General features: G+C 39.3%; 1 protein-coding gene, 2 long non-coding RNA genes and 1 pseudogene across 4 annotated transcripts; all 4 read right to left on the minus strand.

Moving 5' to 3' along the window:
* Positions 1-22,606: 22,606 nt before the first annotated feature.
* Positions 22,607-24,488, minus strand: LOC145101317 (uncharacterized). Its single transcript, XR_013705600.1, has 2 exons — positions 23,795-24,488; positions 22,607-23,356 (listed from the first exon to the last, which is right to left on the minus strand). It is a non-coding gene; the product is annotated as an uncharacterized LOC145101317 (long non-coding RNA).
* Positions 24,489-41,000: 16,512 nt separating this feature from the next.
* LOC145101318 (2-oxoglutarate (2OG) and Fe(II)-dependent oxygenase superfamily protein) lies at positions 41,001-42,816 on the minus strand. The gene is made up of 7 exons (XM_079038516.1): positions 42,663-42,816; positions 42,426-42,552; positions 42,192-42,340; positions 42,020-42,115; positions 41,869-41,919; positions 41,413-41,784; positions 41,001-41,325 (listed from the first exon to the last, which is right to left on the minus strand). Exons 1-7 carry the CDS (start codon positions 42,774-42,776, stop codon positions 41,020-41,022), a joined length of 1,215 nt encoding a protein of 404 aa, XP_078894642.1. The 5' UTR covers positions 42,777-42,816; the 3' UTR covers positions 41,001-41,019.
* Positions 42,817-45,665: 2,849 nt separating this feature from the next.
* On the minus strand, positions 45,666-47,665 carry LOC145100048 (uncharacterized). The gene is made up of 3 exons (XR_013704789.1): positions 47,489-47,665; positions 47,068-47,136; positions 45,666-46,456 (listed from the first exon to the last, which is right to left on the minus strand). It is a non-coding gene; the product is annotated as an uncharacterized LOC145100048 (long non-coding RNA).
* A 7,626-nt stretch (positions 47,666-55,291) lies between these two features.
* LOC145101321 (GDSL esterase/lipase At1g28590-like) lies at positions 55,292-57,166 on the minus strand (annotated as a pseudogene). The gene is made up of 5 exons (XR_013705601.1): positions 56,689-57,166; positions 56,352-56,572; positions 56,068-56,217; positions 55,705-55,978; positions 55,292-55,603 (listed from the first exon to the last, which is right to left on the minus strand). The product of XR_013705601.1 is annotated as a GDSL esterase/lipase At1g28590-like (transcript).
* Positions 57,167-58,067: the final 901 nt, after the last annotated feature.

Below are 58,067 nucleotides of genomic sequence, written 5' to 3' on the forward strand. Positions count from 1 at the left end.
TCCACTACATACCAACTTATTTTCATAATCAAATACCAAAACATATCCAAATTAAGTTAAATTAACATTTTATTGCACTCAAAATAACACTTCAAAAATTCTCACCAATTCTTAGTATTGTAGCCGAATCGAGACCCTAAGTGGAACCAAAACACACAGAACGACCTTGTAAACATACTCTAACAATTATAACGAGCTGAAATTGAAGGTTTATACCTTGATTTCGAGCACAACTCCAAAAATGCTTTACGAACTTCCTCCTTTGATTTCCTCCTCGATTCTCAATCGTTTCTTGCAATTCCAGTGGGATTTCCACTAGAAATTTCGAGCTCTATATATTGCCTAAGGTTTCATCAGTTACTATCCCCTCAGTTGCTCGAATTTAAGGCTTAATCATGGATGACGGTTTCTAGACATTATACCTCATAATTCCCTTCTAATCAACCCATTAATTTTGAATTAATCATCTTTTATTAACATAACCTGATTATATATATGGTATATATATATATATATATATATATATATTTTGATACAAGTTACTACAAACTTCCCCCCTTAGAAAAATTCCGTCCTCGGAATTTTGAATTAAGCAAATAAGTGAGGGTATTTAATCATCATATCTCGCTCGGTCTCCCATGTTGCATCTGAACCTTTATGATACTTCCACTGAACTTTCACTAGAGGTATCTCCACGTTCCTTAACTTTCTAACCTTTCGATCTATAATCGCAACGGGTTCTTCTGTATATCGTAGCTTCTCATCAACCTTAATTTCTTGAAGTGGCACTTCCATGGCGGCATCCGCTAGACACTTCTTTAGATTAGAGACATGGAATGTGCTATGAATGCCCTGCATTTCCCTTGGTAGCTCCAATCAATAGGCTACCTCTCCAACTCGTTCCTTAATTATAAAGGGTCCAACGTAGCGAGGACTTAACTTCCCCCGCTTACCAAAACGAACAACGCCCTTCCATGGGGACACCTTTAACATAACTTTATCACCGACCTGAAACATTATTGGCTTTCTCCGCTTATCTGCATAACTTTTCTGCCGATCCTGAGTAACCTTAATGTTATCCCTAATCACCTGGATTTTGTCGGTAGTTTGCTGAACAAGTTCAGGTCCAGCCAACTGTTTCTCCCCCACCTCATTCCAACATAATGGAGTTCTACACTTCCTGCCATATAGAGCCTCATATGGTGCGACTTTTATACTTGCATGATAGCTGTTGTTGTAGGCAAACTCAATTAACGGCAAATGAGTTTCCCACGACCCTCCAAAATCAATAACACAAGACCTTAACATGTCTTCCAAGGTCTGTATTGTCCGTTCACTTTGCCCATCTGTTTGCGGGTGGTATGCCGTGCTCAATTTTACTCGAGTACCCATTTCTCGTTGGAAGCTACCCCAAAATGTCGACGTAAAACGGCTATCCCGATTTGAAATAATAGATAATGGAACTCCATGCAGTTTCACTATCTTGTCAACGTATAATTTAGCTAGCCTTTCTAACGGGTACGTCTCCTTAATCGGAAGGAAGTGCGCCGATTTGGTTAATCTATCCACAACTACCCAAATCGCGTCATAACCTTTTGGTGTCCTTGGTAACTTAGTCACAAAGTCCATTGTGATGTGATCCCATTTCCACACTGGAATCTCCATTGACTGTAACTGACCGTATGGCCTTTGGTGTTCAGCCTTCACCTTCAAGCACGTCAAACACCTTTCAACAAAATAGGCTATATCCTTTTTCATACCAGGCCACCAGTAAGATTTTCGTAAGTCTTGATACATCTTGTTTGTTCCCGGATGGATTGAGTACTTTGACATGTACGCTTCCTTGAGAAGTAAGTTACGCACTTCACCCACTCGTGGTACCCAAACCCTTCCTTGGAAACACTTCAAGCGACGACTATCCTTTTCCAATGATTGTATTACCCCCGCCACCCTTTCACTTTTCCACTTCTCTTCCTTCGAGGCTTCCTCTTGATTCTTTCTCAAATCATTTAGTAAGTTGGTGGTTATGCTAATCTTCATCATCCGAGTCTTAGGCGGTTCTCTTCTTTCCTTACGACTTAATGCATCAGCTACCACATTTGCCTTCCCCGGATGATACAATATCTCACAGTCGTAATCTTTTAATAGTTCCATCCACCGTTGTTGTCTCATGTTCAGATCTTTCTGATCGAACAAGTATTTCAAACTCTTGTGATCAGTGAAGATCTGACACCTTGTCCCATACAAATAGTGTCTCCAAATCTTTAAAGCGAACACTACTGCAGCCAACTCCATATCATGTGTTGGGTATTTACGCTCGTGAAACTTTAATTGTCGTGAGGCATAAGCAATCACCTTACCGTTTTGCATCAAAACACACCCCAAACCTAACTTGGATGCATCACTATAAACAACAAAGCCATCATTGCCTTCTGGTAAAGATAATACTGGTGCACTGCTAAGCTTTTCCTTTAAGACGTTAAAGGCATTATCTTGCTCTGGCTTCCATTCGAACTTCACATTTTTCCTTGTCAGGGTAGTTAGCGGTGCAGCTATACGCGAGAAGTCTTGGATAAACCGTCTATAGTATCCTGCCAACCCAAGAAAACTTCGAACTTCTAATGGGGTCCTTGGTGGTTCCCACTTTTCAATCGCCTCAATCTTTGATGGGTCCACCTTGATACCTTGTTCGTTTACAACATGTCCCAAAAACTGGACTTCCCGAAGCCAAAACTCGCACTTCGAAAATTTGGCAAATAATTTTTCTTTCCTCAATAAACTAAGTGTTAGCCGCAGATGTTGCTCATGGTCTGCCTTACTTTTAGAGTATATCAATATGTCATCGATAAAGACGATTACAAACTTGTCTAGGTATGGCTTGCACACCTGGTTCATCAGATCCATGAATGCAGCTGGTGCATTGGTCAAACCAAATGGCATTACTAAAAACTCGTAATGACCATACTTAGTTCGAAAGGCTGTCTTCGACACATCTTCTTCTCTAACTTTCAGCTGGTGATACCCCGACCGTAAATCGATCTTTGAGAAGTAACTTGCCCCCTGGAGTTGATCGAATAGGTCATCAATTCTCGGTAATGGATACCGGTTCTTTATAGTCACCTTGTTTAACTCCCTGTAGTCAATGCACATTCGCATTGTCCCATCCTTCTTCTTGACGAATAGTACTGGTGCACCCCACGGTGAGGTACTGGGCCGAATAAAACCCTTGTCGAGCAAATCTTGCAACTGAGTCATCAACTCCTTCATTTCGGTTGGTGCTAACCGATAGGGCGCACGAGCTATCGGTGCTACTCCTGGGGTAAGATCGATTCGAAACTCCACTTGCCTATCCGGTGGCAAGCTAGTTAGGTCATCAGGGAACACATCTTGGAACTCGCGTACAACTGGTATATGTGTTATTCAAGGCTTGTCCTTCTTGGAATCGAGAACATATGCCCAATATCTTTGACACCCTTTCTTTAGATAACGAGTTGCCTTAGTCACTGATATCAAAATAGAGTCCTTAATTCGCCGATCACCGTAAATTTTTACCATTCCTTTTTCTGGCACCCAAACTTGAACAATCCTATTTTCACAATCTATAATCGCTTGGTTTTTCGACAACCAATCCATCCCTATAACAATATCAAAATCACCTAGGGCTATAGGTAATAATTTTAATGGTAGCACACTACCTTCGATTTCGATAGAGCAATCATCATATTCCTCTCTTACTACTACCCAATGATCGTCAGCAGTTTCAATTTCTAAGGCATGTTCTAGAGTCTTTGCATTTCTACCCAGGTTTTTGCAAAAAGTAGAAGACACAAAAGATCTATTTGCACCAGAATCAAATAACACCCTAGCATGAATTGAGTTTACTAGGAAAGTACCTGTCACCACATCCGGGGTCTCCTGAGCCTCCTGAGCCGTCATGCGAAAAGCTCTAGCTTTTGGTCTACCAGTGTCAGCCTTTTTATCCGTCGACCGATTGTCTGTTATCCTGCCTTGATTGTTGTTACCTTTACCCTGGGGACATTCCGACTTAATGTGGTTAGGGGAACCACACCCGTAACATACTCTTCCTGTCTTACATTCTGTAGCTATGTGTAACAACGCAAATTTTCAAACCAATTTTTCATTTTAAAAATAAAGTATTTCCATACAAAACAAGGCATAAATAATTCAAGTGTTATGTCAAATACAAATTGTCTAAATCCCAAGATCATAAAAACCTCCTTCAGTGTGTACCGATCACGTCGGTGCCTTCCCACGGTCCTCGCTAGTACCTGAAACACATACATAACAACTATAAGCATAAATGCTTAGTGAGTTCCCCAAAATACAACTTACGCACATACGCCTTTCCAGGCCCTGACCTTCCGGTCCATGTGTCTCAGGGGACTTCCGTCCCTGCTGGGTAAACCTTCCGGTCCTACCCACGCCGACCTTCCGGTCCATCACACAACATATTGCCTTCCGGCCCATAACATATCGCCTTCCGGCCCATAATATAATCGCCTTCCGGCCCATGACATACATAGCACATATAACAAGTAACTTACCACATATAGCATACATATCACATATCATATCTGACCTTCCGGTCACACAGTCAAACCCTTCCGGGTGCAGTATAGTGAGAAGACTCACCTCGTGAATGCTGAAAGCTAGCAAATCCTGAAATCACTCGTGCACAATCCGTCGAGCTACAACCTCCCTATAGCATCACATATATCTCATTAACACTTATATTTTCTAAGTGTGACTATCCCTAAGAAGTCAGACTTTGGTCAACTCTGGTCAACGGTCAACGGTCAACAGTCAACGGTCAACTCGACCGGACTCGGCGAGTGCCATGGCGACTCGGCGAGTCTAGACGTCCTCCAACTCTCTGAGATTCCCTTTCTACTCGTCGAGTATCCTCCTTGACCCGACGAGTTAATCCTGGAAGAATCGCGGGGCCACCCCGACTCAACTCGCCGAGTCTGAAGAACAACTCGACGAGTCCCAGTTATTCTTCAAGCTACTCGCCGAGTCTGTTCATCGGACTCGGCGAGTCCATGCCATGCAACCGCTCAAACTGCATCCTAAGGTCAGAACTGCTCCGACCATTCATAGGTCTGGCCTTCCTAGACTAATCCATCATGTAAGGTCCTCATTTCGGTGCTCATAATACACCCCAAGACTTATAATTTACATATTGACCTAAGGCATAAGGATTCCAATCCAAAACCTTTACCAATTCCCGAAATGCACAGACATGGGACATTCTGGACCTCCAAAGGTCCCAATACAGGGTTACAATCGATTAGGGGACTAGGGTAACATTCAATCTATTCACAAAAGGGTTCCATAAACCCTAATTCCATAATCACATCAACATAGCAGAGTATACTCGAGTTCTTACCTGGATGATGTATTCTTTGTGTCCCCAATCCTCAGAATGTGACTCCCTTGTTGTTCCTTTAGCCAATCCCTTCTCTTCCTTGCACAACAACTCTTCTATAATCAACAATGGCCTATAATCCTTGCTCCAGATGCACACAACAGATTTAGGGTTCTTCTTAGAAGGCTAAAATGAACAATGACGGCCAATAAGTCCCTTTTTATACGTCCCAAACCTGAACGGTTAGGGTTTTCGCTAAACAGCGTAGACTCGCCGAGTCCATATCTGGACTCGTCGAGTCCAGTCGCGAACCCGCGACCAAGTCTGCGATCCAACTCGGCGAGTCTAGGCTCCAACTCGCCGAGTCCCCTCTTAAAACACCCCAAAAACATAATTTTAACAATACCTGAGACTCCGGGCTGTTACAATTCTCCCCCACTAGGATTAGACTTCGCCCTCGAAGTCTCACTCTGAAAATAGTTCCGGATACTGCTCCCGCATCTCATGTTCCGGCTCCCAAGTCATTTCCGATCCCTTCCGGTGTTGCCACTGAACCAACACCAAAGGTACCTCCTTGTTCCTCAGAACCTTGATCTTCTGATCCCTGATGGCCACTGGTCTCTCAGCATAATTCAGGCTCGCATCCACCTGAATATCCTCTAATGGAACCACTGCCGACTCATCGGCTATGCACTTCCTCAACTGCGACACATGAAAGGTGTCGTGGATCTGTCCCAACTCCGCTGGCAACTCCAACCGATAGGCTACCCGACCTATCCTTGCAATCACCCGAAATGGCCCAATATACCGGGGCCCCAACTTGCCTCTCTTCCTGAATCGAATCACTCCTTTCCAAGGAGAGACCTTCAGGAGAACGAAGTCGCCGACTTGAAACTCAAGCTCGGATCGGCGCCTGTCTGCATAACTCTTCTGTCGGCTCTGGGCGGTCAATAATCTCTGTCTAACTTATTGAATCTGCTCTGTCGTCTGAAGTACGATCTCTGTGCTGCCCATCACTCTTTGTCCCACCTCTCCCCAGCAAATGGGGGTCCGACACCTCCTACCATACAACAGCTCAAAAGGTGGCATACCAATGCTCGAATGATGGCTGTTGTTGTCGGAAAACTCTGCCAAGGGTAAATACGCATCCCAGCTACCCCCGAAATCTAACACACACGCTCGAAGCATGTCCTCCAGCGTCTGAATCGTTCGCTCGCTCTGACCGTCTGTCTGGGGATGGTATGCGGTACTAAAATGCAATTTAGTAACCAGCTCCTCATGGAATTTCTTCCAGAACCTGGAAGTGAAGCGTACGTCACGGTCTGAAACAATCGAGATTGGCACCCCATGCCGAGATACCACTTCTCTCACATATATCTCCGCTAACTTCTCCGCTGAAGAACTCTCGCTGATGGCAAGGAAGTGTGCACTCTTCGTCAACCTATCCACAATCACCCAAATTGCATCAACTCCCCTGGCAGTCCTCGGCAATTTGGTGATGAAATCCATAGTGATCTGTTCCCACTTCCACTCAGGAATCTCCAATGGCTGTAACTTGCCATGCGGCCTCTGGTGCTCGGCCTTAACCCTGCGGCAGGTCAAGCACCTCTCAACGAACCATGCGACGTCCCTCTTCATACAGGGCCACCAATACTCTTTTCTCAAATCCAGATACATCTTCGTAGCACCGGGATGGATCGAGAATTTCGATCTATGAGCCTCTTCCATCAAAGGAATACGCGTACCGCCCACGAACGGTACCCAGATCCGACCCTGAAACGTCAGAAGCCCTCGTCCGTCCTTAACGAACTCTGAAACTAACCCAACGACCCGTTCTTTCTTTTGCATCTCTGGTCGCACAGCCTCGGCCTGTGCCCCACGAATAGCATCCAATACTGGAGCCATCACAGTCAGCCTCAAACATACATCTCGCAATGGAGTACTCTCCGCCCTGCGGCTCAATGCATCGGCTACCACATTAGCCTTGCCTGGTTGGTACAGGATCTCACAATCATAATCCTTGACCACATCCAACCACCTCCTCTGACGCATATTTAGGTTGGGCTGATCCATCAAATACTTCAAGCTCTTATGGTCCGTGTATATCGTACATCGAACCCCATACAGGTAGTGACGCCAAATCTTGAGAGCGAACACTACTGCCCCCAGCTCTAAATCATGCGTGGGATATCTCGCCTCGTGAGGCTTCAGCTGCCTTGACGCATAAGCTATCACATGACCCCTCTGCATCAACACTGCACCCAGTCCCGAAATCGATGCGTCGCAATATACTACAAAATCTTCCATCCCGTCCGGGAGAGCTAATACCGGGGCTTCGCACAACCTCTGGCGAAGTGTCTCAAAGGAAGTTTGCTGCTCGGGTCCCCATGAGAATGCAACACCCTTGCGGGTCAATCTGGTGAGCGGCACTGCGATCTTGGAGAAATCCTTAATAAATGTCCGATAGTACCCTGCCAACCCGAGGAAACTCCTGATCTCAGAGGGTGACTTCGGCACCTCCCAACTCATCACCGCCTCAACCTTGGCCGGGTCGACCAATATCCCCTCCTGATTAACAACATGTCCTAGAAATTGGACCTCCCGCAACCAGAAGTCACATTTGGAGAACTTTGCATAAAGCTTCTCCGACCTCAATACCTCAAGGACCTCCCTCAAATGCTCCTCGTGCTGCTCTCTAGATCTCGAATACACTAGAATGTCGTCGATAAATACAATCACTGACCGATCCAACATCGGCCTGCAAACCCTGTTCATGAGATCCATGAACACAGCCGGGGCATTGGTGAGCCCGAAAGGCATCACCACAAACTCATAATGCCCATATCGCGTCCTAAACGCTGTCTTCTGGACGTCCTCATCCCGCACTCTCACCTGATGGTACCCTGACCTCAGATCGATCTTGGAAAACCAAGATGCTCCTTGTAACTGATCGAATAAGTCATCGATCCTCGGTAACGGGTAACGGTTCTTGACCGTCAACTTGTTCAACTCCCGGTAATCAATGCACATCCGGTGTGAACCATCCTTCTTCTTGACGAACAGAATATGTGCTCCCCACGGCGAGCTGCTCGGCCGAATGAATCCCTTCCCCAACAACTCCTGGAGCTGCGAGGACAATTCTTGCATATCTGGAGGTGCAAGACGATAAGGCGCCTTAGCAATAGGCGCGGCCCCCGGAACCAGATCGATACCAAACTCTACTTGCCTCACAGGAGGTACTCCCGGCAGCTCCTCGGGGAAAACATCTGGAAACTCACGCACCACCGGGACCTCCTCAACTGACTTCGGTCTCTCGGAAACCTCCCGCGTATCCATCACATACGCCACAAAACCCTTACAGCCCTGCTGTAGACACTGCCTCGCCCTAGCGGCCGAACAAAAAGCTGATCCCGAACGGGTACCCTCGCCGTACACCGAAAGGACTCCCCCACTATGGTCTCGTATAGTCACCAGCTGACGCTCACAGTCAATGACAGCGCCGAATCGGCTCAACCAGTCCATGCCCACGATGACACAGACGTCACCCATCGCAATAGGAATCAGATCAATCGGGAACTCAACCCCGAAAATCTCTAGCACGCATCCCCGAAGAACCTCCGTGGCATAAATCACTTTCTCATCAGCTATAGAAACTCTCAAAGGTCGACTCAACGACTCACGACTAACGCTGATATGCTGACTAAAGGCTAAAGATACAAAGGACCTACTCGCACCCGAGTCAAATAACACTAAGGCAGGCACAGAGTTCACAAGGAAAGTACCTACGCATATAATAACATAAGCATAACATCTCGACATTAAAAATAAATACATGAATTACAGCATACCTGCCACAACATCGGGCACAGCGCGGACCTCCTCCGCAGTCAGCTGGAAGGCTCTCCCCCGAGCCCTCGGGGCCTCGGCCTTCACCGGTCGAGTCGCAGTAGCTCTGGCAGTAGGTGCAGATCCCTGAAGAAGCTGAGGGCACTCGGCCTTCCTATGGCTTGTCTGGTTGCAATGAAAGCAAACCGTAAACCCCTTGGGGCACTCCGTAGCAATGTGCCCCTCCTTGCCACACTTGTAGCAAGCACCAGATCGACATACCCCATCATGACTCTTGCCGCACTTCCCGCAAGTGCGGCCCTTCGAACCTCCTGTCCTCGAATCGGCGGACTTTATCCGCTTGGCTGCCGGCTGGGACTGAGCCGGTCGCCGGTCCACCCACTGAGACTCGGCCTCCTCCCTGGCCTGGGTCTCCAACTCGATCTCGCGCTTCCTGGCATTCGCCTGAAGCTCAGCAAAAGTATGGTAGGTGGAGTTTGACACAAACTCCCGAATATCCCTCCTCAACACACCCAAGTACCGGCTCATTCGAGCCTGATCAGTGGACACCAGCTCGGGGCAGAACATCGCCCTCTCATGAAACTTCCGCGTGATCACCGCAACAGAATCAGTACCCTGTTTGAGGGTTAAGAACTCCTGAACCAATCGTTCCCTCTCCACCGGGGGAACGTACTCGTCCCTGAACATAGCAGTAAACCCCTCCTATGTCACTGCTGTAATCTCTGCCAAAGTGAAGTTCGCCGTCACGAACTTCCACCAGTCCTTCGCTCCCAGACGGAGCTGGTTCAAAGCGAACCGTACCCTCAGGTGCTCTGGGCATGAACAAGTGTAGAAGCACCCCTCTATATCCGCGATCCACCTCATCGTAGCAATCGGATCCTGCGTCCCATCGAACTCAGGTGGCTTCGTGTTGCTGAACTCCCGGAACAGCAACGAGTCACCCCCCTGTGGCCTGGCAGCGGCCACAGCTGCGGTAGCTGCAGCGGCTGCAGCTTCAGTCAATGCGGCGTACCGCTCCTCGAACGTCTCCATCAGGGTGGTCTTAATAGACCCAAACATCTCCGGGATCTCGGCCCGGATCGCCGCAGCTACCTCCTCGTGAATCATCTGACGAATCTCCTCGTCACTCACACCGCTCGAACTCGCTCCGTGGCGTGGTCTAACCATGATGTCTCTGAAATACAACATAAAACTATCAGAGACTCCATCGAGTATAATCATACTCGATAATGCAACCCTACTCAGTCTCCGACATCCAGGGATTCTTACTTGGGTCTCCCACTGACCCGGTGCCCTCGGTAGTACGGGCCCAATACTACCGACCACACCGCATCAGTATTCATCCCAAATCTTCCTCCCCAAACCCCGGATAGTGAGTACTCTACTTCTGTTATGCACTATCTACCCGCACACTAGCAAAGCATCTCATATCGGCAAACTTCCCTAGACTAAAGCATCATAAATCAGGCCACTCTAGTCCTATCATGAATACCTAGTCTTCTAGCATGCATAACAATTCATATCATATAATATTGTAAGGTATTTTGGGGATCTTTACCGTTCGGGCGCTGACTGATCGTACACACTGCTTCTTTCTTGCTTACCACAAAACCATTTACAAAAGTTTATGCCTTTATTTAAAAAAAAAATTCCTCAAATCCTCGGTTTGAGTTCAGTTACTCCCGAAGGTGCACCCGAATCCCTCAAACCAAGGCTCTGATACCAATTGTAACAACGCAAATTTTCAAACCAATTTTTCATTTTAAAAATAAAGTATTTCCATACAAAACAAGGCATAAATAATTCAAGTGTTATGTCAAATACAAATTGTCTAAATCCCAAGATCATAAAAACCTCCTTCAGTGTGTACCGATCACGCCGACGCCTTCCCACGGTCCTCGCTAGTACCTGAAACACATACATAACAACTGTAAGCATAAATGCTTAGTGAGTTCCCCAAAATACAACTTGACCTTCCGGTCCATGTGTCTCAGGGGACTTCCGTCCCTGCTGGGTAAACCTTCCGGTCCTACCTACGCCGACCTTCCGGTCCATCACACAACATATTGCCTTCCGGCCCATAACATATCGCCTTCCGGCCCATAATATAATCGCCTTCCGGCCCATGACATACATAGCACATATAACAAGTAACTTACCACATATAGCATACATATCACATATCATATCTGACCTTCCAGTCACACAGTCAAACCCTTCCGGGTGCAGTATTGTGAGAAGACTCACCTCGTGAATGCTGAAAGCTAGCAAATCCTGAAATCACTCGTGCACAATCCGTCGAGCTACAACCTCCCTATAGCATCACATATATCTCATTAACACTTATATTTTCTAAGTGTGACTATCCCTAAGAAGTCAGACTTTGGTCAACTCTGGTCAACGGTCAACGGTCAACGGTCAACTCGACCGGACTCGGCGAGTGCCATGGCGACTCGGCGAGTCTAGACGTCCTCCAACTCTCTGATATTCCCTTTCTACTCGTCGAGTATCCTCCTTGACCCGACGAGTTAATCCTGGAAGAATCGCGGGGCCACCGCGACTCAACTCGCCGAGTCTGAAGAACAACTCGACGAGTCCCAGTTATTCTTCAAGCTACTCGCCGAGTCTGTTCATCGGACTCGGCGAGTCCATGCCATGCAACCGCTCAAACTGCATCCTAAGGTCAGAACTGCTCCGACCATTCATAGGTCTGGCCTTCCTAGACTAATCCATCACGTAAGGTCCTCATTTCGGTGCTCATAATACACCCCAAGACTTATAATTTACATATTGACCTAAGGCATAAGGATTCCAATCCAAAACCTTTACCAATTCCCGAAATGCACAGACATGGGACATTCTGGACCTCCAAAGGTCCCAATACAAGGTTACAATCGATTAGGGGACTAGGGTAACATTCAATCTATTCACAAAAGGGTTCCATAAACCCTAATTCCATAATCACATCAACATAGCAGAGTATACTTGAGTTCTTACCTGGATGATGTATTCTTTGTGTCCCCAATCCTCAGAATGTGACTCCCTTGCTGTTCCTTTAGCCAATCCCTTCTCTTCCTTGCACAACAACTCTTCTATAATCAACAATGGCCTATAATCCTTGCTCCAGATGCACACAACCGATTTAGGGTTCTTCTCAGAAGGCTAAAATGAACAATGACGGCCAATAAGTCCCTTTTATACGTCCCAAACCTGAACGGTTAGGTTTTTCGCTAAACAGCGTAGACTCGCCGAGTCCATATCTGGACTCGTCGAGTCCAGTCGCGAACCCGCGACCAAGTCTGCGATCCAACTCGGCGAGTCTAGGCTCCAACTCGCCGAGTCCCCTCTTAAAACACCCCAAAAACATAATTTTAACAATACCTGAGATTCCGGGCTGTTACACTATGTGCCCTGGCTTACCACACTTGTAGCAAACTTTCTGATTCATGTTACACTCCCCCTTATGATAACGGTTACATTTCGGACATTGCTTTACTCCAGAGCTTTGATCAACCTTACGTTCTTGCCCTGAAGTCTTGCCTTTCTTCGAATCATTATTTGTACCCTCCCATTTTCTTTTCCCCAAAGCCCTGTCTTCACCTTGACGATTCTTCTCATGTTCGCGACCTTCTGCAGCATCAACGGCAGACTGGAAAGTACCCGGTTTCTGAATTTGCACAAATTCACGGATAGCTGTTCTCAATCCCCAAATATAGCGTTCCACCCTTCTTTCTTCCGTAGATACGTAAAATTCGGCAAACCTAGCCTTCTCCGTGAACTTTGTGGTGTACTCCCTCACAGTCATATTCCCCTGCTCCAACCTTAAAAATTCTTCCTCCAACTGTTTAACCGCTGTACGAGGGCAAAACTTTTCTTTAAAAATTCTTAGGAACTCATCCCATGACATATTCTTGGCCGCCTCACGCCCCCTAACCTCCTTCACCATGCCCCACCAATGTATTGCCTCCCCTTTTAGCATTGTCGCAGCATAAATCACCTTGTCCTCATCCGCACACTTGCTAGTATCGATGTTCCCTCAATCTCCATGATCCATGTTGATGACAAAACGGGATCAATTTCTCCGTTAAAAATGGGTGGCTTGCAGTTCATGAACGTCTTGTAACTACAACCCCGCCGATTGTGGTTGCCATGATGCCTTGTGGGTTGTGCAATACTTGGTTCACGACTCATATTTGGTGTACTATACTCGTAGTCCTCTTCACCTCCACCCAAGTTACCTTCATACTCACCCATTATTGCTTCTCGTGCCTGAGCAATTACATCTGGTAAGGTGTCTCGAATTGCTCGAGCAATCTCATCAGCCAACTCCTCTCTAGTGATCGTGTTTGCCGCACGACCCCTTCCACGACCTCGACCTCGACCGCGGTGGGATCCAGAGCTACCATGGGCCGATTGTACAGGTATCGGTGCTGTAACAGCACCTCGGCCTCTTCCTCTACCCCTACCTCTTCCTTGGCCCCGTCCACGACTAGCGTTCGGGTTCAGTGGGGTTTCTGGAACATCTCCTGGTGCTCTAACATAAGCTCCAATTGTGAACCTCCCAGACCTTCGTGAAGACATATCAACTACATATTTATGTTTATAACACAATAAGTATAACAAACATAAATTTTATTCCAAATTATTAAAACTTCAAAAATAGGCATACGTCTTGTTCACATCAAGTCACTCAAGCCAACAACCAAGAGAAATAATAATAAAAAAGACAAATCATTGCACTCCTACTTTCTAATTTTTAAAAACGATGTCATCATATTTCAATATTCTCTTTCCCTCCTTCAAGTACTTCCTTATCTTTTTAGCTTTTCGATCTCCGGGACCACTTTGAATGACCAACACCTCGGCCTGAGGTGGTTCTCTTCCAACCACCTTATCTAGGAATCCGTAAGTCGTGGCCTTGGCTTGTTTTGCCCAAGCCACAAACCCTTCCCACAACTTAGTGATAGTCGGTTTCCTTAGCTCTGACACCTCCTGTTCCAACCTTCATATCTTGCGTTTACTTTTCATAGCAGCATCAACCCTTATTTGGTTCTCCTGTACGAGCCTTGACCTATGTTCATCTATCTCTTCAATCTTTCTTTTCAAACTGTGAATCTCGAGCTGTGCCTGTGGCATTTCATCTTTATAAAGTCGCTCCCAGTAGGTACCAGGACTAGTTGGCGTGTACTCCACATAAGGCATATGGAACGTTTCGTATCTTTGCTCCGCATGGTACTCCACGTGATTTCCCTCGGATTCCTCCTCGGGGTCTTCTTCGGGCTCCTCCTCAGGATCTTCTTCGGGCTCCTCCTCAGGATCTTCTTCGGGCTCCACCTCGGATTCCACATCCTCGTCTTCTTCATCCCGTTCAGAGAGGCTGAGTGGGGTCGTTGGTTCCAGATTGCCTTCCGAGTCAGAGAGCTCTAACTCGGCCTTCAACTTCTCGTGGGGAAGTAACCCACTAGTACCCTCAACTGACACCCCACCATCGATGATTGCCTTTCCATGATCCATCGTACCTACAAACGAGACGCATTCCAGATTAGGCGATGTACCGCTCCTCCCGTTTAAGCTTAGACGTTTAAACAACGACTAATCTGCTTAAACCACGCCCCGATACCAACTTGTAACACCCCAAATTTCAAATATAAATATAACTTAACATAGTCCCAAAACTTCCAAAAATCAAGATTCAAATACTAAAGTAATTATTAATAATAATAGCGGAAGCAATTAGAAATTTAATTAAACACTTGGTGCGCCACGTCTTCCTCAAAACTTGTCGCCTTCTTCAAGTCTGAACCTTATCCTTTCCATTCCCGCTGCCACTTGCTACGTAATTTCCTGGGTTGCGTGCATTTAAAGATTCTAATGGGTAAGCCTAGGGCCTAGTGAGTTCGTGGTTTTCATGCATATTGACATCAATAAAATAAAAATAATGTAACAATTTATCAATATAAATCTTTTCATTTCTTTCCACCCTTGGTGACACATTAGGGAACTACTGTCACTTCCAGAGAACGAGTCCCTCCGCCGGGCACAACAAATATGCTTACGGCTAGATAAATAGAGCGTAAGCTCTCCGCTGCGTACTAACACCCCCGTACGACAACTAATAATAAGACCGTGTAAATACACCTGTTCCCTATATGTCACCCACCATTTTCACCCTTTTATATGAAATAATTCACAAAATTTCACACAAATATTCATAGCAATAACAACAGTAACATATAATTGCAAATAATTTAGAATCAACTTTTCATGCAAACAACCACAAAATTCACACGAAACTCACCTTGTTGGCGCAGGTCTTAACCAAGCTTGTCACGCTACCCGCACCCTACATTTAACCAACATATTTTCTAAGGCTTCAATCCTAGAAAAACATCCTATGTGTTCGTTTTAGTCCCACTATACACGTATCTCGTTCGGCCAACCAATAACAATCCAACTATGTTAATTACAAAATTCGTAATAACTTTAGAACTAATATTATATCTTCTTTCGAAGTTAAAGTTCCACCGTTAAAGTTAATACTCAAAAGCCAAACAAAAATAAATAAATAAAATAAACCAAAATAAATAAAAAAAAACCTTTAAATTAACAAGACTCGTGGTTTTGAAATCACTAATAAAACTACTATTAATGGATAGTAACCAATTATTAATATTGCAGGGACTATTACCGTAACTTATGTTTACGTATGAAATATGAAAAGCAGTTGAACGTCTTTCTAAAAAAATCAAATCTGTCAACTTATCAAAATTTAGGTGCTAATTATGTAAAAACCGTTTTAGTTAAAAGAAAAGCCAGTGGGGTGGACGTCACATTTCAAGGAGGGAAAACATAATAATAATAATGGTGCAACATGTACACTAGGATCGAAGTGGTAACGTAGCCTCCTGCTTAGTGGACCAAAACAGTCTTTTGTTAGAAGCCCAAAATTATTTATTTAAAACACAAGAAACGAGTACAACCCCAAAAACTCCGATCCAGTTTCTTGTCTTCTCTACCCGAAAAAAATCAATTTGCAGCCATTTTTAAATTCAATAAAGCTCTGAAATTCTACCAAATGAATAATTAAATCTACCATTCATTATCTCCACTACATACCAACTTATTTTCATAATCAAATACCAAAACATATCCAAATTAAGTTAAATTAACATTTTATTGCACTCAAAATAACACTTCAAAAATTCTCACCAATTCTTAGTATTGTAGCCGAATCGAGACCCTAAGTGGAACCAAAACACACAGAACGACCTTGTAAACATACTCTAACAATTATAACGAGCTGAAATTGAAGGTTTATACCTTGATTTCGAGCACAACTCCAAAAATGCTTTACGAACTTCCTCCTTTGATTTCCTCCTCGATTCTCAATCGTTTCTTGCAATTCCAGTGGGATTTCCACTAGAAATTTCGAGCTCTATATATTGCCTAAGGTTTCATCAGTTACTATCCCCTCAGTTGCTCGAATTTAAGGCTTAATCATGGATGACGGTTTCTAGACATTATACCTCATAATTCCCTTCTAATCAACCCATTAATTTTGAATTAATCATCTTTTATTAACATAACCTGATTATATATATGGTGTATATATATATATATATATATATATATATATATATATATATATATATATATATATATATATATATTTGATACAAGTTACTACAGCTGAAGCCTCACGAGGCGAACTACCCGACGCATGATTTAGAGTTGGGGGCGGTGGTCTTCGCCCTCAAGATTTGGCAGCATTACCTCTACGGGGTTCGATGTACCATTTACACGGACCACAAGAGTTTGAGGTACCTCATGGATCAGCCGAATCTGAACATGAGGCAGCGTCAGTGGTTGAACGTGGTGAAGGATTATGATTGCGAGATCCTTCATCACCCGGGGAAGGCCAATGTGGTGGCCGATGCGCTTAGCCGTAAGGCGACACCGATCAGGGATGTGTGTATGAGGATGATGGTGGTGACTCCACTGTTAGATCAAGTTCGGGAAGCTCAGCAGGAGGCTATGAAGGAGGAACATCGGAAGAGTGAGCGAATAGTGGGTCAACTCACCTCCTTCGATTATGATAGCCGAGGATTATTGACACTACACCGTAGGGTGTGGGTGCCGTATCACGGAGGCGTCCGCCAGATCTTGATGGAGGAGGTGCACAAATCCCGATTCTCTATTCATCCAGGGGCGACGAAGATGTATAGGGATCTTCGTCGAGACTATTGGTGGCCCTACATGAAGCGGGATGTGGCTTGGTACGTCGAGCGATGTTTGACTTGCAGGAAGGTCAAGGCCGAGCATCAGAGACCGCACGGAAAGATGCAGCCGTTGGATATCCCGTTGTGGAAATGGGAAGATATTACGATGGATTTTATCACAATGCTTCCCAGGACTGCGCGAGCAGTAGATTCGATTTGGGTCATCGTGGATCGATTGACCAAGACCGCCCATTTTATTCCGATCCAGGAGAGTATCTCGGCCGAAAAGTTGGCCGATATCTATATCAGGGAGATAGTAGCGCGGCACGGGGTGCCGATGTCAGTGATTTCAGATTGGGATGTGCGTTTCACTTCCAGGTTTTGGAGGAAGTTTCATGATGACTTGTGCACTCGTCTACATTTTAGCACCGCCTTTAATCCGCAGACGGATGGTCAGAGCGAGCGGACCATCCAGACTTTCGAAGATATGCTGCGAGCGGGCGTGCTAGACTTTGGTGGTAGCTGGGATACCTATCTTCCCTTGGCTGAGTTCTCGTACAACAACAGCTACCACGCGAGTATTGACCGTCCTCCATTCGAGATGTTGTACGGACGGAGGTGCAGGACCCCGATATGTTGGGGTGAAGTTGGCCAGAGGGTCATGGGGAGCACATAGGTGGTGCTCAAGACGACCGAGAGAATCCAGTAGGTTCGAAGCAGGCTTCAGACTGCGCAGAGTCGGCAAAAAAGTTACCACGACAAGCGCCGATTAGACCTGGAGTTCCAGGTCGGGGATATGGTTCTCCTGAAAGTGTAGCCTTTATGGAGCCATATTTCATGAAAGCCCTAAATCTACTCTTTTAGTGCATTTTGAGCCCTAAAACCTTCATTGGTGATTATTTACACGTAAAGTTGGAAACTTTACGTGTTAATCAAGCCCTAAGAACCCAGATCTATGTATGGCATGAGCTGGATTCAAGCAAAATCGAGTATATAGTAATTGCATGTGAAAGACTCGGCGAGTCGTTCATCGGACTCGGCGAATCGAGTCGCGAGTCCCCGAGTTTTCCCCCTTTTCGTGTTTGATGAGTGGAGTCATGAGTCATGGGAGGTGACTCAGTGAGTCGGAAGCCCGACTCACCCATGGAGGAACTCGGCGAGTCCAAGGCAATCTTCTTGCCTCAAGAACAGACTCAGCGAGTTGTTCATACAACTTGGTGAGTCTCATCATAGAGTGTTCTTCGGATGAAGATGAACTCGACGAGTTCTTCACACAACTCGGCGAGTAGGATGAAGGACTATTGGACATCAGTTTAGAAGGAAAACTTGTCAAGTCAATGCCTAACTCAACGAGTAGAGACAGGATTATGGTTAATCGAATGGATTCGACGAGTTGGAGAGCCAACTCGGCGAGTCGGGTCAACTAGAAGTTGAATTTGACTTTGACTCTTGGCTTGGTTAGGGGTAAATGGTCATTTTACCCTGAGGTCGGTTAGTAGTATTTGACTGAGTGTTTTGTGGGAATTATAGCCGGAGGATTTCCGGAGCAGCAGCTGCAGAAGACAATCAGTTCCCGTACAGATCAGCAGTTACTTCGAGGTGAGTTACCTTCCAGTAGCGGTGGTTCTACGGCCACAATGTCGGCCCACCAGTAGGAGTTGTGTGTTAGATGATTGTCTTTGTGATATTATCTAGGTTTGCTACTACCTGATATGTTATATGCTGGCATGATATGTATATGTGATAGTAGTAGAGTTCGGTTGTTAGGACCGAAGGGAAGGTCAGACACCCCAGATATATCTGACAGTATGTGATGATATGATTATATGTTGCCATGATATGTTATATGTGATAGTGGTAGTAGGAGGGGAATAGTCCCCAAGTTCGGTCGTTAGGACCGAAGGGTAGATCGGACACCCCAGATATGTCTGATAATATGTTATGTTATGATATATGTGAAAGTAGCAGTAGGGGGTGAAATAGTCCCCGAGGATCGGTTGTTAGGACCGATGGGTAGTCAGCACCCCAGAACGGCTTGACATGGGTAGTCAGCACCCCAGAACGGCTTGACACGGGTAGGTCGGCACCCCAGAATGGCCGTACCGGGAAGGTCGGGCACCCCAGAATTGTCCGGCAGTATGTATGATATGTGATTGTATGGTATGTGGTATGATGGGGGAACTCACTAAGCTTCATGCTTACAGTTTACAGTTTCGGTCTCAGGTACCTCTTCTTCGAAGGGGAAGGAGCTGGCACGGTAGCGGCACATCACATACATGCTTTGTATTCCGCACTATGAGATCTTCCTGGGGATTTGTACTCTGACATTATTATGTTTTTATAAAATGGTTTCCATACATGCGACATCTTTTATGAAATGATATGATCGGTGAATGTTTTATTTCTAATGTTTTGCAAAGTATATGTTTTAAAAATGGAATTTTTGGCTCGTATTTTGGGGTGTTACAATTGCCTTGGACTCGCCGAGTCAGGGCATTGACTCGTTGAGTCCCTCCATGTGTGATTCTGGCTTCCGACTCACTGAGTCCTCCCATGACTCACAACTCCACTCAGCAAACACGAAAAGGGGGGAAACTCGGGGACTCGCGACTCGACTCGCCGAGTCCGATGAACGACTCGCCGAGTCGTTCACATGCAATTACTACATACCCGATTTTGCTTGAATCCAGCTCATGCCATACATAGATATGGGCTCTTAGGGTAGGTTTTACACGTAAAGTTTCCAACTTTACGTGTATACATGCATAGGATGGGGATTTAAGGCTTAATAAAGGCTAAAATGGTAGATCTAGGACATTCAAGCAATTTACTTCCATAAAGGCCATGGATCTGAGCTTCTGGAGCTCAAACATGCCTAGATCTAGAGGTTAATCAACTCATTACCATCCCTAATCCATAAACAAGCTTGGAAATGGCTCAAGAAGGACTTTAATGGTGCTCTAAGGGACTCTTAGCATAAAAACAGAAGGAAACTGAGTTATACCTCAAGGAATCTCTGAAATAACACCAAGATATCTAGCCTCCTTCTTCTCCTCTTGATCTACCCTCCTTCTTCTCTCAAAATCTTCAAGAAATCACACCAAAACACTTCAATCTCACAAGAAACGGGGTTAGGACGATATAGGGAGCTCTAAGGGTGAAGGAGTCGGGCTTGGAGCGCATAAGGTTGGTTTAAATAGGGTGCAAACCCTTGAAATTAGGGTTTCATCCAGACAGCGGGGACTCGCCGAGTCGCCAACTTAAACGTGCTCAAATATCCCGGCTCTACTCGGCGAGTCGGGCCTACAACTCGCCGAGTCCAAGGCTAAAAATGTAAATTACTTAGATAGGTCATACGTACCAGGAACCAGGTGCTACATCTTCTTTTCAAAAAATTGTTTTTACTAATGTATGAAGTTTATTTTGAATTATTTAATATCATTGTTTTTCAGTTAAATGTATGATTTTAAGTCGTTATATAGTATATACTTCCATTTTCTATATTTATTATTATTATTAATGTTAGATTTTAATAATAAACGAACTATTTTTCTCAAAATTTCGAAACTGTTCATCGGATTTAAGAGTTCCTTTGAAGAGAGAATTTTATATATGTCCCTCTTAAACTTTAAAATATCATATTTATCCAGCTTAATTTCTCAATATCATATTTACCCTTCATAAACCTTCAAAATATCATATTTGCCCAAATCCCTTTTTATCATGTTTTTAATATTTTATAATAATTTTTTATATTGTAGAATTATTATAATAATTAAAAATTTTAACCATATTATATTTACGTCTATGATAATGGAATGTGAATTTCTAAATTGTTGGAATGTCATCCTCTTTACAAACAAAATGATTAATCTTCAACCCTCTCTACGGAATATATATTTTGATTGTTTAGTTTTTGTTGTTGTTGATTATTATCATGTTGTAGATGGAGGATATTTTAGATATTACCATTGATATTTTGATGTTTAAAAATTACATATATGATATTTTGATATTTATGAGGGTATATATGATATTTTGATATTTAAAAAGGACATATATGATATTTAGAAATTTTATGAAGGGTAAATATGATATTTAGAAATTAAGTTGGGTAAATATGATATTTTGATGTTTAAGAAGAGCATATATGCAATTATCTCTAATATAAATATAAAAACGAAGATTAGGTTACAATTAAATAAAATATTACATACTTGATAGAGCTTTTTAATGAAAAGCTAATTAAAATAAGCACAAAACATAATAGTCAACACTCAACAACGACACCTCTTTAGAGGAGAAAAAGGTAATAGTACACTAGCTTGAAAGGTTTCATAGAAGCAATCCTCATATACACTTAAATAACAAATTAAAGCCAAATGTAATACTATGAGAGTACAAACCCCCCAAAAAAAAGGTAGAACTCAAAAAACATTACCTTCATTACAGATTTACACTCTGACTATGTTGGAAATCAGGCACTCAATGCTCCCTCTTAAACTAAAGAAAAATACCTTGTGTAACATATAAGTGGTTGACTCCTTCTATCCAACTAGCTCTTAAAATCCAGTCATAGTTTTTACCCAGTTCTATATTATTCACAAAAAAAAAAAAAAAAAAAGAAAAGAAAAAGAAAAACGTAGTTTAATCAAATAACCCATGAAGACAACCCAATTTAATCAATATTACCCAATAGAATATATATATATATATATATATATATATATATATATATATATATATATATATATATATATATATATGCTTAGGTTATTGTATTCTAACTAATTATTGTGTAGATATAGGAATGATTGTGGTCGAATCATTTTACTTATTTTAAGAAAATAAATAATACATAATATTACATATTATTAAATTAAAGATAATTAGAATATATCGTTTAATTTCATTCTAAAGGTATTTTAGTCGATTAACATAAATTTAAAAAAGCAAAATTACATATTTTAAGGGATAATAAATTCTATCAATTTTAAAAATTTAATTGTAGGGTTGATAATTTTCGGATATTCTGACAGAATATTTTTATCAATATATTGAAAAATAACAAATATGCTTGAACCATAAAAGAATACACATTCTGACAGAATATATACTTTGATTTAATGAGTTTCTTGAAGAATAACAAAAATTTGGATACAAATTAAATTTTTTACCCTTGTTTATATTACATTCTTAGAAAAGAAATTTTTTTTATACTATTCTATGATAATGTTACACTTATTAATAACAAAGAAACACAATATATAAATCATTCTACCAGAATATACTATTACATAGTTTTTTCATTATATTGTAGATTATTCTGCTAGAATAATCCATTTTTTTGGAAGATTGGTGGTCATTGTTCATCTTCAATTCTTCATCCCATATAATGTTATCCAGCATTCAGGCCCTCCCCTTTTCATTGGTTCATTTCCAGCATCTTGACCCCTAATCCATTTTAAAATACGCTTACATTCTATGAGATTGACATTCTAAAACAAAATTCACACAAAACCATACAAAAACATAATAAGAACATATCGAGAAAGAGATCGGTAGGTAAGTGAGCTTACGAGATTACATTATGTGGTGTGTTTGGTAATCAACTGCTTAAGTTAACTTGGAATGCAAGATTCTATTGTAACAGAATCGAAATTCAAGATTATATTCCAGTAGAATGTTGCAAGGTTCATATGTACCCTGTTTTGCTTCGATATCTCGACATTAAAAGGCATTAAAAAAACAAAACTAACAAGCTAAAGAGAAAAATGACTACAAAATTGACATAACAGTAACTTCTTCAACCATATCCAATTTGATCAGATGAATTCAAACAAAATTCCAACCATACATAGAAATTCAAAGCTTACAGAATGTCGTAGCTTCAAAATCTAACCTGCCAAAAGCTTTAGTATTCTTAAAATGATAACGAATAAACCACAATCTAATAGCACCAAAATTGCATTAGAGAGTTTCTAAACACACGAACTCTTATCAAAGTATAATGTCAAATGTTCAATATACCTATAAATCAATTTTGGTATAATGTTCAACTACTTGTCAAAAACATAGTACCCAGTAATCACAAGAAAATGGATAGTTTTTCTAATCATTCCATCTAAAGTTTAAAAACTCTACCATTAGTTCATTCAACAAACATTCTTCAAAACTGATGGTTGCATAAGGTGACCAAAATTAATCTAACAAAAAAAATATAAAAAAATATGGAACCCATATGAGATTAAAACCCCAAATCTGAATAAAAACCCTAATTTGCGGAATTAAATTTGTTCCCTCAGAACAAAACCATAAGAAACTTCGTTCAAGAACATACCAGGTCTAAGCTTTTGTCCGACGATTTTGGTGTTGGCGTACGAAGACATCACTAGACAATTTCCACCATTAACAGTGATTATGGATTTTGCAAGGAGACGTGAGTTTTCTTCACCCCATTTACACTACCAACGAAAATGGCAACCCAAATGAGCAAAAAGCGAAAGTTTGTAGCTGATGGCATGTTATTTGTTAAACTAAATGAGGTCCTAACAAGGGAACTTGCAGAGGATGGTTACTCTGGTGTTGAGGTTAGGGTTACCCCTATCCGCACAAAGATCATCATCAGAGCCACTCGTACTCAAAACGTTCTTGTCGAGAAAGGAAGAAGAATAAGGGAGTTGACCTTACTTGTTCAGAAGCGATTCAAGTTCCCAAAAAACAATGTGGAGCTTTATACTGAAAGAGTTAACAACAGAGGGCTTTGTGACATTGCCCAGGCTGAATCTTTGTGTTACAAGCTTCTTGGAGGCCTTACTGTCCGTAGGGCTTGCTATGGTGTTCTGAGATTTGTGATTGTGAGGTGATTGTGAGTGAGAAACTTAGGGCTTAGCGTGCGAAATCAATGAAGTTCAAAAGAAATTATCGTTAACGTGGGGAAGAAATAAGCCTCTGAGATCAGAAAGGGGATTGTTCATATAGATAGAATTAGGGAAAAACGATAGGAATAGGTTTATGGAGCAGACATGATTGGGATTTTGATCCGTCATATAAGAAATTTTCCATATATATTGTAACTTAAGTTAGGTTTATAAAAAGAAAATTACAAATATACCCTTATCTAAGTTTTTTGAATTGATTAGTCCACAATTATCCTTACATCCACACATTAATTAGTTAGTTATAATACTCTCTCTCTCTCTCTCTCTCTCTCTCTCTCTCTATATATATATATATATATATATATATATATATATATATATATATATATATATATATATATATATATATATATATGCAAAATAATTAGATGGAGATGGCGACTTGGGAAGCGGCAAGTTCATGAGCAGTGAGTAAGATCCATGAAGACGAACGACGTAGTGAGAGCAAAGCGTGGAGGACATGCGATTTCCAAATTCCATTTGAAGCGACGACCATACGGAATAATGAGTTCTCCGATGATGTATGCTTTATCTTTTTTCTCCCGTTAGGTTTATTTATCTTTATTATCTTATGATCATGGATTGGATTCTTTAATCTTAAACTGTTATCTTTTTCGAAAATCCAGGGAGGCCAATGTAGTAATTATCTCTAAATAACAGATTAATTTTTAAAACTTTCAATATTACAAGGCTAAAAACCAGGGGGCCATTGCTAAGGGACTAGCCACTGCCACCACCATAATTGTACTATTTTGGGGTGATCTTCATGTGTGTGTTCGTGTGTGTGTATGAGAGAGAAAGACCCATCTGTATTCCTTTGTGACACTCTATAAGCCTAGCTACCGCACATTATGATTAAAGAGCTACAAGGTGGTTTTCATGCATGGCTTTGCATGCCACATCATCTTATAGGTGCTCTAATGACACGCCCCTCAGAGCGGGCTAGAAACAAGCGAGTCGCGGCAGAGCGCCTCTAGTGAAGGAGTCGATCCAGCGACCTGGGTAGCTCCAAGCCCCGCGTAGAAAGCTCGCCCTCGCCAAGAATTGTCTTTTAGCTACAGTCCAAAGGCAACGGCTTCAAACGACAAAGCACCCAAGCAGAGCACAATCGCCTGGACCAATCGGAGGCCGGGACACAAACGTGGAGCAAAGCCTCCAATAAGGACGACGGATCATGTCGGGATCACAGTCCCTGTCCTCGTACGGACCGAGGAGGATCCTCACTATAAAAGTACTAGCAGTCGGTTCGGACAAGGTAAGTGAGCCCAACTCCAGTCACGCATTATCATATTCTCCCATACTCTCTAGACTAACTTGACCGTCGGAGCGTCTTTTCGGGAGCCCCTCCCGGACGACGGCTGACATTCTTTTCTCTTGTCTAACTTCTCAGGTTCCACCGTGAAAGTGCTCTTCCACATAGCCTATGGTTTGGGACCTGGTCACATCATTTGGCGTCATCCGTGTGTGTGACAACAGATACACAAACCCTTTCCCATTTTACTTCCTTCCACAACCACGCATAGCGGAGAAAGCGACGGGCGAGCCGTCGGAACAACCGCACAACCCCATACGCCTGATGGGACCTTTGGGGACGGAAGACACTCCGGCAGCCCCATTTCCCGGCAACCAAACACCAATCTCTGGTGCACTGCCGTTAATCGGGAATCTGATACCAAATTTCAACGCAGCACCAGCTCCAAGTGGTCCGTTGCCGCAAGCTCCAGTGACTGTACCAACAGACTCGCTATTAAACCCCATCACCACGGCTGTGCAAACCGCCCCGTCTCAACCCCGACCAATACCAACTGTGACACACTTAACCTCATCCCAAAACCGACCAATATACACCACAATACCTCTTCTCCTTGCTATTGTTAATCCTCATAATACCCAAACGACAATTGTCACACCCCTCGCAAGTAGTGCACATCCCAACAGCACTATGATCGGCGTAGGCACTGCATCACAATTATAGAACCACCAGCTGTCAATGGCAGGTGCCATATCAGCTCCACCACTCTTGTTCTACCAACAGCCAACCATAGCCCGCCAACAGAACCCCCCGGCTCAACAACTAACACTTATGCCGTACACCCCCTATTATGTCCCAACCGTTCAAACCACGCCATACAATTCCCCTGCTATAACCCAGCCGTCCAACCCTTACGACATACAAATACCATATCTAACCGCCTACAACAACATGCTGGTACAACCATTTCTGACGGCACAACAACCAGGGTACTACCTTAGCCAGGTTCACAAAGGCAACACTAAATGTTCCAGGGCACGACGAAGGCCTAATCGCAGGGGCATTCACCTGGGGCTTTCTACCATGATCGTTGTCCTAAAAACTCATGGCTAAGCAACCCAAGACAAGAGCTGAGTTGAAAGAAAGGGTGGTGCGCTTCTTATGCCAGGAGGAAGGTGAAGCATCGAAGCAGGCGTACCTCAACTCCATGACAGCCTCCGCGGGGAGGCTGAATAACTACAACACAACCCACCACAATTTTCGGGGAAACAATAGGTTTACGGGACGAAACAGACGACCAACAGGACACTTCAGACCCTTCACCAGAGAAGATAAGCGAGGGAGGTAGACAGAAGTCTACGCAATCGACGAGAAGCCAGCAGCGAAAGGTACTAAAACACGATACTACGAATACCACAAGAGTAGGACACACGATACGATCAATTGCGCGGTCTTAAAATGGGAAATCGAAGAGAAGCAGTTAAAAGGAAACGTAATAGAGATCACCAAAAGCTTGAGAGCTAAGTTCGACGCATATAATCCCAAAGACGCTACCAGGAAACCAGAACCCAAGTTGGAGATATTGGCAATCCACCACAAAAGGGGGAGAGTGGAGCATGGGGAACACACGTGCGGTGTCGCAGAAACGGCACAAGGATTAACATGCTCCAGGAACGACCCAATCCCAGCCAGGTGGAGCAGGGACAACCCCTTCGTCATTCAAGGGTCTATCCGAAACGTCATAGTTTACCGGGTATACATCGACACCGGGAGCTCGGCATACATCATTTATAAATATTGTTTCCGACGCCTGTCGAGCGAGTGGAAAGAAGGACTGAAATCCGCCACAGGCCAACTCACAGGGTTTATGGGGCACAACATATGGCCATTTGGTACGATCCATTTACCATTCACACTAGTTAGCCAGGACAAAACTAGGAAACGAACCGCCCTTGTAGATTTTGTAGTTGTACGACCCGTCGGAACACAATATCATACTGGGACGACCAGCCCTATTAAGGTTTGGGGCAGTCCCATCAACAATCCATGGGGTGGTTAAGTTTAGCACCAGCCAAGGACCAGGAACGATCTTGGCCACACCCCCGAAGGACCTTAAATGTTATACCTTGTAATTCCTCATTGTGTTTTTAAAGAGTAGTTTAAACTTAGTTTAAGAGTATGTTAGATATATTGTTTAAAAAAAGTTTTGTATTAGATATTTATTACAATTGATATCCATATGTATGGAATTAATCAATCCGACTAACAAAAAGATTCTTTTTCTCAATGACATACATTTTAGATTTAAATTCTGGATTCTGAACCGAAATTATGGATTTAAAAAAACTGTGAAATTTCAAAAACAACTTTGAAATCCGATGAGTTGTTCCAAAATTACGAGAAAATAGTTCATATTATTAAATCTAATAAATAATAATAATAATAAATATGGCAAATGGAAGTTTGTACCATATAAAGACTTAAACTCAGACATTTCATTGAAAAACGATGATAATAAATAATTCGAAATGAAACTTCATCCATTAACAAAAATATTTTTTTGAAATGAAAAATATCAAAAATAAAAAAAATAAAAAACAAAAAACAAAAAACAAAAACTCCATAATTTTAAGAATGTTTCCAAAATTGGGACGCTCCAAGAAAAATATTTAAATTCAAAAAACTAAAAATATGATTGATCTTATTAATAAACTTATAAAGATTAGTTCAATTTACATCTCTTATATATATATATATATATATATATATATATATATATATATATATATATATATATATATATATATATATATATATATATATATATGGTTAAGTTCTATTTAATGTGAGAACGTGATGAGAACACTACTTTATGTTACTAACTTACTATGAATTTAATATGTATAGTATTGTAGTAATTATAATATGAATATATTCAATTTTATATTGTTATTCTACTATAAAATTTATATATATATATATATATATATATATATATATATATATATATATATATATATATAGTAATTTAGTAAATTCTAATGTGAATGTTAAATATGTGATTGTTCATATATTCGATGATGAATAATGTCATAAAGTTGTACATAAAAAATATTAATGTGAATATTAATTTGTGATTGTTCGTATATTTGTTGATGAATAATGTCATATCGTTGTATATAGAAAATTCATAGTAGAATAGTAACATAAAATAGTGTTCTCATTTGAAGTTAACCCTATATATATATATATATATATATATATATATATATATATATATATATATATATATATATATATATATATATATATATATATATATATATATATATATATATGAAAGCTTAAATTTAATGGAGTAGACAAAAATTTTTGTTTTGTGTTTTTTTTGGAAGGAGAAAGAGAAAGGGATACATAAAAAAATATTTTTTAGTTTTTACAAATTAATTTTAAAAAGAGAAAATTTTGTTTTGTCTCAAATTGGTGTTCTTTTGCGTAATATGTCATTAAACATTTAAAACCAATGTTAATTAAGTTATGAAAAAAATGAATGGGTCATCCGGTTACCAAATGTAATGTCCATTTTCTATGATGATTTTACTTATCAAGTCATTATTTATTTATTTATTATTATTTCTTTTGAGATTTAGAACCCACAACGTGAGTTATGGCCTATGGGTTTCGCGATGATAGCAATGTTATAAGTAGCGATGCGACTTCGAGGTGGATCGTGACGCATTAACGCATGGTTTTTAGGTCCCAAAACCCTAAGTCTCGGATTTTGGACCTTATTTAAGGAACATGACTTTTAGGGTTTGCTCGATCTTTCAACCTCTAATCTCAGACAGTGAAACCCTAGCCCCCTTTTGAGTGTTTTGAGATATCTTGTGCCTTGATTGGATTGTTGTTGAAGAAAAGAAGCATTTTATGTCATTTGGTGCATTAAAGAGTCCATTTATGTGAAGATTTAATCTTCCACATTGTTTCTGGACTTTTGTAAGTTATCGAGGTCCTTTCTTTGTGTTTTCATGCTAAGATCTAGGATGTAGATGTGTTCTTGGTCTCTTTGGTCCCTTGTGCTTGAAGCATTTGAATATTAGAGAACTACAAGGCATTGAACTTGTCATTCGTGGACTTCTGGACATATTTAGAACCTTTTGCATGCATGTTTGGGGCTCCTTTGGAGCCATGCAAGAAATCAAGTCATTTTGAAACTCATTTTGAGTTAGGGTTAGAATTTGTGAAAGATCGAGCCTTAGATCTAGATAAGGTTGAAAACTTTATCCATTATAATCCTCAGTTGATTAAGATATGAACTTTTAGGATTTGGACTTAAGATATTAATAGTTGAATGAGATGTTGTTATTTTAGCCGAAATTAGCGACACATCCCTTAGGGTATTGCGACGTGATTCGTGATACGAATCGCGGCTGTTTTATCATTAAGCGTTAGCAATGCGGCCAAAGGATGGGTCATGATGCGTTGACCGTTGACTTTGACCAGTTGACCATTGACTAGTATGCCCTTTTTTCTTGTCTTTTTCTTTAGTTTGACATATTAATAAACTTAAGAGATCATTACTATAAATTTTGAAAAGCCTGCTAAACATTTACCGGTAGAATTTTGCTATGGGCTTTCTTAAGGAACTATGGATGATCATCTCTCTTAGCTTTGATAAGCCTTAGATTTTTTTTAAACTTTTGCTCGTTGTTGGTACATGACTGCAGCTTGTCGACGATGTTGGTGGCTTGCACAACAACTCAGATGTTAAGGTTTTTGGAAAAATTTTCCCCAATCAAATGACGTAAGGATGATTGATGTTATCGACGTCGAAGTGGTAGAAGGTTTTGTCACCACCTCAAGTGCCACAGTTGGTTGTTTCCACAATCACCATAGCCACGGTCTTAGGGATTTTTGGATTTTAATATTGTCATTTCTTATTTCAGTGTCACCATTTTCTACAAACAAGTATAGGTTTTTGGTAGGTGTAGTCTTCTGCACCACAAATAAGTCTCTTATGCAATTCCCCTCTCTCTCTCTCTCTCTCTCTCTCTCCCTCATTTCCGGTAGTAGCAGCTTCTAAGGAGGCCATTATAAGCCTTAGTAAACACCTAGTTCTAGGACCTTCATATCATCATGTCTTATTCATTTGTCATAGGTAATATGTATATGGACTGAAGATCAATTTCAAGAACATCGATTACAAAAACCACGATTTGAATAACATCAATTTGCCCAAACCCACAATTTAAATAACATCAATTTAAACAAACTTCGATTACAAAAAAATTATTTGAATACCATTCAACCTCTAGAACCATATATTGACAAGAACCCTTGTATTGAATATCTATTTAAATACATCAATCATCTTCTTCATGAAATGAATTCTCATCATTTGATTAACATGTTACAACAACTAAACTGGACATTTTTATTATCAATGATTTAAAAACATCTGCCACCTCCCACATCCCACCACGACCACCACTACCATCATCTTCGGCTCCCCACACCTTATGCTTCCAACTATAATTGTGGTCGTGGTGGTGAGCTAGTCTACACTACTTGTGATCTGATTGGTATTAATGTCGGCCCCTACAATTCCTTTTTCGTTTTTACATGGGATTTTAATTAAAAAAATTAAGTGGACATTATATGTCCACATCATTTATGCCATATAAGCGGGAATAACTAGTAAAACCTGGAAACTGGTGGTTTTTAGGTTAAGCCCATATTTATCAAGTGAGTTTCAACTTTAATGTTTAATGACGTATTGCACAAAAAGAAACTTTTATAACCAATGCATGACAAAATACAAATTTTGTTGTACTACAATATCATTTTCCGAGAAAATACACCAAATCTTCTTAAATAATAAAACTAGCTTAGGCAGAAATTAGAGATAAAGTTTAGAAAAGTAAATCTTACGAAATAAGAAACGAGATATGCAGAGAAAGATATTTCTTACAAGTGAACTTTAAAAAAAATACACATCTTAAAGAAAAGTAACTTAGTTATAAATTAGATATAAAGCCTACAAAAGTGACATAGTACACCAACATGAGCTTAAAGTAAAGTCTAGGAATGAAAAGAGTTTCACTATAAAACTCAATAAACGTGATAAATAATTTTAATTATGTGGCTAATTCTCACATTTTTCCTTTTATCCGGATCAATGTCGAGTTTAATCATTCTAAACTTCTTGTATGCGTTGGTAAAGAGTTTCACTATAAAACTCAATAAACGTGATAAATAATTTTAATTGTGTGGTTAATTCTCACATTTTTACTTTTACCCGGATCAATGTCGAGTTTAATCATTCCAAACTTCTTGTATGCGTTGGTAAAGTTCACAGTTTAATCATTCCAAACTTCTTGTATGCGTTGGTAAAGTTCACATTTTCCAATGTCTTAGTAGTATTTCCAATGTTTTTGTAAATATTAATGTTTTGAAAACCGGACCGGACATTGAACCGGTCGTCTTATCGGTTCGATGGTTCAACTGGTTTGACCGGTTGGACCGGCCCAAAAAACCAGATGAACCGGAATATATATATATATATATATATATATATATATATATATATATATATATATATATATATATATATATATATATATATATATATATAACAACTTAAAAAAAGGAATCATGGTTTTATATTGGAGTTTGACAATTTTTTATGTAAAGCAATGTAAACTAATCCTACATCGGTGGATACATAAAAGTGGAGCTGACAATTTGTTTATAAAAATAAAGAACTATAGCGTTTATCCATAAAACAAAGATATTATTTCCCACATCGTCGGTAAGTACAATCTAGATAGCAAACTCGGTCTTTATAAAATCAAATGAGTGCCGTTCTAGTATTATTGCTATCAAATGGGTCGCGCCTTGAGTTTGTTAAAGGATTAAAAAATAAAAGAAAATCAAAAATTTTCAAAAAAACCAGTTTTTTAGCCGGTTAAACCGGTCCGGTTCAATCACGGTTCAATGAAAACCGGCGGTTTTTTCCGGTTTGATATGCTACCGGTTTTTAGAGTCTTAAGAACCGGAACTAGCACCGGTTCCCGGTTGAACCGGCCGGTTCGGTCCGGTTTTCAAAACAGTGGTAAATATATCTATTTTTTATTCTTTCGAGGAACAAATTCTACAATGATTTGTCCATTCTTAACACATTCCATGTAACATCCCGAAATATCAAGAGTAGAGTTGAAGGGCTAAAAGAGTAAATTAGGAAAGAGAGACTCGGCGAGTCCATGGGTGGACTCGGCGAGTAGAGTCGCGACTTGGTCGCGTGTTAAGTAGCCGACTCGGCGAGTCAGTAAGATGGACTCGGCGAGTAGGCGCTGAGTGGAGAAAACCCTAATTCTCGGGGTTGAGCCCTATATAAAGAACATAACATCCATTCCCCTAGCCTCTTTACTCATCCTCAAGTCTAGAAACCCTAACCTTCGTATGTGAGTGAATCAAGTTGCATTGGGAAGCTTGGAGAAGCAATTGTTGAGGAAATCTTGAAGGGTAGGAGGCTTGGAGCAAGGGGCTTTGCTTGGATTCGAGTTCCATTGCAGTTGGGGCGTTCTTTTGAGGTAATATCTCGTCCTTGGGCTGTTATTCTTATGGATTCATCATTATGGGGTTTGTGGGGAGCTTATCTTTTGGTGTTTTGGAGTTTAGAGGTTAGATCTGAGGTTGCTACCTCAGATCTGGAATGGAGAAGGGTTGGAATGCCTGAAAGTCCCTGTGTTTGAGTGTGTAGTGAAGCTATCATGTCCCAAACCCTAGCCCTAAAGTGTTAAAGGCCTAGATCTCTTTGGATTCACGTAAAGTTTGCCACTTTACGTGATGGATGGGTTGTAGGAGGCTAGATCTATGTTTTGGATAAATTGCATGGCCTGGAGTGCTTCTGTATGGATTCAGACCGGTGGTACTCGGCGAGTCACATGGGTGGACTCGACGAGTTGCTTGAAGATGAGCTGGAACTCGACGAGTTGGAAGAACAACTCGGCGAGTTGGATGAAGATGGCCTGGAACTCGGCAAGTTGTATGAACAACTCGGCGAGTAGGTTGAAGATAGCCTTAGACTCGGCGAGTCTGTTCTTGGACTCGGCGAGTCTTGTCGAAGAGTCCCAATATTTTCCGGTCGAGTCGAGAATCGGTTAGTCAAGGGATGACTCGGTGAGTTGTGTGCGAGTGGACTCAGAGTTGTTGGACTCGGCGAGTCTCGGGGTGACTCGGCGAGTTAGGTCGCAGATTGAGGGAAGTCCTGAGCTTGGGGACTCGGCGAGTCATCGGGTTGACTCGGCGAGTAGAGTCAGTCAGAGGTTGACTTTGACCTTGTCCAAGGGTTGACCAATTGTCTTCCGGGGGTATTTTGGTAATTAAGGGTATTTATTGAGTTGAGTGTTTTAGTGTTCAGTGGAGGAGTTCGTGTCGGAGTTTGGAGCAACGGGATCTTATCCTTTCAGCCGACAGTTTCGAGGTGAGTTATCCTCACTATATCAACAGGGTCTAAGGCACCAAGGCCGGCCCTTATCGGATTGAGATCCGGGTAGTTGTTATGTTACTGCTTTGATATGTTTGCATCCTGAGAGCTAGGATGGTATATGTTAGAGACATGATTGAGATCGGTATTTTGAGAGATATGGAGATGCTATGCTAGTGACCTGTTAGGTCGGTATCCTGGTTAGGATGATGATATGTTATGTGATCTGTTTGATCTGCTTGTTGACTGTGAATTGCTATATGATTGTATGTATATGTGCACATGGTTGTTTGGACTGGAGTTGGGTTGAGGCGGGTCCTGCTTTGTGCTATAGGCCAAGATACCCAGGGCGGACCGGTTGTTCCGACGGCCCAACGAGCGGTCCGGATAGGCTGTAGGCCCCAAGAGGGCGGACCAGACGTGTCGAGGCTTGGAGAGTGGACCAGGCCGACTGAAGGCCCGGTGCGGGCGGACCAGTCATACTGTAGACTCAGAGAGTGGACCAGGTGGATTGAAGGCCCGGTGCGGGCGGACCAATCACACTGCAGACTCGATGTATGTGGTTAGATTCGGAGAGTGGACCAGGTGGATTGAAGGCCCGGTACGGGCGGACCAATCACACTGCAGACTCGAGGTTTATGGCTAGACTCAGAGGGTGGACCAGGTGGACTGTAGGCCGGTGTGGCAGACCAGTCACACAGTAGACCCGAAGTGCATGGTTGTTCTGTGATCGGATATGTTATGGCATGTATACGTGTATGGTATATGTGGTTGGTATTTTGGGGATATCTCACTAAGCTTTCGGGCTTACAGTTGTGGTTTTATGTTTTTCAGGTTCTTCAGGAGACCGTGGCAAGACGAAGGCGTGATCGTACCGCTCCTCATGATTTTGTAGTAATGTGATTCTGGGAATACGTTAAATGTTTTGTATTGAAAACCTTTTTGTAATGATTTAATGGAATCGAGTTGTTTTTGAAAATTTTAAAAATTGGTTGTATTTTTCGGTCGTTACATTCCATGTTGGTGAATTATTTCACTAATTGTATTTAAGTTTAATGGATTGACTTGTTGACCAAAATCAATCTTGGTGAATATTAAACAAGTAAGGAAAGTGTGGAGTGCACACTTGTTTAAGTTTATTCAAGATTCAAAGTTGACTGTCATTTAGGGGCAAATCCCCTGAACGAACATGGGTTCGGGGACAACGCCCCTCGAAGTGGGGTCTAAGGGGGGGCAGCCCCTGGCTGGGGTCGAGCTGCCAGGTCAACACAAATTTTTTTATTTGGATTATATTGCTATATTAAAAGTGCATTATAAATCCAAATTCTTGAAAAATAAACCCGGTTTTTGAATTTATTTCGACCCTTATAGAAAACCCAAATTTGTGGCAGTTTCTGACTTATACAAACTGCCTTGTGGAAGTTTAGACAATTTTAGGACATTAAACTATTGGTGACAATTTTCAGACATATAAGAGATAATTTGTTTTGATCATGACTAGTTGGTACACGAAAATCATATTATTCATTCTCTGTTCACTTTCTCTGGTTTTTCTGAGTCTTATCCAATTTAGGATTTGAGAGTACCACCCAAATACTTTAATTTGAAAGTGTATAACACGATTCTCAGAATTTCATGTGTCATTCTTACCCCAAATTTCTAACAAATACTGTTTTGGAAAATGATATTTAATGTTCAGTCTATTCGAGTGATCTTAAACTTCTTTTGTTGTGTCATACTTTGCCAATTGAGTCTGCAGTGAGTGAGTAACTGAATTGTTTATGTAAGTGATAATCTTAGAATTACCAGTTCCGCACGGATCTAATAAAATTGCATAATTTGCAGCATTCTCATATGTTAGTCTACCTTTCACACCGATAACAATAACTCACATATGTTTACCACACAAAAAATTCTTCATAACATTCAATACGCATAATTTTTACCATAAAATGGAATACTAATGGATTGAAGAGAATCATCTCTTGGAGGCATATTTCCAATAACAATTAAACAAACAATCTAATACTAACAAAATACATAAACAAATAAGAAAATCATACTAAAAATGCTAAAATTATGTATGCTACAACATCTTCCACAATCATCAAGTTAGAAAAGAATTGTCGATTAGAGTTCTGATACCATGTAAACCATGGGTCTTCAAAACCGGATATCCGAAAATTCGAATATCCGAATTTCGGATATCCGAAAATTCGGATAGTTGATTATTGATATCCGAATCCGTATCCGAAATTTCGGATATCCGAAAGTCGGATATCCGAAATTTCGGATACGGATTCGGATATTAAACCGGATATCCGAATTTCATTAGTTTTAAATAAAGAAAATAAACCCTCCAAGAACAAGAACGTTTCCGTGCATTTGTTAGGTATAATAAGATTTCATTTGGTCCGGTTAAATGCAAGTTACCTCATGATACCTGAAGATCTTGAGAAATCAAACTCAAATTACTAAAATCAACATAAAAAAGGTAACATTTATACCATCATCACTTTGCGTACTAAGTAAAAATGTTAATAATTTGTCTTTTTGAATTTCAAATGAAAAAACCCAATGCATTAAAACTATTTTTAATAATTTTTTATATTATATATTTCGGATTTCGGATATCCAAAATATCCGAAATTTTCACATTTTAATATCCGTATCTGAATCCGAAAAACCGGATATCCGAATTCCAGAAACTGGATATCCGAATTCCAGGTATCCGAATTTTCGGATATCCGATTTTTCGGGTATTTTCGGATCAGATTTTCGGATTTTTCGGATCGGATGTTGGATGCGGATATTTTTGACCACCCCTAATGTAAACTAATAAACACTAGAAAAAAAATGTTGTTAGTGTTTCATTATTGTAAAGTATATAATGCAAGAAATGGAAAAGACAATAATAAATAGAAAAAACTATCTATTGTAAACCAAACTAAATGGCTAAATTAGTACTCAAAACATAAGGAGCCTGACAACTATTTATTAGGGAATTATGCTAACAAGGAGGAGAGTTTTATCTATGTATAAAAGGTGCAGTGATACACAAAACCTAAAACGACTATAGCTAAATGAGATCAAAACCTTGGAGGCAACTTGGCTTAACTGATTGGCTGGATTAATTTATGTAAGGTAATTTTCACATTCTTCTAGAGTTTTCGATCCCACTGTTTTTTCCAACAATTCCCCACTCCATCTATATCTCGTTCTAAAACTTTCAAAGTAAAATAAAAGACTATAATATTAACTATAATCATGCTAATGTGGATTTCTTTTGACCATTGGTGGCACTTCTATAAGCACTTATTTGATAACTTGATCATCTTACTTGTAGAAATTTGTATGGAAGGTGAACTCAGAACACCACTCAAGGTATACCTTTTTTCATTCATATTATTACTACAAGTTTGGAATTATGTTTTTTTTTTGGAATACCGTCCTTTTAAACAAATAGTGTAGGGGGACTGTTCTCGGTAGTGTAAGGAATTATTATAATTGCTTTATGAAATGTAGTGCGATTTTTTTAGAACAGGGAGTTATTATATATGTCTGGGATTAAACCTATGACATCCTTGTTGGAAATACTTTGTTAGACACCTTGTTAGCCAAGTAAACTAACCCCAACTTGTGTGCAAATTATTTAATATACAAGAAAAACGGGTCCTCCGGTTCCAATTGGTTTGTATATCTTTTTTTTCTTCTTCATTTTCGATTATATTTTATTGTGTCAGGTTAAGGATTGTTAAGTTTAATCAGTTTTACGAGGAATGCAATAGATGAACTTTAGTATCATTGTTTGTTTGTTTGTGTTTTTTTTTTTTTTTGAAATGATTGAAGATTTTTCTGTTTTAATTGATGAAAAAAAATGTTTGTCATCAGCATAAGTTTATATTATCTATGTGTGTGGATTATGAAGATGGGGAAAAATTATCATTTATTTTTTTCATTTTAAATTCTGTTCATATATTCATGTGAGCACAAAGTCTATTTCGAACTATAACTAGGTTCTACAAAAGATGCATTGAGATTTTGATCTACATTGATCTATTTCTAGGTCATCCAAAATGCATTGTCATATCATCATTACATTTTTCATACAACTCTATCAAAAAATTTCTACAATGTATTAAACTCTACAAATTTAAGAATTAAAAGTGTTTGATTTTTACAATTAAAGAGTTCAATGACCATTTAACTTATTATCCATTGAACGTCAACATGACATTTCACAATAGTAGAGTTTAATCAATTAAATATCAATTAAACATGTCATCTCATTCAAACATCTTATTAAACCATGTATTAGGGATGCTCGATGCTTTAGGAACGATTTAGGTTTTACAACTTATAGATTTCATAAAAATATCAAAAGTGACACAATATTTGTTGACAATCAACTTTTATTTTTCCTACAAACTAAAACAAACAAACATGAACAAAATATTTTGTTAAAGGCACGAACATGAACAACAAAATGTTGGTGATTTTATATTAGGGGTGAGCATTTGGACCGGTGAACCGGACCGGACCGGACCGTTTTTTTGGACCCCCGGGCCGGTTCTCGGTTCTAAGATTTCTCGCCGGTCCGGTCCGGTTTTTACCAGGTTTAGAATCGGTTGGACATGATTAAGATTTTTGTGACGTTTTTTAAACACACATAACTCATTCGTTTTAAGTCGGATTGACATGCGGTTTTTTCCAACATTTAGTTTACAGTTTGTAGATGAATTTAAACTATAATTTTGTTTATTTTGGTATTATATTTACCGTGTTTCAATCCTTCAAAGTAGAGCTATCAAAGCTGAAAAAATTCAGCTTTTCAGCAACATTTTGTAAGCTGTGACGTTTTTTAAACACCCATAACTCATTCATTTTAAGTCGGATTGACCTTCGATTTTTTCCAACATTTAGTTTACAGTTTGTAGATGAGTTTAGACTATAATTTTGTTTATTTTGGTATTATATTCACTGAGTTACAATCCTTCAAAGTAGAGCTATCAAAGTTGAAAAAATTTAGCTTTTTAACAAGATTTTATAATCTGACGTTTTTTAAACACCCATAACTCATTCGTTTTAAGTCGGATTGACCTACGGTTTTTTCCAAAATTTAGTTTACAATTTGTAGATGAATTTAGACTATAATTTTGTTTATTTTGGTATTATATTCATTGAGTTACAATCCTTCAATGTAGAGCTATCAAAGCTGAAATATTTCAGCTTTTTAGTATTATTTTATATTATAATTCCGAGTCCGCATTTAGCACTTGTGGTAGAGTTGTAAGTGAGTATCAAACTAGTTTATCGACATTGATAGTTGAAGCTTTGTTATGCACCCAAGATTGGGTGATAAAGTTTACAAATCCGATAGTTGACAACGTTGATGACATCTTGAACGATGATGATATAGCTTTGGGTAAAAAAATTACAATCTTTATTCTTTTTTTATACAATTATTACTTTTTATTAAATACTAACAACATTTTCATTTGTGTTTATGTAGAGATTGCACAAGCTTTAAATATGTTACATATGGATGACAATGATATGGGGAAGAGGCCAATGAAAGATTAGATTATGAGTTTATGAAATTTGTTAGTTTGATTGATTTTAAAGTTTAAACTATGATTTTTGTTGTTACGGTAATACTTTTGTATGTTTGTCTTAAAATTGTTTAACTTTTGTTGGTGAACTTGATTTATATGTTAGTTGCTTTTATTTGGAAAACTAATTTTTGCAAATTGCAAGTTATAATATTATACATCAATGTAGATTAGTTAGGCGTGAAACGGAAATATATTAATTTTGCAAGTTATAATATTATACATCAATGTAGATTACTTATTATACTCTAAGCAATTAAAGTTGTACCGGTCCAAACGGGTCCAAAAACCGGAAAACCTAGACCTGGACCCGGACACGGACACAACTCATCCGGTCCGGTCCATGGTCCACAAAATTCTCCATAACCGGTCCGGTCCGGGCCGGTCCAAATGCTCACCCCTATTTTATATCATCAATATTATTTAAATGTAATAAATTAAATTTGTTGACCAAAAGTGATATTGTTGAATATTGAACAAATTTGGATGGTGTAGGAGTGCACACTTGTTCAAGTTTTTCAAGATTCAAAGTACACTGTTATTTAGGGGTGAAGCCCCTAAACGAACGGGGGTCTGGGGCAGCGCCCCTAACTGCCCCTAACTGGGGTCGAAAGTTGACATTTTTTCCTTGAGATCCGTTTAATGACATGTTTGGTAGTTTTTTATGACAGTTTTCAAGAATCATACAACCGTTTTGGTCATTTTTCTGGTACATCTTTTGAAGAACATTTCACATACATTCTCTGATTTCGTATCTCTGACTTTCATCTAATTGAGGGTTCGGTCTGTACCATTGAAATACTTCAATTTGATAGTGATTCACGACTTTCAGAGAATCCAAACAATCTGTTCATCCCCTTTTTCTAACACAAAACTTATTTTTTTAGAATGGCTTACACATGCACCCACTAACTCTACTCTAAAATCTACATCTTTCACATCAAGGCTTGAACTCTAAAGGTTGAAGGACACTTATTCATCGACTTGTTAAGGGCCAAAGACCATTTGTTTATCTATTTGTGTTTGTTTATTTGCTCAGTTCACTTAAACAAACAAACATGAACATACCCTTGTTCTTGTTTGCTCGATTTGTTTACAACCCAAATTATATTCAACTTTTATGAAAATGCATTAGTGTTAATTTCTATTAAAAACTTGATTTTGATATCATTAAGTAGGATTTATGTTTCTTATTTGCTATGATATTTTAACATCACTTCTAATCAAAGATTGTCTTTAGTAGAACAACAAAATTAATCAAGCAACTAAGTCTCATTCATAGAAAATAGATTGGTTTGCAATCCAATCTGGTAGTCTAAAAACCAAATTATCCCATAAATTACTCGTATATGCTTCCCATAAATCAACCACATCACAAAAACTCACCCAATCATGTTCCACACTCCCACCACCATTAAAGATCACCTCTGCTAAATCTTCATCCTTCAAACTTTCAACCTTCAAAAGGCGAATTTCCTCCCTTTGTGACATAGAAACCTGAACTACATTCATAGCTTCCATTTTGAATTCTGATCTCTTCAACTCTGTGGGACCCTTCCAATGGTAAAACTGAACCACCTATTAAAAATTTACAAAAAATATTGGTAAAATTGATTTGGTTATCAACAGTGTTCAGATATTTAAATAATAGTCAAACATTTTCACCTGAAGCAGATGTAATATGTTTGAGAATTCCTTGTCAAACAAATCATTTCCTTTTACCAAATGTAAAGGTTCAAGCAGTATGTCAGAGAAATCCATGGACGATTTTACCCTTGCATCTTTACAACAAAACTGGTATCCTAAAACATGTAGTCTTCCACATCTTATATCAAATCCTGATTGGTATTTTAAAGATTCTTCAGGTGGAAACCAGTACATGTTCTGTGAGGCTGGAAATGGAAGGTAGGGTTTTGAATAGGTGTCAGAAGAATTGCATGGATGTTTAGTTAGAGATGAAATCAGTTTAACATCTTCATCATGAGATTTATCACGGGTAAACCATAATGTTAGAGTCAGTCTTTCACCATTTGTAATCTGCAATTAACAAAATTAAGTCTTTCTATCTTTTTAAATAATATTGTCAAAGTGATTTACAGTTTATGAAGTTTATAAAGATACCTCTTCGACAGAATGAACATTTCGGGTGTCAGCAGTGTATATTAGAACATCCTAATGAAGTTAGAAGAAGTAGCAGAAAGCCATTCGACATAAGAATAAGAAGAAGAAGAAGAAGAAGAGAATGTATATAGTAACAGAAGTATAAACTTACACCAGCCATGGGGACGAATGTTGCAGGGTTGCCATCTTGGAAGTGAAAGAGACCACCATTAAAATCGACGCCATAACTATTCAAATAACATACTGCCTTAAGAAAAGTTGAATACCACGATTAGAGTGATGATGAGCATTAATTACACAATTGAAGAATGAAATTTGTGTACCGCATAATCACGTTGCTTGAGATATGGTCTGTTATCGTCGCTATGCCACCCGATGCTTGCACCTTTGCACCAACTGATCAAACCAGTGAATTCGATGAACAGCTCATATTCACAACCGAAGAAGTCTTCCACTTTCTCTTTGAGTTTCTCTGTGATTCACCAAAACAAGATAACTGTTATTAGTATTACCAACTAGTTTTTTCACTAATTACAAAAACAAATCGAGTCCGTTACCTCGAATGGGGAGAAAGGGAAGAATCAAATGAGGAGAGTTGGTGGCAATGAGATGAGAAAGTGTAGTCGAAAACACATTCTCTCTGTACCCGATTGTGCTGCAGCTCTTGTGTATGAATTCAAGCTCCTGTAAGTCAATGGATTTATATGTGAAGCCCTAATTGAAAATTAATAACCATGAACAGGGAAATAGTATTTGTCAAGAGTGCCGGTAGAATGTCGTGAATGGAGACGAACCTTGCAGAGATCAGGGGAGAGAAAGTCGTGGAGGATGAGACGCGGATGTTCAGAGTCCGCCATTGAATTAGATGTACCGGTGGCGGTGGGGGAATGAATTCCGGCGGAGGACATAGTTTAATTCTTTTTGTTGTGATATAAAGACCCCTAATCATTTGTATAATAACACTCTGCCCCTTTACATTTTCCCCCCTACTCATAGTCGTTGCCGTTGCCGTTGCCGTTGCCATATCACCCGACCTTTTTAGCTAGACTCATCAACATTTTTTAATCGGGATAATAGTAATTTAATAGCTTAATATTGTAATGAACTTTTTTGATTTTGTTATCTTACCGGTATTTTATGGGTTTACTAGTTACGATTTTACATGACATCATTTGTCTCGATGTAAAAGAAAACAAAATGTTCAATGATAGAATTCAAACTCATGATCTCATGAACAAAGGCACAAGCTTTACCACCAAGCCAAGGTGTAATTTTGTAATTGATCCTTGACCAATACTCCTATGTAATTTATACATTCTATTAGGGAATATATATATATATATATATATATATATATATATATATATATATATATATATATATATATATATATATATATATATATATCTTTTAAGAAATAGGGTTATACAGCCATTGTTTTTTAAATTGACGCCACTTTTTGTTCATACGTGTTTTTCACGGTAGAAACTTTAACTACAAAGCTAGCTAAAAGCAAACAAAAAAGAATAACGTAGTTCAAAATTACATGACCGGGTTATTGGTACGCGGCCAATGACATCGGACTGGACTTAGTCATATAAACCGTGCGTCGTCACCAGTTATGGTTGACCTTAGTATTTCTATGACAAGGCCATTTAAAAGCAAAAGCTACAATAGTATAAAAAATGGAAGCTTTTCTATATTGTTGATGCCGGAAAACTATGGTGTTTGTAAGACCACAAAACCCCAAGAAGTGTCGAAAATACCGATTCCAAGAATTTTCGTTTCAATTGGACCACCATATGCAACCAATCCATTGAAATATATATATATATATATATATATATATATATATATATATATATATATATATATATATATATATATATATATATATGTGACGTTTGAAAAATAAGGATTATCCATGTCTATCCAAACACACATTATTTGTCATATCTCACGAGCCAAATCACAACGAAGAATAAATGATAGACACCTTCTAAATGAATAGATCAATAGGATACAAAGTTGAGTCAATGTCAATCCCTCTTTTATCCAAGTTCACTGGAGTAGGAAGACGATCAAAAACTAACGGCCAAACAAAAATGTTAATCTTTATAGGAACAAACCTATTCCACCTAGTAAGTATGTCAATAGATGGGAAAACCACATTATCGATCTGATGTCGCACTGATACAGTTGTGAACTTACCCGACGACTCCAAATTACACCTCTATCTACCCAAAGAATCGGTGATGGTGACCTCCACTAGCAAAGACATCAAAGCAAAGCGTTGAATACTCTCTTCACCACCCCGAATATCATGTCTCTAAGAAAATCTCCAATTCTGCATAAACCAAAAGTATTAAACAACTGTATTTTTATTGTCCGTAAGAGCAAACAATCTAGGAAAATGTTTTTTAAAAAAGGGTTCGTTTCCACACCACAAATATGTTTAAAATTTTGAATCTGTCTAATCCACCCACTTCTAGCATGGCCTCTATCAAATCACCCAGCAAACCATAACAAGCTTTAATCACTCTAACCCAAAGAGAGTTATAATCATTAAAAAAAAACGTCACCTCCAGTTATATAACAAAGAAAAATTAAAAGAGGACAAACTCCCAACATCTAAGCCCCCATTACCTCTAGAGTTTAAAATAACATTCCACTTTACTCAACACAACTTTCGTTTATGTGGTTCTGCACCCCAAAAGATCTAGCCTTGATGGACTCCTTAGCAACACCAACTGAAAGTCTAAACAACGACATGTAGTAAATCCTTAAACTCCTAAGAATCGACTTAAGCAAAGTAAGACAACCCCATATGGAAAGCATTAAAAAGAGTTAGAATCATTAAATAAAACGCCACCTCTACTTCTATTATAATAAATGAAGATTCATTTTTTCACACTCAATCAATCATGAATTTTGACAATTGTCATTTTATTATATTTTTAAAATAAATAATATCCACATGTCAATTTCTGATTTTTTTCAAATTTTAAAATTTAAAAGCCACATAATGCTTATAATTATATATATAAACTAGGTGTAACACCCGTGTGTTACACGGGTTTTGATCAAGGTTTAAACACGGGTGTTCGATACCTGTCTATTGTGCTATGTTATTTACAACAAGATACAATGCCTTAGGTAGAAAGTAGTTATATTGGTAGGATAAACTGTTGCGTAATTATCTACCCTAATAAATGAAGGTTTTTTTGCCACTTGTCATACTCTCATTCAATTTGTCGCATGTAATTTTATGGTAATTTTACATTAATTTTTATTCCACTTGTCATTTTATGGTTTTTCTATTTTATTAAATGTCAAATATTATTTAAATCTAATAATAAATGTATATCAATTTCATTAATGGACTTTCCTTCTAATTTCAAAATTACTAAATTAAAGTTTCATTAATTTCCTTTATTTATTTATTTAAATTATTTGTTTAAATTTAAAAAAGAAAAAAAACACTTTAATTTTTATAATTCAATATTTTTCTCACTTTTCTTATAAATTCAAACTTCTCAAATATTTTAAATTTTATATTATTTTTTTTTAAATAAACTCATGTAATACATGAGTCTCATACCTAGTCTGTTATTTAATAATTGTCAATACTACGCAGAAATCGAAGTAAATACATATATTATTTAAGTAAAGAAGGATAAAACCTAAATTAAACATGCAACAAAATCTGTGATTTGAAGCAAATACATATATTTATAAGTTTTTAAAATGTTATGGGTGGAATTGTTTGTTTAAACAAATATTTCTAGAGGCATTAGCATTATATTGAGAAACATATGTTAAAATGGCCAAGAGATTTTACATGTTTTACAAATAAAACGAATAACATGTTATTTTCCTTTTTTATGTCGGCTATATAACGCGCGTACAAAGGGAACTCGAAATGGATATATAAGACATGCCAAAACTTTGAAAAAAAAATTTCAGAGCTTCTTCTTTCTTTTTGAACATCTCTGGAGCTTATTCTATAAAGGCGTTTTCTTCCATTTCTTGGTCCTTTACAATATTTTTCATAATTTTGCAGATGTTAATCATGTTATGGAGTGGTAGTTGGCATGCTAATGGATGCTATACCTCCATCTTCAGCTTCGGTGACTCCCTAACAGACACCGGTAACTTAAAACAAGTGGCCTCCATAACCGACGAGTTCTTTCCTTTTCTTCAGCCGCCTTACGGTGAAACCTTCTTTCATAAAACCACTGGTCGTTGCTCAGATGGCCGACTAATCATTGATTTTCTAGGTAACTCCTCTGTGACATCCCCAAAATCACGTGCAGAAAAGACCGGTTTGTTTATGCTTTGTTTAAAAATCAGAGTTACATTTTAAATGAAAGTGTTGCGGAATTCGTCCCAAAACAAAAATATGATAAATATTTATCAAAAGCATTTCCATAGAAATGTATTTCATTAAAAGACTCGGGATGTCATGTTCGTACAGATCAAAAGCATAAACAGTACAATATAAGCCTTACTACATTATTTCATATCTACAGGCCTATATCCGTAATCCCTCGTCCAAAACATCACACCTATGCTCATGCGCCACTACCTGTAATACATAAAACTGAGTGGGTCAGGCTTGGGAGCCTGGTGAGCACATAGGGTTTTCAACCCACAATAAATAAGTTTATTAATTTCATCGATCAACAATAACCCGATTACCCGTTCCCGTTATCCTCACTTTACGTCCCTAAACACCTATCATAAGGGACCTAGCCTAAGGATCATCATCGGGACGGACACTACTGCTAAGGGGATTCCTCAGCAATAAATGTCCTAAAGGCAACCATGTGGGGGATGGAGTACACCGGTGAACATATCGTTCACAAACACCTACAGGTTGCGAGCCTGCTAGTGTTCCACTGGACTGTCTAGAAGAGTCCGTGGTCGTCATCCATACTCCGCTAGATGACAGAATCAACAACATCAACATCGAGGCCTCTCATCATTTTATCACACATCACCTATTGCATCTACCCATGTTTTACCCCAACATTTTCGTAGATATAAAATACATATACAGTTTAAATCATTGAAAACATGTATAACAACGTTCATCTAGCATAGATAGCAAGTATTCAGATAATATGCACACATAGCATGTAATTTATATAAAATACTTCATATCTATGTGTAAGTTGAAAGTAACTATGCACTCACTTGTTAAGGTGATGATTCCAAAATCGGGCAGCACTTGCTTCTAACGATTCTATTTTCCTTCGACGAAACCTAGCATTATTATCGCTAAATTTTAGTCTAATATTTACCGTGACCAACTATTAGTCTTAGTATTATTATTATTATATAAGCGTTAAACAATATTTTCCAACCACTATGTACAGACAGGGGCCAGACATAAAACACCGAAGGGCAGGACCATTTTGGCATATAGCACTTCTGAAATCCAACAACCCTATGCGGCCCTTTAAACCAGATTCCCCGTACCGCGAGTAGTTAAAAAAAAATATTATAACGACACTTATATAAGTTATAATAATAGCTCAAATATTTATTATAAGTTCATAATAACAATACTAATTTTAAATATAAGCTATATTAAAATAAGGTAAGCATAACTTACTTACAAGGGGGTTTTAGCTAGGAGTCGGGCTCTGCAGGGGCAGGATTTCGTCGCTGAATCTTTCTAAGAAAGATTCATGCAGCGCTTCAGCGCTCACCTTACTATACTAAGCTACAGAAAGAGAAATCGAATCACGAGGGACCGAAATGCTCGGGGGATAAGGAGAGAAAGACTCTTGAATCAAGAGAATGGTGCAAGAAATATGAGAGCCCAAGGCTCTTATTTATACTAATTGAATTTTCAAAAACTACCCTCCATAATTACTTAATGACCTTTTAGTTATATAAACAACTAAACACCCCTCTATAATACTATTATAAATGGATTTAATGATATTTGTACTAAACTAATGTCGAAAGAACTCAACATTAGTCTTATAATGACCGCATCGTCGATACCTTTCTAATGATATATACATATGTATATATATATATATATATATATATATATATATATATATATGTGTGTGTGTGTGTGTGTGTACGTATACATGATTTATACTTTATTTTAATACGTAAATATGCTATTATAATTTGTAACTCATTCATACGAACTCCGTTTTTGACGTTCTTTATATCCACGCGTAGGTGAAGACGTACTCTACAACTTTCGTTTAGACTCCGTCGGCTAAATTTGACTTTATTTTTAAAGTTATATTTTTAACAAGCCGGGACAGGATTGGTCTGTTTAAAATCTCATAACTTCTTCATACGAAGTCAGATTTGGGCGTTCTTTTTATCGATGTTCTTAGTTTAACATATTCTACGACTTTCGTTTAGATCACTAAGGCTAAATCTCGCTCTATCGTAAATTCACTATTCACGCTTCCCGGTATCGTGCCGGTTCTGTCGTGAAACTTCGACGGGTCATAACTTCTTCGTTATAACTCGGATTTCGGCGTTCCTTATATGCACGGAAACCTTGAGACATATTCTACAACTTTATGTAGAGATATCGGGATTATCTCACACTTTAATTTTGACGCTCATTTTTATTCTTTATTAATTATACATTTATAATTAAATAATAAACACATATAATTCACATAATACTCAAATATTTCATCTTTATTACTTCAAAAAGAGTTACAAGAGTTGACCTAGACTATTACATTGACAAAAATGCTTAGCCCTGAAACCCGGGCGTTACAATTCTCTCCCCTTAGGATGATTCCGTCCCGGAATCATGCATCAGCAAACAGATGTGGATAGCGACTCATCATGTCATCCTCTGTTTCCCAAGTGAGATTCGGCCCATTCGAATGTTTCCATCGGACTAGCACCAAGTCGACCATCTTGCGTCGTAACTTTTTAGTCTTACTGTCAACAATTGCCTCAGGCTCTTCGATCAACCTTTTATTTTCATCCATCCTTAACTCTGAGATTGGAATTATGTCGGGAACATCTCCCGTGAATTTCCTCAAATAACACACATGGAAGGTGTTATGAATACCATTGAGTTCTTCGGGCAATTCCAGCTTGTAAGCTTGGTTCCCTATCTTCTGAAGAACTTTGAACGGTCCAATAAACCTTGGACTCAACTTTCCTCGTTTCCCAAATCGTATAAGTCCCTTCCACGGTGAGACTTTAAGCAAAACGGAATCCCCAACTTCGAAATTTATCGGTCGTCTTTTCTTGTCAGCATAGCTCTTCTGACGATCCTGGGCTGCTAACATCCTTTCCCTAATCACCTTCAACTTCTCAGCAGTCTCATGGACTATCTCGGGGCCCATAAACTGCTTCTCTCTGGCTTCAAGCCAACAAGACGGCGTATGACACTTCTGCCCATACAAGGCTTGATAAGGAGCCATCTTGATGCTCGAGTGAAAACTATTGTTGTAGGAAAATTCTACCAGAGGTAAGTGCTCGTCCCAATTCCCTTGGAATTCGAGGGTACATGCTCTCAGCATATCTTCCAGCGTCTGAATCGTTCTTTCGCTCTGACCATCAGTTTGCGGATGATAAGCAGTACTCAAACACAACTTTGTACCTAACTCCTCTTGTAGACTCCTCCAAAACCTTAACGTGAAACGACTATCACGATCTGGTACAATCGTAAGAGGGACACCGTGAAGTCTTACAATTTCCTTCACGTAAGCATTTGCGAGCTTATCCATAGACCAGTTCTCGTTGGCTGCTATGAAGTGTGCACTCTTGGTGAAACGATCCACGACTACCCAAATCATGTCGTGACCGTTCTTCGTCCTGGGCAGTTTAGTCACAAAATCTATGGTGATGTCTTCCCATTTACCCATGGGTACAGGTAAAGGTTCCAAACTCCCATACGGTTTCTGATGTTGTGCCTTAACCCTCGCACATGTTACGCACTCGGCCACATACTTCGCAACATCGAGCTTCATCGTCGGCCACCAGTAGTAGGGTTTTAGGTCCCTATACATTTTAGTGCTACCGGGATGAATCGAGTACATGGTCTTGTGTGCTTCTTCCATTAGAAGATCTCTTATTCCTCCCGTCTTAGGTACCGAAATTCGATTTTGGAATACCTTCAGTCCTCGACTGTTTGTACCAAACACTAACGTTCTTCCCAAACGTTCTTCCTTTCAGTCATTTTTCTCTAAAGCTTCTTCTTGAGCTTTCCTGATACTTTCCACAATCGTCGAGACGACTTCAATTCTTAACGCTCTTGGCCTTTTCCTTTCCAGATTGACTTTCCGACTGAGAGCATCAGCAACAATATTTGCTTTACCTGGGTGGTAAAGTATCTCACAGTCGTAGTCCTTGAGAAGTTCTAGCCAGCGTCGTTGCCTCATGTTCAACTCCTTCTGATTAAAGAGATACTGGAGACTCTTAGGATCAGTGAAGAGCTTGCACTTCATGCCGTAGAGGTAATGCCTCCATATCTTTAAGGCAAAAACTACCGTTGCCAACTCCAGATCATGAGTGGGGTAGTTCTTTTCGTGCTCTTTCAATTGTCGAGATGCGTATGCTATCACCTTTTCTCTTTGGGTCAGAACACAACCCAACCCGACTCCAGAAGCGTCACTATAAACCGCGAAATCTTCGACTCCATCGGGTAGAGAAAGTATCGGTGCTTCACATAACTTCTTCTTTAGCTTCTCGAATGCCTCATCGTGTTTCTCACTCCACGTATACGTAGCTCCTTTATGAGTCAAAGCTGTTAATGGAGCAACTATCGAAGAAAAGCCTTGGATAAATCGTCGATAATATCCGGCTAATCCTAGAAAGCTTCGAATCTCCGTGGGACTCTTTGGACGTTCCCACTTCATTACAGCCTCGATCTTTGCGGGGTCAACCATTATTCCCTCCTAGTTAACAACATGACCCAAGAATTGGACTTCCCGTATCCAAAAGTCGCATTTGGAGAACTTTGCAAAAAGCTTCTCCTTCTTCAACACTTCTAATACTTCCTGTAGATGCTTGCCATGCTCCTCTTGGCTTTTCGAGTAGAAGAGAATGTCGTCGATGAACACTATCACGGATTTATCGAGGAATGGTTTACAAACCCTATTCATCAAATCCATGAATGCTGCGGGAGCATTGGTTAGCCCGAATGACATAACCAAGAACTCGTAGTGTCCATATCTCGTTCTGAATGCAGTCTTCTCAATATCCTGCTTTCTCACCTTTAGCTGATGATATCCTGACCTAAGATCGATCTTTGAGAAGTAGCTCGAACCTTGCAGCTGATCGAATAGGTCATCAATCCTCGGCAATGGATACTTGTTCTTCACCGTTGCCTTATTCAACTCTCGGTAGTCTATACACATTCTCATACTCCCGTCCTTCTTCTTCACGAATAACACCGGAGCTCCCCAGGGTGATGAACTAGGTCGAATAAAACCGTTGTCCAACAGCTCCTGAAGTTGCGTCATGAGCTCTTTCATCTCCGTCGGTGCTAATCGGTAAGGTGCCTTTGTTATCGGTGTTGTTCCTGGTAACAAGTCTATACGAAACTCCACTTGTCTATCAGGTGGTAATCCGGGAAGATCTTCGGGAAAGACTTCCGGATAATCACACACAACCGGTATATTCTGCACCTCTTTCTTCTCCTTCTTGGCATCGATTATGAATGCCAAGTATGATGCACATCCTTTGGACAAACATTTCCTGGCTTTCATCAGGGAGATGATTCCAGAATTCACTCTGCGTTTGTCCCCATACACCATAAATGATTCTTTTCCGGGTGGGTTTACCTTTACTATCTTCTTCCGGCATTGAATCTCAGCATCGTTGGCGCTAAGCCAATCCATACCCAAAACGATGTCGAAACCGTTTAACTCTATGGGTAATAGCTCTTCGTGGAATTCGTTTCCGTTTAGGTCAATGACGATGTTCCTAATACGATTACTAACAGGTACGAATTTGCCACTGGCAACTTCTACAATCAGGGCATTATCTAGTTTTTCTACAGGCAATGCTAATTTCCCACCAAATTTATGCGACACAAAGGAGTAGTTGGCTCCGGAATCAAATAGTATATTTGCAGGCAAACCATTTACAAGAAAGGTACCTGAAGCGACGTCTGCTGCCTCCTTTGCAGCCTCGAGCGTCATCTGGAAGGCTCTCGCCTTCGGCTTCGGTGGTATGTTGGGTCTTCCTGTCTCCTTCTTCTTCGGGCAGTCCTTCAAAATGTGCCCTTCTTCATTGCACCCACAACAGGCTTTCTGGTTGAGGGTGCATTCATTGGCGTAGTGCCCAGGCTTTCCGCACTTGTAACAAGTGACCCCTCCGTCACACTTCCCAGAGTGCTTCTTCTTGCACTTGTCACACCACTTCGCTTCTGATCCTCCTCCCCTCGAACCAGACTTCGAGAATCTACTCTTCTTGTTGGACTTCGAGGATCCATTGAACTTCCGTTTCTCACCAACCTCAGCCCTCTCCAGACCTCTTTCCTTTTGTTGGGTCTCCACGTTCTTAGCTGCTCGAACAGCTGATTTCAGAGTGGTTGCCATCTTGACTGTTGGGCCAAAGTCAGCCGGCAGTCCGTTTGCGAATTTCTCAATTTTGGAAAGTTCGGTTGGCACTAGGTATGAAAACAACTTCATCTTTTCCGTAAATGCAGCAGCATAGTCATCGATGCTCATTCTCCCCTTCTTCAAATTTTGGAACTCATTGTTCAGATCAATCAGGTCTATCTCTGAACAGTACTGCGCCTTCAGTTGTTCCAAGAACTCATCCCATGACATTTTCAGAGCTTCTCCCCGTGGCATTGTATCTGCCAATAGCTTCCACCAGCTCAAGACTCCAGTTTTCAATTGTCTCACAACGAAGACAGTCTTCTGCTTCTCGCTGTAGTCGCAGCTCTCAAACACCATCTCCATCTCGGAGATCCAATCCATAATCTCAACAGGCTTTGGGCTTCCTGAGAGACTTGGTGGTTTCGCACCCAAGAAATTTTTGTACATCCGCCCATCCTTGTTGTTTCTCCCTTTTGGGCCATCCTTTTGCTCACCTTGAGTCCCTACTTGACTCACTTGGCGGCTATAGTTCCCTTCCTCAGATGGCTCGGGAACTGGCTCCGTCGGTTCAACATGTATGGTAGGTTCGTCCCTATTTTCGTGGAGCATCCGTCTCATTTCTTCCCTTTGTTCAGCTAGCATAGCCTGAATCATTGCTTGAACTCCAGCCATGGTGACTGGCTCAGGTGCAACTTCTTCAACAACAGGTATTTACTGAACCACTGGGGGTTGGTTCCTACCTCCATTTGCGTTCACGTTTCCGCTACGGGTCCTTGCCATCTTGATCTATACACCGAATAAGGTGAATTTAGATCTTTATTTAGGATAGACGTTTTAAATCGTCCTTATCACTCCGAAACGTTTACATGCTAGTTCTAATATCGTAGTCGTACGTTTAGAATCCTAAACACATAAGGTTTCCAGATCCGGTCGGCAACAGACCATAGATCCGAACAATTAACAGCATATTATGCACAAAACATTTAGCACATAAAAGCATTTTAGGCACAATTCCTAAAATAAGCTAGTGCTCACACCTCACAATCATCGCTTAGCATTCTAAGTTTAAGTCTAGAAATCCTACAAATTCCTAGTTCGCTTAAACTAATGCTCTGATACCAACTGTGACATCCCCAAAATCACGTGCAGAAAAGACCGGTTTGTTTATGCTTTGTTTAAAAATCAGAGTTACATTTTAAATGAAAGTGTTGCGGAATTCGTCCCAAAACAAAAATATGATAAAGATTTATCAAAAGCATTTCCATAGAAATGTATTTCATTAAAAGACTCGGGATGTCATGTTCGTACAGATCAAAAGCATAAACAGTACAATATAAGCCTTACTACATTATTTCATATCTACAGGCCTATATCCGTAATCCCTCGTCCAAAACATCACACCTATGCTCATGCGCCACTACCTGTAATACATAAAACTGAGTGGGTCAGGCTTGGGAGCCTGGTGAGCACATAGGGTTTTCAACCCACAATAAATAAGTTTATTAATTTCATCGATCAACAATAACCCGATTACCCGTTCCCGTTATCCTCACTTTACGTCCCTAAACACCTATCATAAGGGACCTAGCCTAAGGATCATCATCGGGACGGACACTACTGCTAAGGGGATTCCTCAGCAATAAATGTCCTAAAAGCAACCATGTGGGGGATGGAGTACACCGGTGAACATATCGTTCACAAACACCTACAGGTTGCGAGCCTGCTAGTGTTCCACTGGACTGTCTAGAAGAGTCCGTGGTCGTCATCCATACTCCGCTAGATGACAGAATCAACAACATCAACATCGAGGCCTCTCATCATTTTATCACACATCACCTATTGCATCTACCCATGTTTTACCCCAACATTTTCGTAGATATAAAATACATATACAGTTTAAATCATTGAAAACATGTATAACAACGTTCATCTAGCATAGATAGCAAGTATTCAGATAATATGCACACATAGCACGTAATTTATATAAAATACTTCATATCTATGTGTAAGTCGAAAGTAACTATGCACTCACTTGTTAAGGTGATGATTCCAAAATCGGGCAGCGCTTGCTTCTAACGATTCTATTTTCCTTCGACGAAACCTAACATTATTATCGCTAAATTTTAGTCTAATATTTACCGTGACCAACTATTAGTCTTAGTATTATTATTATTATATAAGCGTTAAACAATATTTTCCAACCACTATGTACAGACAGGGGCCAGACATAAAACACCGAAGGGCAGGACCATTTTGGCATATAGCACTTCTGAAATCCAACAACCCTATGCGGCCCTTTAAACCAGATTCCCCGTACCGCGAGTAGTTAAAAAAAAATATTATAACGACACTTATATAAGTTATAATAATAGCTCAAATATTTATTATAAGTAAGTATTTCAATCTATATATACTTTCATATTAAATACAACTTAAATGATGAATACGTAAGTATTTCAATCTATATATACTAATAAAGATAACTATTGAAAGAAATGAATGTAAGATATTACAAGGAACAATTCAATAAACGTACGTACAAACTCACTTATTTAGAAATATGAATTGTCAAAACGGTAAATAGTAAAATTTTAATGCACATATATGACATATATGAAAAAGCAAAAAAGGAAATTACGTGTCTTGGTTATGATATTAATTAATTGCTTTGAACTTATATTCATTTAAAATTGTCCAAATCAATTCCACAAAATTAATCCCCATAAATTAGGAATCAATATTTTTAACTCTGAAAAAATTTCCTTATTTAAAAAATCCAGGGTGTAATTTTTCTAGACTATGTAAAAAGAAAACCTAAATTATAAGAAAATGACATGTGGACAAATGTCTAAGAAGATGACAAGTGGCAAAAAGTTCTTTATTTATTAAGGAGGATTTGAGCAAATATCTAGATTATATATTAGCATACATATTCCTATGAGCTCGCCACCGAATGAAATGGGCACACCAAATTAAACTGGGGCCAAGTGTATGGCCCTTGAAATAAACTGTCGGAAATTATTCTGTATGCTGCTTCTGTATAGTGTATTCCATCCCACACAGCATATGTATTCGGATCATCACACGCACATACGGCAATCCACATTGAGATGATCTGTTGTAGTTATACAGACCTCCAACTCCACAACATGCCTTCAGAGCACCATTTGTAAATCCTACAATGCCATTAATGGACAATATAGACATGAAATCACATTAATATTTGAGATGCAGAAAATGATTCAAGTTAGTTTCGGAACACATATATACTATGCACCAAATTTATCTGGAGAACGGATAAATTGCATGGCAGCATTGTAGTAGTCAGCGTAGATGATGATGGCATTGGGATGAAGCTCTCGAAGCTGATTTAGTTTCGTTTGCAGCAGTTCATTGTGGTATTCGGCAAATTTATTGAACTTGATGAGGCAGCCTGTTGTGCTATCATACTCTTCACTTTCGGAACCACGTATTGTTAAATATTGAGAAGAACATCCAAGTGGAAATTCTCCTGGAACGACCAGTTTTTGTGCCCCCATCTGAATCAATTCCTGTATTTGAAAGACATTTTAACTTGGGCGTGATGTTGATGTTGATGATTTAAAATGTGTTTTGTATGAGTTGAGTGGCTTCTAATTACATCGACAGTTGAGACGATGGTATCAGTTACCTAGAGGAACGAATGGTTCGACCTCATCAATGGGTTTTCCATCTGTTATCGGATAGTTGTAATCGTTTCCACCAATCTCTCCAACTAAGATCAAAGAACGTCCAATTAAGTTTCTACAATCTGCCAACAATTAAAAACACTAAACAATGTTAATTTAATATCAAGTGATATAATTCCACCCATATGGCTGCAAATATGGTATATTGTAGAACCTTGTTGTATAGAGTATAGACTACAACTGCTTAATTGGTTACCTGAAACGTTGCTGCAAATAGAAGCTAATGATTGTTTAAACCATGCCAACTGAACTCCTAAAGAGGCATTTGTCAAATCATTAACAATCCTCTTGCTTCAAGAAACGATGAATTCAATGTTGTCGCGCCCACCACAACATAGTTAACTCCTTGTCCCGGCTCAATGACACTGTCACAGTCATGCAGAAATGGTCGTACCAATGGCAACCCGAGACTCTCAGCTTCATAATTAAACCAAAAAACAATGTAGTCATTCACCAAGTGCATGCATTATTTTCTTCCTAGAAACGTTTAGTAGATAGTATTATTTACACACACATAGAGGAAGAGGAGTTACCTAGAAAATCAATGATGAGTCGGCCATCTAAGCAACGACCAGTGGGTTTATGAAAGAAGGTTTCACCGTAAGGCGGCTGAAGAAAAGGAAAGAACCCGTCGGTTATGGAGGCCACTTGTTTTAAGTTACCGGTGTCTGTTAGGGAGTCACCGAAGCTGAAGATGGAGGTATAGCATCCATTAGCATGCCAGCTACCACTCCATAACATGATTAACATCTGCAAAATTATGAAAAATATTGTAAAGGACCAAGAAATGGAAGAAAACGCCATTATAGAATAAGCTCCAGAGTTGTTCAAAAAGAAAGAAGAAGCTCTGAATTTTTTTTTCAAAGTTTTGGCATGTCTTATATATCAATTTCGAGTTCCCTTTGTACGCGCGTTATATAGCCGACATAAAAAAGGAAAATAACATGTTATTCGTTTTATTTGTAAAACATGTAAAATCTCTTTGCCATTTTAACATATGTTTCTCAATATAATGCTAATGTCTCTAGAAATATTTGTTTAAACAAACAATTCCCCCATAACATTTTAAAAACTTATAAATATATGTATTTGCTTCAAATCACAGATTTTGCTGCATGTTTAATTTAGGTTTTATCCTTCTTTACTTAAATAATATATGTATTTACTTCGATTTCTGCCTAGTATTGACAATTATTAAATAACAGACTAGGTATGAGACCCATGTATTACATGAGTTTATTTAAAAAAAATTAATATAAGATTTAAAATATTTGAGAAGTTTGAATTTATAAGAAAAGTGAGAAAAATATTGAATTCTAAAAATTAAAGTGTTTTTTTTTCTTTTTTAAATTTAAACAAATAATTTAAATAAATAAATAAAGGAAATTAATGAAACTTTAATTTAGTAATTTTGAAATTAGAAGGAAAGTCCATTAATGAAATTGATATACATTTATTATTAGATTTAAATAATATTTAACATTTAATAAAATAGAAAAACCATAAAATGACAAGTGGAATAAAAATTAATGTAAAATTACTATAAAATTACATGTGGCAAATTGAATGAGAGTATGACAAGTGGCAAAAAAACCTTCATTTATTAGGGTAGACTATTAAATATAATATATGTGATACTAAATCGCAATTAATAACTTTCTTTATTTCTTATTTCGTAATTTTATTTTAAAAAATAATTATTGTTTACATTTTGTTATTTAATAATTTTTTAATTGACTCATGTAATATGTAATTCACGGATCTGATAGTATATAACAAATAAAAATCAAAAGAGGACAAACTCCCAACTTCTAAGCCCTCGCTATGTCTAGAGTTTAAAATAACATCCCACCTCAACCAACACAACTTTTGTTCCAATGGTTCTACACCCCAAAAGAATTAACTTGCTAGT

Source organism: Lactuca serriola, chromosome 4, assembly GCF_051521515.1.
Source record: "Lactuca serriola cultivar US96UC23 chromosome 4, Lser_US96UC23_V15, whole genome shotgun sequence".
Taxonomy (NCBI): Eukaryota; Viridiplantae; Streptophyta; class Magnoliopsida; order Asterales; family Asteraceae; genus Lactuca; species Lactuca serriola.

Excerpts from the sequence above, each read along its gene's own strand:
- LOC145101318 (XM_079038516.1), bottom strand. The coding sequence starts at position 42,776 with ATGTCCTCCGCCGGAATTCATTCCCCCACCGCCACCGGTACATCTAAT. Across the intron at positions 42,116-42,191 it reads TCAAGCAACGTGATTATGCG|GCAGTATGTTATTTGAATAG; the intron begins GTACACAAATTT and ends ACTTTTCTTAAG. Across the intron at positions 41,920-42,019 it reads CATTCGTCCCCATGGCTGGT|GATGTTCTAATATACACTGC; the intron begins GTAAGTTTATAC and ends TAACTTCATTAG.